This window comes from Somniosus microcephalus, chromosome 1 (genome assembly GCF_052327205.1).
Source record: "Somniosus microcephalus isolate GS21.2 chromosome 1, FLI_Smic_1.0, whole genome shotgun sequence".
Lineage (NCBI taxonomy): Eukaryota > Metazoa > Chordata > Chondrichthyes > Squaliformes > Somniosidae > Somniosus > Somniosus microcephalus.
This window is the reverse complement of record NC_140987.1, coordinates 404,836,661-404,908,749: the sequence shown is the minus strand read 5'-3', so window position 1 is coordinate 404,908,749 and position 72,089 is coordinate 404,836,661.

Below are 72,089 nucleotides of genomic sequence, written 5' to 3'. Positions count from 1 at the left end.
GAGACCCCCAGGATGTTGATGGAGGAGGATTTGACGATGGTAATGCTGCTGAATGTCAAGGGGCGGTGGTTAGACTCTCGCTTGCTGGAGATAGTCATTGCCTGGCAATTGCGTGGGCGAATGTTACCTGCCACTTATCAGCCCAAGCCTGAATGTCGTCCAGGTCTTGTTGCATGTGGGCATAGATTGCTTCATTATCTGGGGAGTTGTGAATGGCACTGAATACTGTGCAGTTATCAGCGAACATCCCCATTTCTGATCACACCTCAGGTATCACATCTGGGGCATCACACCTCAGGTATCACATCTGGGGCATCACACCTCAGGTATCACATCTGGGGCATCACACCTCAGATATCACACCTCAGGTATCACACCGCAGGTATGACATCTCAGGTATCACACGTCAGGTATCACAACTCAGGTATCACACCTCAGGTATCACATCTGGGGCATCACACCTCAGGTATCACATCTGGGGCATCACACCTCAGGTATCACATCTGGGGCATCACACCTCAGGTATCACACCTCAGGTATCACACCTCAGGTATCACATCTGGGGCATCACACCTCAGGTATCACATCTCAGGTATCACACCTCAGGTATCACATCTCAGGTATCATATCTGAGGCATCACACCTCAGGAATCACATCTCAGGTATCACACCTCAGTTATCACATCTGGGGCATCACACCTCAGGTATCACACCTCAGGTATCACATCTGGGGCATCACACCTCAGGAATCACATCTCAGGTATCACACCTCAGGTATCACATCTGGGGCATCACACCTCAGGTATCGCATCTCAGGTATCGCATCTCAGGTATCGCATCTCAGGTATCGCATCTCAGGTATCACACCTCAGGTATCACATCTGGGGCATCACACCTCAGGAATCACATCTCAGGTATCACACCTCAGGTATCACATCTGGGGCATCACACCTCAGGTATCACATCTCAGGTATCACACCTCAGGTATCACATCTCAGGTATCACATCTGGGGCATCACACCTCAGGAATCACATCTCAGGTATCACACCTCAGGTATCACATCTGGGGCATCGCACCTCAGGTATCGCATCTCAGGTATCACACCTCAGGTGTCACACCTCAGGTGTCACACCTCAGGTGTCACATCCCAGTTATAACACCTCAGGTATCACAGCTCAGGTGTCACACCTCAGGTATTGGTGAGACCGCACCTGGAATACTGCATACAGTTTTGGTATCCATACTTAAGAAAAGACATACTTGCTCTCGAGTCAGTACAAAGAAGGTTCACTCGGTTAATCCCGGGGATGAGGGGGTGGTCATATGAGGAGAGGTTGAGTAGATTGGGACTCTACTCATTGGAGTTCAGAAGAATGAGAGGCGATCTTATTGAAACATATAAGATTGTGAAGAGGCTTGATCGGGTGGATGCGGTGAGGATGTTCCCAATGAAGGGTGAAACTAGAACTAGGGGGCATAATCTTAAAATAAGGGGCTGCTCTTTCAAAACTGAGATGAGGAGAAACTTCTTCACTCAGAGGGTGGTAGGTTTGTGGAATTTGCTGCCCCAGAAAGCTGTGGAAGCTACATCATTAAATAAATTTAAAACAGAAATAGATAGTTTCCTACAGGTAAAGGGAATTAAGGGTTACGGGGAGCGGGCAGGAAATTGGACATGAGTCTAGGTTCGGAATGGTCATGGCCCTGTGGGTAGTGGAGTGGGCCCAGGGACCGTGTAGCCTGGTTCTGCTCCTACTGTGTTCTAATTCTGTGTTAGATTTCAGGAGATGGTTTTATTCCTGTTCCTGGCTGGGATGGAGATCGCCTTTACAGAAGGTAAGTACTGTAGAAAATATAGGGACAGAGTGATCTCCTGGAAGAATTTCGATCGCCTAGATGGGTCGGAGAGGAATTTCCCAGATTTTTTTCTCCCAAATTGGCCATGGGGTCTTTTATCTGGTTTTTCGCCTCTCCTGGGAGATCACATGGGTTCGGGTGGATGCAGAGTGATAGAAGATTTGAGGTTAGGATCAGATCAGCCATGATCTTATTGAATGGTGGAGCAGGCTCGAGGGGCTGATTGGCCTACTCCTGCTCCTATTTCTTATGTTCTTATGTTCCTTTCACACCTCAGGTATCACATCTGGGGTATCACACCTCAGGTATCACATCTGGGGCATCACATCTCAGGCATCAAACCTCAGGTATCACATCTGGAGCATCACACCTCGGGTATCACATCTGGGGTATCACACCTCAGGTATCACATCTCAGGTATCACATCTCAGGTATCACACATCAGGCATCACACCTCAGGTATCACACCTCAGGTATCACACCTCAGGTATCACATCTGGGGCATCACACCTCAGGTATCACATCTGGGGCATCACACCTCAGGTATCACATCTGGGGTATCACACCTCATGTATCCCATCTCAGGTATCACAACTCAGGTATCACATCTGGGGCATTACACCTCAGGTATCACACCTCAGGTATCACGTCTGGGGCATCACACCTCAGGTATCACACCTCAGGTATCACACCTCAGGTATCACACCTCAGGTATCACATCTGGGGCATTACATCTCAGGTATCACACCTCAGGTATTACACCTCAGGCATCACATCTGGGGTATCACACCTCAGGTATCACATCTGAGGCATCACACCTCAGGCATCACATCTGGGTATCACACCTCAGGTATCACATCTCAGGTATCACAACTCGGGTATCACACCTCAGGTATCACATCTGGGGCATCACACCTCATGTATCACATCTGGGGCATCACACCTCAGGTATCACATCTGGGGAATCACACCTCAGGTATCACATCTGGGGCATCACATCTCAGGTATCACATCTGGGGTATCACACCTCAGGAATCACATCTGGGGCATCACACCTCGGGTATCACCCCTCAGGTATCACATCTCAGGTGTCACAACTCAGGAATCACACCTCAGGTATCACATCTCAGGTGTCACATCTCAGGTATCACACCTCAGGATTCACACCTAAGGTACCACATCTCAGGTATCACACCTCAGGTATCACATCTGGGGCATCACACCTCAGGTATCACACCTCAGGCATCACACCTCAGGTTTCACATCTCAGGTATCACACCTCAGGTGTCACAACTCAGGTATCACACCTCAGGCATCAAAGCTCAGGCATCAAACCTCAGGTATCACACCTCAGGTATTACATCTGGTGCATCACACCTCAGGTATCACACCTCAGGTATCACATCTCAGGTATCACACCTCAGGTATCACATCTGGGGCATCACACCTCAGGTATCACATCTCGGGTATCACACCTCAGGTGTCACAACTCAGGTATCACAACTCAGGTATCACAACTCAGGTATCACATCTCAGGCATCACACCTCAGGCGTCACAACTCAGGTATCACACCTCAGGTATCACACCTAAGGTATCACATCTCAGGTATCACACCTCAGGTATCACACCTCAGTTGTCACACATCAGGTAGCACATCTCAGGTATCATGTCTCAGGTATCACATCTGGGGTATCACACCTCAGTTGTCACATCTGGGGCAACACACCTCAGGTATCACATCTGGGGTATCACACCTCAGAGATCACACCTCAGGTATCACATCTGGGGCATCAAACCTCAGGTATCACACCTCAGGTATCACATCTGGGGCATCACACCGCAGGTATCACATCTCAGGTATCACACCTCAGGTATCACATCTCAGGTATCACAACTCAGGTATCACATCTGGGGCATCACACCTCAGATATCACACCTCAGGTATCACACCTCAGGTATCACATCTCAGGTATCACACCTCAGGTATCACATCTGGGGCATCACACCTCAGGTATCACATCTCAGGCATCACACCTCAGATATCACACCTCGGGTATCACACCTCAGGTATCACACCTCAGGAATCACACCTCAGGTATAACATCTGGGTATCACACCTCAGGTATCACATCTCAGGTATCACAACTCAGGTATCACACCTCAGGTATCACATCTGGGGCACCACACCTCGGGTATCACACCTCAGGTATCGCACCTCAGGTATCACATCTGGGGCATCACACCTCAGGTATCACATCTCAGGTATCACACCTCAGGTACCACATCTGGGGCATCACATCTCAGGTATCACATCTCAGGTATCACACCTCAGGTACCACATCTGGGGCATCACACCTCAGGTGTCACAACTCAGGTATCACACCTCAGGTATCACACCTAAGGTATCACATTTCAGGTATCACAGCTCAGGTATCACATCTCAGGTATCACACCTCAGGTATCACATCTGGGGCATCACACCTCAGGTATCACATCTGGGGCATCACACCTCGGGTATCACATCTGGGGTATCACACCTCTGGTATAACATCTGGGTGTCACACCTCAGGTATCACATCTCAGGTATCACAAGTCAGGTATCACACCTCAGGTATCACACCTCAGGTATCACACCTCAGGTATCACACCTCAGACATCACATCTCAGGTATCACATCTGGGGCATCACATCTGGGGCATCACATCTCAGGTATCACACCTCAGGTATCACACCTCGGGTGTCACATCTGGGGCAACACACCTCAGGTATCACATCTGGGGCACCACACCTCAGGTACCACATCTGGGGCATCACATCTCAGGTATCGCATCTCAGGTATCACACCTCAGGTACCACATCTGGGGCATCACACCTCAGGTGTCACAACTCAGGTATCACACCTCAGGTATCACACCTAAGGTATCACATCTCAGGTATCACACCTCAGGTATCACATCTCAGGTATCACACCTCAGGTATCACATCTGGGGCATCACACCTCAGGTATCACATCTCAGTTATCACACCTCAGGAGTCACAACTCAGGTATCACACCTTAGGTATCACACCTCAGGTATCACACCTAAGGTATCACATCTCAGGTATCACACCTCAGGTGTCACACCTAAGGTATCACACCTCAGGTATCACACCTCAGACATCACATCTCAGGTATCACATCTGGGGCATCACATCTGGGGCATCACATCTCAGGTATCACATCTCAGGTATCACACCTCAGGTATCACACCTCGGGTGTCACATCTGGGGCAACACACCTCAGGTATCACATCTGGGGTATCACACCTCAGAGATCACACCTCAGGTATCACATCTGGGGCATCAAACCCCAGGTATCACACCTCAGGTATCACATCTGGGGCATCACACCTCAGGTATCACATCTGGGGCACCACACCTCAGGTATCACATCTGGGGCATCACACCTCAGGTATCACATCTGGGGTATCACACCTCAGGTATAACATCTGGGTATCACACCTCAGGTATCACATCTCAGGTATCACAAGTCAGGTATCACAAGTCAGGTATCACAAGTCAGGTATCACAACTCAGGTATCACAACTCAGGTATCACACCTCAGGTATCACATCTGGGGCATCACACCTCAGGTATCACATCTGGGGCATCACACCTCAGGTATCACATCTGGGGCATCACACCTCAGGTATCACATCTCAGGCATCACACCTCAGATATCACACCTCGGGTATCACACCTCAGGTATCACACCTCAGGAATCACACCTCAGGTATAACATCTGGGTATCACACCTCAGGTATCACATCTCAGGTATCACAACTCAGGTATCACACCTCAGGTATCACATCTGGGGCACCACACCTCGTGTATCACACCTCAGGTATCGCACCTCAGGTATCACATCTGGGGCATCACACCTCAGGTATCACATCTCAGGTATCACACCTCAGGTACCACATCTGGGGCATCACATCTCAGGTATCACATCTCAGGTATCACACCTCAGGTACCACATCTGGGGCATCACACCTCAGGTGTCACAACTCAGGTATCACACCTCAGGTATCACACCTAAGGTATCACATTTCAGGTATCACACCTCAGGTATCACATCTCAGGTATCACACCTCAGGTATCACATCTGGGGCATCACACCTCAGGTATCACATCTGGGGCATCACACCTCAGGTATCACATCTGGGGTATCACACCTCTGGTATAACATCTGGGTGTCACACCTCAGGCATCACATCTCAGGTATCACAAGTCAGGTATCACACCTCAGGTATCACACCTCAGGTATCACACCTCAGGTATCACACCTCAGACATCACATCTCAGGTATCACATCTGGGGCATCACATCTGGGGCATCACATCTCAGGTATCACACCTCAGGTATCACACCTCGGGTGTCACATCTGGGGCAACACACCTCAGGTATCACATCTGGGGCACCACACCTCAGGTACCACATCTGGGGCATCACATCTCAGGTATCGCATCTCAGGTATCACACCTCAGGTACCACATCTGGGGCATCACACCTCAGGTGTCACAACTCAGGTATCACACCTCAGGTATCACACCTAAGGTATCACATCTCAGGTATCACACCTCAGGTATCACATCTCAGGTATCACACCTCAGGTATCACATCTGGGGCATCACACCTCAGGTATCACATCTCAGTTATCACACCTCAGGAGTCACAACTCAGGTATCACACCTTAGGTATCACACCTCAGGTATCACACCTAAGGTATCACATCTCAGGTATCACACCTCAGGTGTCACACCTAAGGTATCACACCTCAGGTATCACACCTCAGGTATCACACCTCAGACATCACATCTCAGGTATCACATCTGGGGCATCACATCTCAGGTATCACATCTCAGGTATCACACCTCAGGTATCACACCTCGGGTGTCACATCTGGGGCAACACACCTCAGGTATCACATCTGGGGTATCACACCTCAGAGATCACACCTCAGGTATCACATCTGGGGCATCAAACCCCAGGTATCACACCTCAGGTATCACATCTGGGGCATCACACCTCAGGTATCACATCTGGGGCACCACACCTCAGGTATCACATCTGGGGCATCACACCTCAGGTATCACATCTGGGGTATCACACCTCAGGTATAACATCTGGGTATCACACCTCAGGTATCACAAGTCAGGTATCACAAGTCAGGTATCACAAGTCAGGTATCACAACTCAGGTATCACAACTCAGGTATCACACCTCAGGTATCACATCTGGGGCATCACACCTCAGGTATCACATCTGGGGCATCACACCTCAGGTATCACATCTGGGGAATCACACCTCAGGTATCACATCTGGGGCATCACATCTCAGGTATCACATCTGGGGTATCACACCTCAGGTATCACATCTGGGGCATCGCACCTCAGGTATCACCCCTCAGGTATCACATCTCAGGTGTCACACCTCAGGTATCACACCTCAGGTATCACACCTCAGGTATCACATCTCAGGTATCACACCTCAGGTATCAGACCTCAGGTGTCACACCTCAGGTATCAGACCTCAGGTGTCACACCTCAGGTATTGGTGAGACCGCACCTGGAATACTGCATACAGTTTTGGTATCCATACTTAAGAAAAGACATACTTGCTCTCGAGTCAGTACAAAGAAGGTTCACTCGGTTAATCCCGGGGATGAGGGGGTGGTCATATGAGGAGAGGTTGAGTAGATTGGGACTCTACTCATTGGAGTTCAGAAGAATGAGAGGCGATCTTATTGAAACATATAAGATTGTGAAGAGGCTTGATCGGGTGGATGCGGTGAGGATGTTCCCAATGAAGGGTGAAACTAGAACTAGGGGGCATAATCTTAAAATAAGGGGCTGCTCTTTCAAAACTGAGATGAGGAGAAACTTCTTCACTCAGAGGGTGGTAGGTTTGTGGAATTTGCTGCCCCAGAAAGCTGTGGAAGCTACATCATTAAATAAATTTAAAACAGAAATAGATAGTTTCCTACAGGTAAAGGGAATTAAGGGTTACGGGGAGCGGGCAGGAAATTGGACATGAGTCTAGGTTCGGAATGGTCATGGCCCTGTGGGTAGTGGAGTGGGCCCAGGGGCCGTGTAGCCTGGTTCTGCTCCTACTGTGTTCTAATTCTGTGTTAGATTTCAGGAGATGGTTTTATTCCTGTTCCTGGCTGGGGTGGAGATCGCCTTTACAGAAGGTAAGTACTGTAGAAAATATAGGGACAGAGTGATCTCCTGGAAGAATTTCGATCGCCTAGATGGGTCGGAGAGGAATTTCCCAGATTTTTTTCTCCCAAATTGGCCATGGGGTCTTTTATCTGGTTTTTCGCCTCTCCTGGGAGATCACATGGGTTCGGGTGGATGCAGAGTGATAGAAGATTTGAGGTTAGGATCAGATCAGCCATGATCTTATTGAATGGTGGAGCAGGCTCGAGGGGCTGATTGGCTTACTCCTGCTCCTATTTCTTATGTTCTTATGTTCCTTTCACACCTCAGGTATCACATCTGGGGTATCACACCTCAGGTATCACATCTGGGGCATCACATCTCAGGCATCAAACCTCAGGTATCACATCTGGAGCATCACACCTCAGGTATCACATCTGGGGTATCACACCTCAGGTATCACATCTCAGGTATCACATCTCAGGTATCACACATCAGGCATCACACCTCAGGTATCACACCTCAGGTATCACACCTCAGGTATCACATCTGGGGCATCACACCTCAGGTATCACATCTGGGGCATCACACCTCAGGTATCACATCTGGGGTATCACACCTCATGTATCACATCTCAGGTATCACAACTCAGGTATCACATCTGGGGCATTACACCTCAGGTATCACACCTCAGGTATCGCACCTCAGGTATCACGTCTGGGGCATCACACCTCAGGTATCACACCTCAGGTATCACATCTGGGGCATCACATCTCAGGTATCACACCTCAGGTATCACACCTCAGGTGTCACATCTGGGGCAACACACCTCAGGTATCACATCTGGGGTATCACACCTCAGAGATCACACCTCAGGTATCACATCTGGGGCATCACACCTCAGGTATCACATCTGAGGCATCACACCTCAGGCATCACATCTGGGTATCACACCTCAGGTATCACATCTCAGGTATCACAACTCGGGTATCACACCTCGGGTATCACATCTGGGGCATCACACCTCATGTATCACATCTGGGGCATCACACCTCAGGTATCACATCTGGGGAATCACACCTCAGGTATCACATCTGGGGCATCACATCTCGGGTATCACATCTGGGGTATCACACCTCAGGAATCACATCTGGGGCATCACACCTCAGGTATCACCCCTCAGGTATCACATCTCAGGTATCACATCTCAGGTATCACACCTCAGGTATCACATCTGGGGCATCACACCTCAGGTATCACACCTCAGGTATCACACCTCAGGCATCACACCTCAGGTTTCACATCTCAGGTATCACACCTCAGGTGTCACAACTCAGGTATCACACCTCAGGCATCAAAGCTCGGGCATCAAACCTCAGGTATCACACCTCAGGTATCACATCTGGGGCATCACACCTCAGGTATCACATCTCGGGTATCACACCTCAGGTGTCACAACTCAGGTATCACAACTCAGGTATCAGAACTCAGGTATCACATCTCAGGCATCACACCTCACGTATCACATCACAGGTATCACACCTCAGGTATCACATCTCAGGCATCACACCTCAGGTATCACACCTCAGGTGTCACAACTCAGGTATCACACCTCAGGTATCACACCTAAGGTATCACATCTCAGGTATCACACCTCAGGTATCACACCTCAGCTATCACATCTCAGGTATCACACCTCAGACATCACATCTCAGGTATCACATCTCAGGTATCACATCTCAGGTATCACACCTCAGGTATCACACCTCAGTTGTCACACATCAGGTATCACATCTCAGGTATCATGTCTCAGGTATCACATCTCAGGTATCACACCTCAGACATCACATCTCAGGTATCACATCTCAGGTATCACACCTCAGGTATCACACCTCAGCTATCACATCTCAGGTATCACACCTCAGGTATCACACCTAAGGTATCACACCTCAGGTATCACACCTCAGGTATCACACCTCAGCTATCACATCTCAGGTATCACACCTCAGACATCACATCTCAGGTATCACATCTCAGGTATCACATCTCAGGTATCACACCTCAGTTGTCACACATCAGGTATCACATCTCAGGTATCACATCTGGGGTATCACACCTCAGTTGTCACATCTGGGGCAACACACCTCAGGTATCACATCTGGGGTATCACACCTCAGAGATCACACCTCAGGTATCACATCTGGGGCATCAAACCTCAGGTATCACACCTCAGGTATCACATCTGGGGCATCACACCGCAGGTATCACATCTCAGGTATCACATCTCAGGTATCACAACTCAGGTATCACATCTGGGGCATCACACCTCAGATATCACACCTCAGGTATCACACCTCAGGTATCACATCTCAGGTATCACACCTCAGGTATCACATCTGGGGCATCACACCTCAGGTATCACATCTCAGGCATCACACCTCAGATATCACACCTCGGGTATCACACCTCAGGTATCACACCTCAGGTATCACATCTGGGGCATCACACCTCAGATATCACATCTCAGGTATCACACTTCAGCTATCACATCTCAGGTATCACACCTCAGGTATCACATCTCAGGTATCGCACATCAGGTGTCACATCTCAGGTATCACACCTCAGGTATCACACCTCAGGTAACATACCTCAGGTATCGCACATCAGGTATCACATCTCAGGTATCAGCTCTCAGGTCTCACATCTCAGGTATCACTCCTCAGGTATCACATCTCAGGAATCACATCTCAGGTATCGCACATCAGGTATCACACCTCAGGTTTCACAACTCAGGTATCACATCTCAGGTATCACATCTCAGGTATCACATCTCAGGTATCGCACATCAGGTATCACACCTCAGGCATCAAACCTCAGGTATCACACCTCAGCTATCACATCTGGGGCATCACACCTCCGGTATCACACCTCAGGTATCACATCTCAGGTATCACACCTCAGGTATCACATCTGGGGCATCACACCTCAGGTATCACATCTCGGGTATCACACCTCAGGTATCACACCTCGGGTGTCACACCTCAGGTGTCACACCTCAGGTATCACAACTCAGGTATCACATCTCAGGCATCACAGCTCAGGTATCACATCTCAGGTAACACATCTCAGGTATCACATCTGGGGCATCACACCTCAGGTATCACATCTGGGGCATCACACCTCGGGTATCACATCTGGGTATCACACCTCAGGTATCACATCTCCGGTATCACAGGTCAGGTATCACAACTCAGGTATCACACCTCAGGCATCACATCTGGGGCATCACACCTCAGGTATCAGATCTGGGGCATCACACCTCAGGTATCACATCTGGGGAATCACACCTCAGGCATCACATCTGGGGCATCACATCTCAGGTATCACATCTGGGGTATCACACCTCAGGAATCACATCTGGGGCATCACACCTCAGGTATCACCCCTCAGGTATCACATCTCAGGTGTCACAACTCAGGTATCACACCTCAGGTATCACATCTCAGGCATCACACCTCAGGTATCACATCTCAGGTATCACATCTCAGGTATCACACCTCAGGTATCACACCTAAGGTATCACATCTCAGGTATCACACCTCAGGTATCACATCTGGGGCATCACACCTCAGGTATCACACCTCAGGTATCACATCTCAGGTATCACACCTCAGGTATCACATCTGGGGTATCACATCTCAGGTATCACATCTCAGGTATCACATCTCAGGTATCACACCTCAGGTGTCACAACTCAGGTATCACAACTCAGGTATCACACCTCAGGTATCACAACTAAGGTATCACATCTCAGGCATCACACCTCAGGTTTCACATCTCAGGTATCACACCTCAGGTGTCACAACTCAAGTATCACACCTCAGGCATCAAACCTCAGGTATCACACATCAGGTATCACACCTCAGGTGTCACACCTCAGGTATCACAACTCAGGTATCACATCTCAGGCATCACACCTCAGGTATCACATCTCAGGTATCACACCTCAGGTATCACATCTCAGGCATCACACCTCAGGTATCACACTTCAGGTGTCACAACTCAGGTATCACACCTCAGGTATCACACCTAAGGTATCACATCTCAGGTATCACACCTCAGGTGTCACAACTCAGGTATCACACCTCAGGTATCACACCTAAGTTATCACATCTCAGGTCTCACACCTCAGGTATCGCACCTCAGGTATCACACCTCAGCTATCACATCTCAGGTATCACACCTCAGACATCACATCTCAGGTATCACATCTGGGGCATCACATCTCAGGTATCACACCTCAGGTATCACACCTCAGTTGTCACACCTCAGGTATCACATCTCAGGTATCATATCTCAGGTATCACATCTGGGGTATCACACCTCAGTTGTCACATCTGGGGCAACACACCTCAGATATCACATCTGGGGTATCACACCTCAGAGATCACACCTCAGGTATCACATCTGGGGCATCAAACCTCAGGTATCACACCTCAGGTATCACATCTGGGGCATCACACCGCAGGTATCACATCTCAGGTATCACACCTCAGGTATCACATCTCAGGTATCACACCTCAGGTATCACATCTGGGGCATCACACCTCAGGTATCACATCTCAGGTATCACACCTCAGGTATCACACCTCAGGTGTCACACCTCAGGTGTCACACCTCAGGTATCACAACTCTGGTATCACATCTCAGGCATCACATCTCAGGTATCACATCTCAGGTATCACATCTCAGGTATCACATCTCAGGTATCACATCTGGGGCATCACACCTCAGGTATCACATCTGGGGCATCACACCTCAGGTATCACATCTGGGGAATCACACCTCAGGCATCACATCTGGGGCATCACATCTCAGGTATCACATCTGGGGTATCACACATCAGGAATCACATCTGGAGCATCACACCTCAGGTATCACCCCTCAGGTATCACATCTCAGGTGTCACAACTCAGGTATCACACCTCAGGTATCACATCTGGGGCATCACACCTCAGATATCACAGCTCAGATATCACACCTCAGGTATCACACCTCAGGTATCACACCTCAGGTATCACATCTCAGTTATCACATCTGGGGCATCACACCTCAGATATCACACCTCAGGTATCACACCTCAGGTATCACATCTGGGGCATCACACCTCAGATATCACATCTCAGGTATCACACTTCAGGTATCACACATCAGGTATCACATCTCAGGTATCACACCTCAGGTATCGCACCACAGGTATCAAACCTCAGGTATCACATCTCAGGTATCACATCTCAGGTATCACACCTCAGGTATCACATCTCAGGTATCACACCTCAGGTGTCACAACTCAGGTATCACAACTCAGGTATCACAACTAAGGTATCACATCTCAGGCATCACACCTCAGGTTTCACATCTCAGGTATCACATCTGGGGTATCACACCTCAGAGATCACACCTCAGGTATCACATCTGGGGCATCACACCTCTGGTATCACATCTCAGGTATCACATCTCAGGTATCACAACTCAGGTATCACACCTCAGGTGTCACAACTCAGGTATCACACCTCAGGCATCAAACCTCAGGTATCACACCTCAGGTATCACATCTGGGGTATCACACCTCAGAGATCACACCTCAGGTATCACATCTGGGGCATCACACCTCTGGTATCACATCTCAGGTATCACATCTCAGGTATCACATCTCAGGTATCACACCTCAAGTGTCACAACTCAGGTATCACAACTCAGGTATCACACCTCAGGTATCACAACGAAGGTATCACATCTCGGGCATCACACCTCAGGTTTCACATCTCAGGTATCAGACCTCAGGTGTCACAACTCAGGTATCACACCTCAGGCATCAAACCTCAGGTATCACACATCAGGTATCACATCTGGGGCATCACACCTCAGGTATCACACCTCAGGTATCACATCTCAGGTATCACACCTCAGGTATCACATCTGGGGCATCACACCTCAGGTATCACATCTCAGGTATCACACCTCAGGTATCAGACCTCAGGTGTCACAACTCAGGTATCACACCTCAGGTATCACAACTCAGGTATCACATCTCCGGCATCACACCTCAGGTATCACATCTCAGGTATCACACCTCAGGTATCACATCTCAGGCATCACACCTCAGGTATCACACCTCAGGTGTCACAACTCAGGTATCACACCTCAGGTATCACACCTAAGGTATCACATCTCAGGTATCACACCTCAGGTATCGCACCTCAGGTATCACACCTCAGGTATCACACCTCAGGTGTCACAACTCAGGTATCACACCTCAGGTATCACACCTAAGGTATCACATCTCAGGTATCACACCTCAGGTATCGCACCTCAGGTATCACACCTCAGGTATCACATCTCAGGTATCACACCTCAGGTATCACATCTGGGGCATCACACCTCAGGTATCACACCTCAGGTTTCACACCGCAGGTATCACACCTCAGTTATCACATCTGGGGCATCACACCTCAGGTATCACACCTCAGGTATCACACCTCAGGTATCACATCTCAGGTATCACACCTCAGGTATCACATCTGGGGCATCACACCTCAGATATCACATCTGAGGTATCACACCTCAGGCATCAAACCTCAGGTATCACACCTCAGGTATCACATCTGGGGTATCACACCTCAGAGATCACACCTCAGGTATCACATCTGGGGCATCAAACCTCAGGTATCACACCTCAGGTATCACATCTGGGGCATCACACCGCAGGTATCACATCTCAGGTATCACACCTCAGGTATCACATCTGGGGCATCACACCTCAGATATCACACCTCAGGTATCACATCACAGGTATCACACCTCAGGTATCACACCTCAGGTATCACATCTGGGGCATCACACCTCAGGTATCACATCTGGGGCATCACACCTCAGATATCACATCTGAGGTATCACACTTCAGGTATCACACATCAGGTATCACATCTCAGGTATCACACCTCAGGTATCGCACATCAGGTATCAAACCTCAGGTATCACATCTGAGGTATCACATCTCAGGTATCACACCTCAGGTATCACATCTCAGGTATCACACCTCAGGTATCACACATCAGGTATCACACCTCAGGTATCACAGCTCAGGTATCACATCTCAGGTATCACACCTCAGGTGTCACATCTCAGGTATCGCACATCAGGTATCACCTCTCAGGTATCACCTCTCAGGTATCACACCTCAGGTATCACATCTCAGGTATCGCACCTCAGGTGTCACACCTCAGGTGTCACATCTCAGGTATCGCACATCAGGTATCACACCTCAGGTATCACACCTCAGGTATCACACCTCAGGTATCACAGCTCAGGTATCACATCTGGGGCATCACACCTCAGGTATCACATCTCAGGTATCACACCTCAGGTATCACACCTCAGGTATCACACCTCAGGTATCACATCTGGGGCATCACACCTCAGGTATCACATCTGGGGCATCACACCTCAGGTATCACCCCTCAGGTATGTAAGAAACAGTTATTAGATTCATGGATGAAGTTTGACTCTTAGAACAGAAATTAAAACTGCAGTTAGGAATAAATGGGGGAAGTATCAGCAAGGTCAGATAACAAACACTGAAAGGCCTGAAAGTGATAAGAGGATCATAAAATGCAAGACAACACAGGGTGGTGGTACCATAGCTGGACAAAATGAAGCCGAAAAGTCATGTCCTTAAAGAAACATAACAAAATATTCCTCAGAAAGATAAGAGAAAGGCCTCGTCAGCCAGGCAAAAAGGGGCAGTGAGAAATGTTTTCCCGCAGCACACTTGGATTATAGATGATTGACAATAGATAGATCACAGCCCACCGAAATAACTATAAGAATAGAGGGCTGAGAGTGGGAATCAGTCAGCGAGGGGGCGAAGGCTTCTTCAAGGTGGAAATCAATGCTGGCTCACCTCCAACAGCCAGGGGGACGAATCAACAGAGGCGACTGCTGTTACTGGCTGCAGAGACTTGCTGACCCAAGACCTCCACGCTGCCTTATCAGACATCCAACCAACCGTCCGTCCGGTCGTGGCATTCCGATTCGGGAGTCGTAGATCGCTTTCTACTGTCACGGGTTGTATGTCTATTATACTCAGCTTAAACCATATGTAATATCTGATTATGCTTTAAAACTGTAGCTCTTTAATAAAAGCCTTACAACTTCTAAAGCTCTGTTGGGTAATCTGTGTGAGCTTGTGATCCTAAATCTTACAGGTATCACACCTCAGGTATCACACCTCAGGTACACCTCAGGTATCACATCTCAGGCATCACACCTCAGGTATCACATCTCAGGTATCACACCACAGGCATCACACCACAGGCATCACACCTCAGGTATCACACCTCAGGTATCACATCTGGGACATCACACCTCAGGTATCACACCTCATGTATCACACCTCAGGTATCACACCTCAGGTATCACATCTGGGGCATCACACCTCAGGTATCACACCTCAGGTATCACACCTCAGGTATCACACTTGATATACAAAGTATGTGCTGCAATTGCACCTTGTTTGTTCAAATATCAACAAATTACAATTGAGAAAATCGGGAATATACCAATGAGCAAATAGGAATGAAACCTGCCAATAATGAGGTTCAAAACTACTAGTCAATAATGGACAGCCAGCAAACAGCTCCCCAAAGCAAGCAGAAGTGCAACTAATGAATTCACTGCAAGTACTTTTAGAAAATTGTTTCAGCTGCCTGTGTCTCTAACAACATCATCCGGCAGAAGCCTGTGCTTCTTTGAGGAGGCCTAGGGCTTGAGATCATGGGACTTACCAAAACTTCCACTCACAGCTCAATGAAATAGGGTTGCCAATGCTCCAGGCTGCAGCGAGCAACCCAGGAGAAAAATCATAGGCACAATAAATTTTATTTTCTTTGAACACTTTTGTTTATTAGTTATAAAATTATTGAACTTAGTAAAAAAGGTTGTTGACTGGCAGTGAAGAATCATCCAATCGGGTAATGACGAGTCTATTCACTTTCTGATTGGCGTAGGAATGTGGCGCACCAAAAGGATGGGCATGTTGGGTGACCAATGGCGAGTGTGGGGGGGCAGGGCAGTTGGAGGCATGAGATCATGTGATGAAACCTCCAGGAATATGTCCAACCGGAGTTGGCAAAAATAGAATGAAGAAGCTCAAAAAGGCAGCAGACTAAAACTGACAAAGTGGGCAAAACTCCCAGAGTGCACCTGTATCACTCTCTGCAGAAAACCTGTGCCAACAATTTGCACCAAATGCTGTTTGTAAGCCCAGCCTCCTCCTTTCTTTCCAACGATGCAAAAAAACTGAAAACTGACTGCACTGAAACCCTCAAAGAAACCATTACAATGTAACTGGAATATGCTTTTCAAAATAAGAGCATTAAAACAAACATGACTTTCTGAACTTTATCAGAGATAAATTTGACAGGAAAAATTATCTAAGTTACTACAGTTAACAAATTGTATACTATGAAAATACTCAAGAAATTCGGCTCTCCACGGGTGAGTACGCACGGGGTACTCACCCGTAGGCCGAATGGAAGTGCGGGTTTCCTGCATGCACTGCGCATGCACGGGAAAACGGCACTTCCGATCCTCTGAACGAAGGGGTTCATATGTTGAACGCACGCGCAGGGGAGGCTGCGCGTGTGCTTTGAACTTAGGTTTTTTTTGCAGGTTTTCACGCGAGGTTAAGCCTGTAGGATTTACACATTTAAAAAGCAGGGGTAAGGCCTGCTTTTTACAAGGTAAGTGGTCAATTAATTAAAATTAATACATTTTTTCCACAGGTTTATTATTTTTAAATACTTTAAAGCAAGGTAAGTTTATTTTTAGCCCCGTTTTTTATAAAAGTATTTTTTTCAAAAATTTAAATTATTGTTTAAAATAGTTATTTAATGTAATTTGTAGTTTATTGAAAAAGTGTGATGTTCTTTTTAAATTTATTTGAAGGTTTAATGCTATTTTGAGGCCCGTAGTATTCATAAGTTTAGACAGGTCTTCCTGTCAATCTTATGAATGGGCTTTTCCCTCCTCCGATTGGCTGCCCATGGCTCACATGATCCCAGGGGACACATCGCACTAACTACGCCCCTGGGACACGCAAGCACAGCGTGCCGGCAGCTGGGCCAGGCCCCGGGGCGGAATTCCACGGGGCCCTAGAGCTCAACTGCCGGCGCGCAAGGTAAGTGCAGGTCAGGGGCTTACACCCGCGGAAAACCCCCGACCCGAATTTCTGGGCCAATATCACCAAAATATCAAATATAGTCAGAAATATAATTATGGTAGAATTTGTAGATGGGAAATTAAATAGTTTACTTTAACTGTTTGATGTCATTGCAATTTTGTGCATTATGGTTTTCACCAGCTGTAATTAAGTACTTTTAAAAATTCTGGAAAATTAAAATATGCATGAACAATTGTAGAAACCTTAGTTTCTTTCCATTATCTAATTAATAATAACATTATGGCAAATAATGAATCTAAGACAAAGAGAACTCCGGTCAGTTCAGGTCAGTGTGTGCAGTGCAGCCTTTGCCTCATTGTTGTTGCTCAATATGAAACGGTTCAGCCCAGAGTTGCCTTTATTTACTATGTCCATCAACATTTTGAGGCCCGCAAACATACAGAGGATGGTTCAGGACTGTAGTCCTCCACAAGTCTCAGACTAATTCCATCCTTTTCCTGCTATTCCTCTACTCACTCACTCACTCATTCACTTATTCACTCACTCACTCATTCACTTATTCACTCACTCACTCATTCACTTATTCACTCATTCACTCACTCTCTCACTCACTCGCTCACTCACTCTCTCATTCACTCACTCATTCACTCATTCTCTCACTCATTCAATCATTCACTCACTCATTCACTCATTCACTCACTCATTCACTCATTCACTCACTCACTCATTCACTCATTCACTCACTCATTCAATCATTCACTCACTCATTCACTCACTCATTCACTCATTCACTCACTCATTCACTCACTCATTCACTCATTCGCTCACTCAATCATAGAAACATAGAAGATAGGAGCAGGAGTAGGCCATTCGGCCCCTCGAGCCTGCTCCACCATTCAATCAGATCATGGCTGATCATCCAAATTCAGTACCCTGTCCCTGCCTTCTCCCCATATCCCTTGATCCCTTTAGCCTTAAGAAATATATCCAAATCCTTCTTGAATATATTTAATGAACTGGCCTCCACTGCCCTCTGTGGCAGAGAATTCCACAGGTTCACCACTCTCTGGGTGAAGAAATTCCTCCTCATCTCAGTCCTAAATGGCTTACCCCTTATCCTTAGACTATGACCCCTGGTTCTGGACTCCCCGGCCATCGGAAACATCCTTCCTGCATCTAGTCTGTCCAGGCCTGACAGAATTTCATAGGTTTCGATGAGATCCCCTCTCAATCTTCTAAACTCCAGTGAGTATAAGCCCAGTCGACACAATCTCTCCTCATACGTCATTCCTGCCATCCCAGGTATCAGCCTGGTGAATCTTCGCTGCACTCCTTCCATGGCAAGCACGTCCTTCCTCAGATAAGGCGACCAAAACTGCACACAATACTCAAGGTGTGGTCTCACCAAGGCCCAGTACAATTGCAGCAAGACATCCTTGTTCCTGTACTCGAACCCTCTTGCTACGAAGGCCAACATACCATTTGCCTTCTTAACCGCCTGCTGCACCTGCATGCTTACCTTTAGCGACTGATGCACAAGAACACCCAGGTCTCTTTGCACTTCCCCTTCTCCCAATCTATTACCATTCAAATACTAACCTGCCTTCGTGTTTTTGCCACCAAAGTGGATAACCTCACATTTATCCACTTTATAGTGCATTTGCCATGTTTCTGCCCAATCACCCAACCTGTCCAAATCGTACTGGAGTTTCACGACATTCTCCTCACAGCATACCCTCCCACCCAGCTTTGTGTCGTCTGCAAATTTGGAGATATTACATCCAACTCCCTCGTCCAGATCATTCATATATATTGTGAACAGCTGGGGTCCTAGGACCTATCCTTGCGGTACCCCACTAGTCACTGACTGCCACTCGGAAAATGACCCGTTTATTCCAACTCTTTGCTTTCTATCCGCCAACCAGTTCTCTATCCAAGTCAATACCTTGCACCCAATCCCATGTGCCTTAATTTTGCACGCTAATCTCTTATGCAGGACCTTATCGAAAGCCTTCTAAAAGTCCAAATACACCACATCCACTGGTTCTCCCTTATCTATTTTACCAGTTACATCCTCAAAAAATTCCAGTAGATTAGTCAAGCACGATTTACCTTTTGTAAATCCATGTTGACTTTGTCCGATCCTGTCACTGCTTTGCAAGTGCTCTGCTATTACATCTTTTATAATGGTCTCTAGCATTTTCCCCACTACCGATGTCAGGCTTACCGGTCTATAATTCCCTGCTTTTTCTCTACCACCTTTTTTGAATAGTGGGGTAACATTAGCTACCCTCCAATCCATGGGTACTGTTCCAGAGTCTATCGAGTTCTGGAAGATGACCAGCAATGCATCTACTATTTCTAGGGCCACTTCCTTAGGTACCCTAGGATGTAGATTATCAGGCCTTGGGGATTTATCGGCCTTCAGTCCCATCAATTTTCCTAATACCATTTCCCTACAAATACTGATTTCTTTCAGTTCCACCCTTTCATCAGACCCTATGTTCCCCGGCATCTCTGGGAGGCTATTTGTGTCCTCCTTTGTGAAGACAGAACCAAAATATGTATTCAGTTGGTCTGCCATTTCTTTGTTCCCCATTATAAATGCCCCTGATTCTGACTGCAAGGGACCTACGCTTGACTTCACCAATCTTTTTCTCTTCACATATCTATAAAAGCTTTTACAGTCAGTTTTTATGTTCCCTGAAAGCTTACTCTCATATTCTATTTTCCCCTTCTTAATTAATCCCTTTGTCCTCCTTTGTTGAATCCTAAACTGCTCCCAATCCTCAGGATTATTGCTTTTTCTGGCCAATTTATATGTCCTCTCCTTGGATCTTATGCTATCCCTAATTTTCCTTGTTAGCCATGGTTGAGTCACCTTTTGTGTTTTATTTTTATGCCAAATTGGGATGAACAAATTCTGTAGTTCATCCATTCGGTCTTTGAATGTTTGCCATTGCCTATCCATCGTCAACCCTTTGAGTGACATTCCCCAATCAATCCTACCCAACTCGCGCCTCAGACCATCGTAGTTTCCTTTATTTAAATTTAGGACCCTACTCTCTGAGTCAACTACTTCATTCTCCATCTTAATGAAGAATTCGATCATATTATGATCGCTCTGACCCAAGGGGCCTCGTACAACAAGATTGCTAATTTCCTTTCTCGTTACATAATACCCAGTCTAAGATGGCCTGATCTCTGGTTGGTTCCTCAACATATTGGTCCAGGAAACCAACCCATAAACACTCCAGGAATTCCTCCTCCACAGTATTGTTACCAATTTGGTTAGCCCAATCTATATGTAGATTAAAGTCACCCATGATGACTGCTGTGCCCTTATTGCACGCTTCTTTAATTTCCCTTTTAATGCCATCCCCAACCTCTGCATTACTGTTTGGAGGTCTATATACCACTCCCACTAACGTTTTCTGCCCCTTAGTATTTCTCAATTCTACCCATACAGATTCCACATCATCAGAGCTAATATCCTTCCTTACAATTGTGTTAATCCCCTCTTTAACCAGTAATGCTACCCCACCTCCCTTTCCTTTTTGCCTATCTTTCCTGAATATCGAATACCCCTGGATGTTGAGTTCCCAGCCTTAGCCATCCTTGAGCCATGTTTCCGTAATCCCAACCAAATCATATTCGTTTACCTCTATTTGTGCAGCCAATTCATCCACCTTATTATGAATGCTCCTCGCATTAAGACACAAAGCCTTCAGGCTTGTCTTTTTAACGCTCTTAGACCTATTAGAATTATTATTTACTGTGGCCACGTTTGATTTAAACCGTTGATTTCTCTGACTGCCACTTATGTTTTTCTCCTTCCTGTCTTTTGCTTTTATCCTTGTTTCCCTTTCCTCTGTCTCCCTGCTCAGGTTCCCAACCCCCTGCCATTTTAGTTTAAACCCTCCTCCAGAGCACTAGCAAACACTCCCCCTAGGACATCGGTTCCAGCCCTGCCCAGGTGCAAACCGTCTGGTTTGAACCGGTCCCACCTCCCCCTGGAACCGGTTCCAATGTCCCAGGAACTTGAATCTCTCCCCGTTGCACCATTCCTCTAGCCACGTATTCATCTGAAATATCCTTCTATTTCTACTCTGACTAGCACGTAGCACTGGTAGCAATCCTGAAATTACTACCTTTGAGGTCCTATTTTTTAATTTACCTCCTAACTCCCTATATTCCACTTTTAGGACCTCATCCCTCTTTTTACCTATATTGTTGGTGCCTATATGCACCACGACAACTGGCTGTTCACCCTCCCCTTCCAAGATGTTCTGCAGCTGCTCTGAGACAGTTGCTCACTCACTCACTCACTCGCTCACTCACTTGCTCACTCACTCATTCGCTCACTCACTCATTCACTCACTCACTCGCTCAATTACTCATTCATTCACTCCCTCACTCACTCACTCATTCATTCCTGGATGTCATGCTAACACTGACCATGTGCACAGTTCACATTCCACACAAATGGCAGCACAACAAAATTAAAACACTGTAGTGCTGGTACTTCCTGTGCTCAGACAAAATACTCATGTTTTAGAAAGAATGGTTGTACTCCTAACATTATGCTGGAGATGCATGGAATTCCTAGAAAGATTAAGAGAGCCTGCGAATCACCAACATAAGCTGTTCAGCTGAAAAATGGAAGGTCCAGTAAATGGAACAGGACATAGCAAAGAGACAGGGGCAAGCTGTCGTAAAACCTTTGTGTTAAGGGGTTCGGTTGGGGCTTTTAGACTTCTGTCCTATCCTGGACAATTAGCTTAAATACAAGGAAGTAAGGCACAAAAAATTAGATGAATGATCAGCCCTCTTATAAAGGGGGCCAATTTCAAATGTGTTCTGAGATTTGATTGTGAAGGAAGAAGCCATTTAACCTATTCAGAAAAATACACCATTTAATGAAAGAATTCTGGCCTTATTAAAACATGACAAACTGGGTCTGGAAATCTAGAAACCGAACGATGAAAAAGCTGTGAAAGCATTCTGGCTATAGAGATAAGATAGTTGTTGACACTGAATCAATAACCTTACTGAAACAGAAGGTTAAAGTCTGAACCTTTCGGAATCAAACAATGGTTCACCCTGTACAAGGTGTTCTAATTTACACTTCGTAAAGTAGCACATAAAAGTAAGAAACATCTGCCTTCGTAAAAATGACATCAAGTAAAACACACCTGCCTTTATACCGTTTTTTATGGTAAACTTAGAACACCTAGAGAAGAGACATAATTCTGTAATGCTACCAGCTGAGGTGACTGTAAAAATTGCAGGGGTCAGCACAAAAATGACTAGAGATATTTCGCTTACATCAGCAGAAAACATTAAAGGAATTACCACTGGAAAAGGGTATAAATATTGAACTCTCAAATGGGATAGTAGACTCGCTTGAAAGGGGCAAAGCGATTCTCGGCTTCAGAGGCGGCTCTGTAAGTCTCCAACTCTTTGTACCTCGGGAATCAAAGGTATTTGATTTTGGTGGATATCCTGTAGAAAACTAAGAACTGTAAAATTGTAGCGAAGTTAAGATTTGAGAGTAAGGTTCTCTGATAATAGAATTGTAAGCTTTCTCTTTTTGGAACTGTTAATGTTGTGATTGGCTCACCAACTGCAAACTGCATGTCGGTTCTTTAATAAATCTATATATTTTTAGAATTGTCTCACATAAGACTTCTGTATCAAACTCGCAAACTCAATTTCTGTACATTCTTTGGTGAGGAGTTGCAAAATTCTGGGGGAGTTTTCTGGACCCTCGTAATATCCAGAACGTTACAGTCTAGCTAAACTTATTAAAAGTGCTATCTGGAGGGCGGTAACATTTTCAGGTTGTTCCTTTCCTTTAGGGAGAGATGGTCCGGACCTTTAGACCCAATTAAGCGTCTTTAGGAGTCGGCTACCTCAAACTTTAGTTGAAAGTGAACTTCTGCGGAATACGCCTGATCCAGGGTAGCCCTAAAGGGGTTAGGACCAGTAATTATCTCTTAAGTTGGCGCCCAACGTGTGTGTTAACGAGTTGATACAGAACCCTATACTTATATTTATATCTATATCCATCTCATAGATTGTAAGTATAGAAGGAGTGTTTCACTGACAGTGGTACTAAGACCCAGATTTAAGTCTCTAGAAATGACAAGTCCCTGATCAGGCCTTGTAGAACTTAAATCAGAACTCCCTCAATATACCATTGAGGTCTAGAAATTTCTTATAAAGTTCATATTAAATCCTAACCGAGGTTAGGTCCTGACGAAATGGAAAACCCAAATGACCTGACCTCAGCAGGGTTGGGCTCCCATTGTGACCAGTGGTGCGTGATTCCTGCTTCACCATAATTATGACAGCAGAGCAATATTGCGGATCTTCAAGCCCCTGATCTGTTATTATCTAGTAACACAGAGGGCACATTGGCCAGGATCTGCCTCCCACACCCACTTAGTAGAAAAGCCTGGGAGCGAGTTGTGTGGCAGTTTTGTCAAGAGAGATTAATTTTCACCAAAAATTGAATTCAACAATAAATAGAAATAGTAAAGTTTCCACAGAGACTTAACGATTAATCTCCCAGGGGCCTTTTGTACAGTCTGCTACCTGATAGTTAAGGTAACATGTAATGTGTCAGAGAAAGCGCCTGACAGATCTTGTCTAACTCCCTTCCTTAATCAGAAACTGGAGCCGACAGTAAGATTAGATAAGGAATGAAAATATGACACACCGAGGGAGGAAGCTGGCTGTCTGCCAGCCTCCAACTGGGTGACCTAGAATACTATCTACTCAACTCTTTAAATACAAACTGATAGAGCTCATTTATGAGAGGAGAGGTACCATATAGTACTGGAGAGTTTGCATTAATGCACAGTATGCATTAATGTAGAGAGTAGACAGGCAGGGCATATGCTGGATTTCTTCTAGACTGTGAACTACTGGGACCCTCCAGTGGCCAGACTGCTGCCTTTTCTGCATTGGGATCTGGATTTGAATTCATCCTTGACTGATGAACTGGAAATCTTCTCTCCCTCCCAACCATAAGGATCACACATGAATTGAGTTTGAGACAGTCATGAGATCATGAGGGCCAATTTTCCTCATTGCAGCACCTGGGAACTGTTCAGTTTCCATGTGTTGAGGAATTATTATTGTTGAGATTTGTTAAGTTAGGTGTTACGGGGGTAGGTGTTATGGTAGCTTGGTGGTTATGTTACTGGACTAGTAATCCAGAGATGTAAATCCCACCATGGCAGTTGTGAATTTGAATTCAGTTAATTAAATAAATCTGGAATAAAATGCCAGTATCAGTAATGGTAATTGGATTGTCGTAAAAACCCAACTGGTTCACTAATGCCTTTAGGGAAGGAAACCTACCGTCCTTACCCGGTCTAGCCTATATGTGACTCCAGACCCACAGCAATTGTGTTTGTCTCTTAACTGCCCTCTGAAGTGGCATAGCATTCGGCTCCAGACCTCATTACAGCCTTGGTCCAAACATGGACAAAAGAACTGAATTCCAGAGGTGAGGTGAGGTGAGAGTGGCTGTCCTTGACATCAAGGCAGCATTTGAATGAGTGCGACACCAAGGAGCCCTAGCAAAATTAAAGTCAATGGGAGTCAGAGGAAAAATTCTCCTCTGGCTGGAGCCATACCTAGCACAAAGGAAGATGGTTGTAGTTGTTGGAGGCTAATCATCTCAGCCCCAGGACATCGCTGCAGGATTTCATCAGGGCAGTGTCCTCGGTCCAATCATCTTCAGCTGCTTCATTACCTTACCTCCATCATAAGGTCAGAAGTGGGGATGTTTGCTGATGATTGCACACTTCCTTTTGTAATTCCTCAGATAAGGAAGCAGTCCATGCCCGCTTGCAGCAAGACCTGGAGTTACGGGGGTAGGTGTTACGGTAGCATAGTAGTTATAAGTGGCAAGTAATACTCGCGCCACACAAGTGCTAGACAATGACAATCTACAACAAGAGGGAGCCTAACCACCTTGACATTCAATGGCATCACCATTGTCAATTCCCCACCATCAACATCCTGGGGGTCACCATTGACCAGAAACTTAACTGGACCAGCCATATAAAAACAGTGGCTACAAGAGCAGGTCAGAAGCTGGGTATTCTGTGGCAAGTGACTCACCTTCTGTCTTCCCAAAGCCTTTCCACCACCAACAAGGCGCAAGTCAGGAGTGTGATGGAATATTGTCCACTTGCCTGGTTGAGTGCAACTCCAAAAACACTCAAGAAACATAATACTATCCAGGACAAAACAGTCTGCTTGATTTGCATCCCATCCACCACCTTAAGCACACTCCCTCCACCACTGGCACAACACGGCTGAAGTGTGTTCCATCTACAAGATGCACTGTAGCAACTCGCCAAGGCTTCTTTGACAGCACGTCCCAAACCCATGACCTCTACCACCGAGAAAGACAAGAGCAGCAGATGCATGGGAACACCACCACCTCCAAGTTCATCTTCAAGTCACATCACCATCCTGACTTGGAAATATATCACCATTCCTTCATTGTCACTGGGTCAAAATCCTGGACCTCCTTCCCTAACAGCACTATGGGAGTACCTTCACCACACAGACTGCAGTGGTTCAAGAAGGCGGCACACCTCGACCTTCTGAAGGACAACTAAGGATGAGCAATAAATGCTGGCCTTGCCAGTGAGACCCACATCCTATAAATGAATAAATAAAATAAAGGTCTCCCTCACTTTTCTGCCATGGGATTCCTAGGACTTTTCTAACGGAGCATGAACTGGTAATAGACACAGGCCCAGTGTTCATGTGGAAATGAAGCAGGAGAGGGTTATCCTAGCCCTCTCGCCTCCATTTCCTCAATGTCTGTCTATGGATGTAAGGGCACCCCAGAAAAACTGGCAGAGGGTCTTGTGCCAGGACGCCCATCAGACCCCAAGGGTCTGAAGGCCCAGAAACACCCGAAGAGGACAATGGCCTCAATTAGGTTCCCTTTTTACTTTGAGGAGTGTGGCTGTTTTCACCCCCAGTTCCCAGTGCAAGGCTCTACCAGGAAGTAGGCCTGAGTCAGGTGCACCTGAACCATGGCAATGGAAGGGCAGAGTAAAATTGGTCCTAAGATTTTTTAGGAACAGAAAATGACTCCAAAAAGACCTTTTCAATTTATCTCAACCTCACCTAGTCACCTCCACATCATATCTCTCAATCACTTCTCTCTCTGGAAACATATCTCGCTGACTCTTGAACCCGTTGATATTGCCAGCTTCAGTGGCCTTTCCCAGTAACTTGGTGATAACTATATTACCATTTAGTTGAAAAGTTCCACCTGTCTCTGCTTTTTATGTCAAACTTCCTAATTTTTAATTTATATTCCCTGGTATTTGATCTCTTTGTCATCGTGAAAAATCTGTCTCAGACTCTCATCTTTCATGCCTGTGTGTTCGCCAGAGGGTGTTGTGCTTGACCTTTGCATCAAAAGATAATAAAGCGGAAAGAAGAGAATGATTCACACAAAAAGAGATGGCAATAAAGCTGGCCAATTGAGTTTATATCAGAAGTGTTAAGTAGGTGGTGTCACAATTAGGTCACTACAGAACATTCCCTGGATAAAGAGGTATACATATCCTCCTCATGCCACAAAAGCATTTTTTGCAAAATCAAAAAGTGTAGGTTCTTCTAAAGATTTTAATCATTGCATCAGCGAGCCCCAAATAACTCGAGTCACACTTGTGCTCTGTTTATGGCGTGCTCCAAGTAGCTCCTAGTTGCATCTAACAACAACAACTACTTGCATTTATATAGCACCTTTAACGCAGTAAAATGTCCCACAGTGCTTCACAGCAGAGTTATCAAACAAAATTTGACACCGAGCCACATATTAGGGCAGATGACCAAAAGCTTGGCCAATGAGGTAGCTTTTAAGGAGCATCTTAAAGGTGGAAAGAGAGGTAGAGAGGCAGAGAGTTTTAGGGAGGGAATTCCAGAACTTAGGGCCTCGGCAGCTGAAGCTTTGGCCGCCAATGGAAGAGCGATTAAAATCGGAGATGCACAAGAGGCCAAAATTGGAGGAGCGCAGAGATCTAGAGGTCATATCTAGAGGTAACAAAAGCATGGATGAGGATTTCAGCAGCAGATGAGCTCAGGCAGTGGGGGAGTCAGACGATGGTACGGAGGTGGAAATAGGCGGTCTTAGTTATGGCACAGATATGCGATCGGAAGCTCATCTTGGGATCAAATATGACACCATGGTTGCGAACAGTCTGGTTCAGCCTCAGACAGTTGCCAGGGAGAGGGATGGAGTCGGTGGCTAGGGAACAGAGTTTGTGGCAGGGACCAAAGACAACAGCTTCGGTCTTCCCAATATTTAGTTGGAAGAAATTTCTGCTCATCCAGTAAAGGATGTCGGACAAGCAATCTGACAATTTAGAGACAGTGGAGTAGTTGAGCGAGGTGGTGGTGAGGTAGAGCTGGGTATCATCAGCGTACATGCGGAACCTGACGATGCATTTTCAGATGATGTCGCCGAGGGGCAGCATGTAGATAAGAAATAGGAGGGGGCCAAGGATAGTCCCTTGGAGGATACCAGAGATAATGGTGTGGGAGCGGGAAGAGATGCCATTCTCTGACTACGACTGGATAGGTAAGCATGGAACTAGGCAGTGCAGTCCCACCCAGCTGGATGACGGTGGAGAGGCGTTGGAGGAGGATGGTGTGATCAACCGTGTCAAAGGCTGCAGACAGGTTGAGAAAGATGAGGAGGGATAGTTTGCCACGGTCACAGTCACATAAGGGCCCAGAAATTAGGTTCGGGGGGCTTGCCGCGCGTGCAAGCCCCCGATGTGCACTCACCCGGCGCGCCGACATCTGAAGCCTGGGCCTGCTTGGAATTCCTGTCACTGGCCCGGTTCAGGTGTCAGCGCGATGTGCTTGCCTGATCCAGCGGCGTAGTTAGTGCGATATGCCGGCTGGGATCAGGTGAGCACTGTGCAGCCAATCAGGGGAGGGGAAACTTCATTCATGAGTTTGATAGTAAGAACTGTCAAACTCATGAAAAGTACGGGCGCCCAAAAGACTAGTTTAACTTTTAAATGAAATTTTAAAAAACATCCCAATAATTAAATAAACTATAAATAACTTTTAAAAAAACTATTTTAAACAATTAATCAAATTTTTGAAAAAAATAATTTTTTTAAAAATCGGGTCTAAAACTACACTTACCTTACTGTAAAGTCCTTAAAAACAATAAAGCTGTGGAAAAAATGTTATAATTTTAAGTAATAGACCACTTACCTTAAAGAATGAAGTCTTTACGTCTCCTTTTTACATTCGTAAAAAGGAGAGGCCCTTACACACGCGCAAACCTGTGGAAAAAAAGGAATTTCAGCGCGCACGTGCAGACTCCTGCGCGCATGCATTCGTCCTCTGAACCCCTTGATTCAGAGGACAGGAAATGCTGGTTTCCCGCGCATGCGCTGTGCATGCTAAAATCTGGCACTTCCAACGGGCCCACGCGTGAGTACCCCATCCGTACTCACGCATTGGGACCGGAATTACTGGCCCAAGATGTCATTTGTGACTTTGATAAGAGCTGTTTCGGTACTATAGCAGGGGTGGAAACCTGATTGGAGGGATTCAAACATGGAGTTCCGGGAAAGATGGGCCCGGATTTGGGAGGCGACAGCATGTTCAAGGACTTTGGAGAGGAAAGGAAGGTTGGAGATGTGGCAGTACTTTGCAAGGACAGAGGGGTTAAGGATTGTTTTTTTTGAGGAAGAGGGTGATGATGGCAGATTTGAAGGGGAGGGGGACAATACCTGAGGTGAGAGAACCGTTAACAATATCAGCTGAGTGGGAATAGGGTCGCGGGAGCATGAGGTCGGTCTCATGGACAAGATGAGCTCGGAGAGAGCATAAGAAGAGATAAGAGAAAAACTAGAGAATGATGTGAGTTTGGGGCTAGAGCTGGAAGGAACCTTAGAGGAAGTTTGGCCCGGTGGGCTAGGGGGAGGGAGGGAAACTGATGCTATGATGCCTCAGTAGGTTACACAGATTATTGTCATGATGCATTGCTATGCGACCAAAACAGAGCCCTGCATGAATTGCTGCTATGGCACATCAAGAGTCAGGAGTCATACACACACGCACACTGTTGCCATGGTGTGTTACTAGCATCAGAATTAAGAAAATATTAAGAGTGACATTTATTTCCAGGAAGAGCGTCAGGTGCAGATTACAACCCTGTTTTAAATATAATGGAATATATTGATTTTTTAAAATCATAGGCATCAAAGTAGGTCATAGTTGTAAACCAAATTGAGTTATTATCACTCCTAATGAATTAGGTTGGCTGACCCCAAGTAATCCTACACATTTGTATTCAGTGAATGCTACTCAAATGTTCAGGCTGTCACTTATATGATTTAAATTATCCTCATCATTAAAATTTTCTTCAGAGGGACTTAACAGGTCTAAAAATTCTAATTAAATAGTATGCATATTTATAGCTGTTCCATTAGCAATCAGAATCTAACATAACGATTAGGTAACTAGTTAGATATATCTGCAAGATAGAATTTGTAAGCAAAGACTGAGCTACTGAATTCTGCTGTATATATCATTGGTTAAAAACTTAATGGCTCGGTAATTCCAGTCCCAACGTGTGAGTACGGACGGGGTACTCACGCGTGGGCCCGTTGGAAGTGCCGGATTTCAGCATGCACAGCGCATGCGCGGAAAACCGGCATTTCCTCTCCTCTGAACCAAGGGGTTAAGAGGCGGTTCCCTAGCGATGTTTGAGGCAGCGCGTACGTGTTGAACTTCGGTTTTTTTGACAGGTTTGTCTGTGCGTGAAGGCCTCCACTTTTTACGAATGTAAAAAGCAGACGTAAGGACTTAGTTTTATAAGGTAAGTGGTCTAATAATTAAAGTTAGAACATTTTTTCCACAGGTTTATTATTTTTAAAGAATTTACAGTAAGGTAAGTGTATTTTTGGACCCGATTTCTTGAAAAAAAAATTTTGGCAGAAATTTGAGTAATTGTTTAAATTAGTTTTTTAAAGTTATTAATAGTTAATTTAATTATTGGAATGTTTTTTTAACTTTTATTTAAAGTTTAAGTAGTGTTTTGGGTGCCCGTACTTTTCATGAGTTTGATAGGTCTTATGTCTAACTCATGAATGGACTTTTGTAAACTCCCATTGGTTGCCCAGTGCTCACGTGATCCCAGCCGGCTCATCGCACAAAGTACGCCGCTGGATCACGCACGCACAGCGCGCCGGGAGCTGAACCGGGCCACAGACCGGAAATCCAAGCAGGCCCAGTCTTCAAATGTCAGCGCGATATGTAAGTGTAGGTCGGGGGCTTGCACCCGCGGGAAGCCCCCGACCCGAATTTCTGGGCCAATACATTTATTCCTTTTTCATTCAATCTTGAGTTACAATGAACTCTATAAGAATGTCAAAGAAACACTTTACAAAACTAGCCCCAACTTTCTTATGGGACAATCCAGTCTTGAAAATCCATGAGTCTCAAACTGCCAGTGCAGCAGTGATGGAACGGAACTTACACGTGTTGAACCCACACTCTAGCAACTCCCAGGGTCAACTCATTTACATATCTGAGGGCATGAAAGGATTCACAAATTTCATGTCTCCCCCGAGGATTCACTTTTGGTTTATTAAAGAAACCTTGGTTGGACTAAGTTTGGAATCCAGGGCTCAACAAGATGGCTGCGGTCAGCCTCATGGCCAAAGCCTGTAAGTTTCAGTTTGGACTGACAAGCTTGTATTCTGATGACTGTGAGAAGGAACTTTCCAGAACTTGAATGCAGACAGATCTTCTGCATTTATGCATGAGAAACAAACCCAGTGGCATTCGGGCCTCTGATTAAAAGCTATCAAGGTTGTTTGCACAAACAATCAAGAGCAGACAAGGCCTATTCAATATGTAGTGGGACAAGCTCAGCTGCATTTAGGCCTTCGTTTAGAGAACGTCAACATTGTTTACCCAAGTGCTTCAAAACGATCAACGGGGCATTCAGGCTGGAATGGCCCCATCACGAAACCAGTTGGACAAAGGGGAACACTGATAACGCGTTTAAAACCGATTACCGGCCATCCAGGTCGATGGCCCAGATCGGTACCTTTTGTATGAGTTTCAATACGTCCAGATTAGACAAAAGAAATGAGCTGATCTGGCGGGAGATAAGGGCTACCGGGAAGGGTATAACTAATCCCTCGGGAGGCCATTTCTCTCTCTCTCCTGCCTCGCCTCCGGTGCCCTGCCTTACCATCAACCCAGCAAAAAGGACCGTCGATGAAGAGCCCGTCCAGGGAAGTAGAATACCCGCAGTTACGTTTAAATTACTGGGGTATCTCTGCTTTGGGGCGGTGAAAACCTAAGACATTGGCAGGCAACAGGGCATGGAGCAGGCGTTTCAACATCCTAGACTGGTGAGCATCAATTTTCTGGCCCATCACCAGATAACCTAGATAGGTGTAAAAGGGTGGGAATTAAGGGGAATTGCTAAAGTGTCATTCTAGTCATTTTCCCTCGATGTGTCCGTTTCTCCTCCCCCCGTTAAGTGTAATTGTGCTGCATCCATAGTGATTTTCTCTGTATAGTAATTGTTCTCTATTTTAATAAACATTGGTTTTCTTTGCACCGAACCACTGGTCTCGTTTGTCTATATCGCTACTTGTAAATAAGTCCGGTGGTCAGAACCAAAGGGGAAGCGATTCGAACCGCACGGGGCTGGGGCAGCTCAGGCACACGACTGACTGACCAGACACAAACCCCAAACCAAAACCCCCTACAGGCAGACAGGCAGTGTAACTCCTACTGCTAAGTGGGAGCTATGCCTATGGGTGCCGATACTTCCTGGTGCTTCAGGAATCGGGGGGGGGGGATTCAGTAGGCTTTTGGGCACAATCAACAACATAATTTTGGTGAGCACCAGTTAAATTCAACTATAGTGGCAAGACGTTGCTGAAAGGAACGTGATTAAAGTGGCAGCAAAAGGATCAGGGAGAAGCAGACGAGCCAAAAGTTCCATGTGCAACACACAGCTTGACATCGTCACCACCTGGGCAGTAATCTTGTGCTTTATAGAAGCCACCTGATTTCATTCCATTGAAATCAATGAAATGAAAAATCAGGTGGGTTCTGTAAAGGGCTGCCCTGCTCGATTACTGCCCAGGCAGTGAAAACAAAAATACACCCCATTGAAAGGAGGAAAGTCAGAAAGAACACTTATTGGTGGTAGGGCAGGAAGCAGCATAGGTCAGTGCTTAGTGGCAGGGCTGTGAATTTGTGCTTTTAGAGTAGCCTCTCATATTGAGTGAATGCTAAGATTTTGCATTTGAGCTGTGAAAAGGAGGCAAAGGTACAGACAGTAAAGATGGCAGCTGCCTGATGTAATAAGCTGCAATGGGTTCTTATGATCTGATGGTACATGTCTCTCGCTGCTAATATTGCAGGCACATCCAGCTCCTCCTCCCCATCATTTTGTTGGGCTCCTTAATCTTCCTCAACATAATGCTGCTCAACCCCCTCCAATATCTTCACTTGAAGGCCTTGCTGCAGGACAGAACAAGCCATCACTGTGTGCTAGACTCTTTCTGAGACTTATTTTAAGTCTCCCCACAAGTGATCCAGGCAGTGAAATATCATTTGTGCTCCTTGAATAGCTACATGTGCCTCGTTGTAACATTAATCTACTGGCGAGCTGGGCGTTCACAAAGGTGTTATTGGCCATAAGAACTATGGGTAAGCCTTGTCTACCAGGATACATCCCAACACCTCCCTGTACTCTGGAAAAAAGACTTGACAGACTGGAGTGCCGCAAGATGAAAGAATTCCTGATAGGAGTCAGCATAACAGGCACTTACATGCAAGGAGAACTGATATACATTGCATAGTAGTTGCACATTAAGGTAGTGCAATCCTTGCCTATTCAAGAAGTTTGTGGGTTCCCTAGACGGGAGCCAAACAGGAACATGGGTCTCACCTACAGCACCCTGAACCTTAGGGAAGCGTTTAGCAGCAAACATCCCAAATGACGTCACTTGCAGCTGCTATGCTGTATGACGCAGTAACACAGTCGGTCATGGACAGCCCAGCCAGAAAGGTTGCTTCCTCTATTCCTCTTCTTCCTCCTCCTCCTCCTCCTTTTCCTGCTCCTCCTCCTCCTGCTCCTCAGCTGGCCACCATACAGCTGGTGGCAAGGGCTGTGCCCTTATGATGGTGAGGTTCTGCAGCATGCAGCAGACCACCACGAATCTCGACACCCGCTCTGCCAAGTACTGCAGGGCTGCTCCATAGCGGTCCAGGCAACAGATATGTTGCTTCAACACGCCAATGGTCTGCTCGATGATATTTCATGTGGCAACATGGCTTTCGTTGTATGAATTCTGGCCACGTGTGTGTGTGGGTTGCGCACCGGAGTCATGAGCCATGTTGTTAACGGATAGCCCTTATCGCCCAGTAACCACCCTCCGGTTTATCATGGTGGCTCAACTGCAGATGGGAAAGCAGACTGCCGCAGAATGAAGGCATCGTGACTGCTGCCAGGATACCGAGCATTGACCAGCATGGTTGCACACCTGCTGGACATTAAGGGAGTGGAATCACTTTAGTTTGCAGTACATCTCAGAATTGAGATGTGGCGCCTGCAAAGCGACATGTGTGCAGTCAATGACACCCTGTACCATAGGGAAGCCTGCAATCCTCACAAAGCCATGGGCTCGCTCCGCCTGCTGCTCTCTGGCCAGAGAGAAGGAAATGTATTCAGCTCTCTTGAATACAGAGCCTCAGTTACCTCCCTTATGCGACAGTGCACGGTAAACTGGGAGATGTTGCAAATATCTCCTGCTCCAGCCTGGAAGGAGCCCGACGCATAAAAGTTCATGGCCAACGTAACCTTCACAGCCACTGGCAAAACGGTCCTCACCCTGCTGTAAGGTTGAAGTTGTGGCTGCAGCAGGTGCCAGATTTCAGTGAGGACGTCCTTGTTGAAGTGCAGACATCTGAAAAACTGAGGGGAATTTTAACCCCAAAAGACAGGTGGGTTGGGGTCGGGTGGAAGATTAAAGTATTAAAAATGTCAATCCCAACCCCAACCCGCCACCAACCCACCCACTTCCAGTTTTAACGGGGGCGGGCAACCAACCCACTCCCAGGAGGTGGGTTGTCCCAGAAATTCGGGTCGGAGGCATCCCGCGGGTGCAAGCCTCCGACCTGCACTTACCTAACATGCCGGCCGTTGTGCTGTGGGCCCACGTGGGATTCCGATCCTGGGCCTGCTCCAACTGCCAGCGCGCAGTGCTTGCGTATCCCAGGGGCACAGTTAGTTCGAAGCGTCCCCTGGGAAGACCTGTCAAATCTATGAATACAATTCAGCCCCAAAACATCACTAAAACTTCAAATACATTTTTTTTAAATCACATTTTTAAAATAACTATAAATTACATAAAATAACTATTTTAAACAATAATTAAAATTTTTGAAAAAATTAATTAGTTTCCAACGGGGCTAAAAATAAACTTAACTTTCTTTAACGTATTTAAAAATAATAAACCTGTGGAAAAAATGTTTCAATTTAACTTAATTCACCACTTACCTTGTTAAAAGCAGGGCTTGCGACTGCTTTTTACAAACGTAGCTCCTGGAGATTCACCCTCCCGGAGAAACCTGCAAAAAAAACGGAAGTTCCAGGCGTACGCACTGCCTCTCCGGCGCACGCGTTCGACCTGTGAACCCCTTCCTTTAAGGGAACGGAAGTTCCGGTTTCCCACGCATGCACAGTGCATGCACGAAACTGGCACTTTTGTTGGGCCTACGCGTGAGTACCCAGCGTGTACTCACCCGTGGGGACCCGAAGTTGTGGCCCGATCGATATCATAATGAGGCTGTGTGCATCATGGTGATCCACCATTTTAAATTTAACTGTGGGCGGGCAGATTTCCCAGGCCTTGGGGAACCTATCAGCTAAAGGAAGGTGAGGACTGCTGGATCTTGAAGGTAAGTGCCATGATCGAACACACCTCCCGACCCTTCTGATCTGCCCCTGGAGGCCTCCATCCCACCCCCGGCCTCCGATCTGCGCCACCCCCCCACCCCCCAAGACCTCCGATCCCACCCTCAGCCTCCGATCTCCCCCTCGGACTGATCTCTGACCACCGCCCCCCCCCGCCCCCGGCCTTCCCACGATGATCCCGACCCCCGACCCCCTCCGACAATCCCAGCCTTCCTCCCCCTCCGAAGATCCTGGCCTTCCCATCCACCGATAATCCCGCCTTCTGACAAGGATCACAGCCTTCCTCCGACAACATCAATCAAAGACTTCCTCTTCTCAGCTTCCCAGGCCTACTTACCCAACAGCCAGTCAGCCTCTCAATCTGGCTGGCTGCAGGTGGAAACAGATAAAAAATAATGTAAATCAGGCCCTGCCGTTAAATTTGACAGGGCCTGAGGGAAACTCATTCTCTCGGGTTTCCCATCTGCATTCCAGCCCTCTGCTTCCTGCCTGCCTCCAAATTAAAATCCTGGCCACTTTTCCTCGCTGAGGTTCAGGTAGGAGTGTTGCTCCCTGAACACCCTGGGCGGATATGGCCTCCTGCTGAGAGCCCTTCTCCCCCTCCTCCTCCTCCCTCTGCCAGTAGCTTGTCCTGGTCTGTGTCGCCTCTGCTCATTCTCCCTGTCATGCTGTAGGCCAAATGGAATGCCTACTGGTGCACCCATATCTTGGAGCAAGTGGTCTGTGCAGAATCCTTGAAGTCAGGACAAAGTCCTTCGGCACCTGCCACACCACTCCCTGCAGACTTTAGCAACTTGAAATAACTGTACAAACCACCAAACACGTTTTCAACTCAGCAAGAGCCAGTAGAAATCAATCAGCAACTAACCTGCAAGTAGTTGATGATCCCTTTAAATAGCGCTGCTGGGGGATCCTTCCTGCTACATGTTCAGCTGTGTGAGCTTAACTGGAGCGTTGAGCTCCAGCATGGCAGCACTGGCATCAAATCAGCATCGCGCGCTGATTGACGTCACGATCTGCCTACTCTGCATACTTCTGGCGCACGCTGCTTGCGCCCGTGCTAATGGCATACCCAAGATGGCGTCCGGTGCAGCCCACACCAGAAGTGTGTGTGCGCGATGTGGATGCCATTTTGGAACCAAAACAGCACCCGTAGCGCCCAAACAACGTGTGCTACGGTGCCGAATTTTGCAACTATAGTATCTAAAGTTCAGACCTGCAAGCAGCAAAAAGTAGAGCAATCAGCCTCTGAATAGCCTGAATATGAGCCTTTTTATTCTTCCCTACCACTCCTTACTTTCATTAGGATTAGTTGGTTCTTGCAAAGGAATGCCTACTTTATGCAGGTATTCAATGTACTGAGCAAAGTAAATACACATGATCTTAAATGGATTAACCAACAAATCCAAATTGATACAAAGAAGAAAGAAACTACCTCTACAAATATTGCCGGGAGAAATGGGAAGGATTTAATGGGATGAGTATAAGTAAATGCAGAAACATGTTAAAGGTGTGATCAAGAGGAACCTAGAAAAAAGCATCGCAGCTGAGGATAAACACAACAGTAAAAAAAATCAGGACTGAAACAGTGAAAGGGCAGTCAGTCAGAAAAGAGGTGAACTTCCTAAAAGATGAACACAAAATAGTAAATATTCTGAATGATTCCTTCCTCCACTCTTTGCCAACCCCTTACTGCATCATCAGCAAATCTTGAAATCATGCTCACCATGCCCAAGTCTAAAACATACTTCTATATCTAAGTGGACTGTGGGAAGCTAAATTTCCAAAAGGCATTTGTCAAAGTTCCACATAAAAGGCTTTTAGTTCAATTCAAAGCTGTGGGGATTCAGAGCAAATCCTGGGACTGGATAAGAAATTGACTGAAGGGTAGAATTAGAGGAGATATGTTAGGGTGGGTGAGTATTCAGTGGGGTTCCCCAAGGCTCGGTGTTGGGATCACTACTCTTTCCAATTTACATAAATTACTTGGATTCAGATACTTAATGCAGAGTGGTAAAATGTGCAGATGATACCAGAGTAGATGGGGGCAGTGAAATTGGAGGATGCAGCTCAGAAATTATAGAATATATAAGTGGTCAGAGGAATGCCAGATGAAATTTAATACAGATTTCTTTACATCACATGTCCATCTTACCGGTTACTTAGGAATTATTGAGTTCCATGCAGCATTCGATCATCGTTATTTATCCCAATCATTTTCAATAATTTTTACTAAGAAAGTGAAGAGAGAGATTTGGAAAAATTCCTTTACACAGATGGTGTTTTGCATGAAATGCTTTGCCACAGGGAGTGGATGAGGCAGAGCCATTGCATCGTTTAAAGAATAATTGGATAGATATTTGAAGTAGAGCAAAATGCAGGGCTATGGAGAGAGAGGAGGGATTAATTTTGGATTTCTCGAGGACAGGACCGGCACAGGCATGGTGGACGATTGGTCTCCTTCTGTACTGTAAGCTTATTATAATTCTATGGTTCCATATTCTTAACCAGATATTTATCTAGCTTATTTTAAAGGTGTCAGATGAAATAGCATTAACTGCCTGAGGCATGTTGATTTTGTACACTAAAATTACAGGAAACTCTCGATTTACCGGCACCTAAATAACCGGAAATCTCTGTCAACCGGCAAAATTCAGGAGTAGGTTCAGGTAAGTTTTACTTCATATTAGTGGCCGTTCCTGGATTTGTAGCTGTGTAATCAGGGTTCCTGCACTTGTTGCTAAGCAACAGGGACGCTTGGTCTGTGGCCGGGCTTCTTTCACCTGTTGCTAAGCAACAGGGAAGCCTGGATTTGTTGCTGTGTACGGAGCTCTCGTACCTTTTAACTATGCCTCTCTGTAATCTGGAATTTTTGATAAACCGGCACCACGCCAGTCCCGTCGGTGCCGGATAAAAAAGAGTTTCTTGTACAATTATAATTTAACCTTCCAAGTAACATGTGGAGTCAAGAGCCAAGAAGCAGAATGGAGAGCTAGCTGGCTACAGAACAGAAAACAGAGAGTAGGGTGTTAAAGTTATTTACTCACACCGGCAAAAGGTGGGAAGTGGTGTTCCACAAGGATTGGTGCTGAGACCACTGTTGTTCACCATTTACATAAATGATTTGGACTCGGGAATCGGAACTGCAATTTCAAAATTTGCGGATGACACCAAATTGAGGGGTATACTTAATACAGAGGAGGACTGTGACAAAATACAGGAAGATATTAATAAACTTGCAGAATGGGTGTGTAATTGGCAAATTAACTTCAATATAGATAAGTGTGAGGTGGTACATCTTGGTAGGAAGAATAAGGAAGCCACATACCCCTTGGAAAATAAATGTCTAAATGGGGTAGAGGAGCAGAGGGATCTGGGGGTACAAATACACAAATCACTAAAGGTAGCGACGCAGGTTAATGCCATAAAAAAAGCAAACAAAGCACTGGGGTTCATTTCTAGAGGGATAGAATTGAAAAGCAGAGAAGTTAGATTAAACTTGTATAGAAACTTGGTTAGACCACACAGAGTACTGTGCACAGTCCTGGTCTCCATATTATAAAAAGGACATAGAGGCACTGGAAAAGGTGCAAAAAAGATTTACTAGGATGATACCAGAACTGAGAGGCTATAATTGTTGTGTATGTACCTTTAAGGGAAGAACTGGTTTTAGACTGCAGTACCGGCAGTGACCACCCCTGTATAAAAGGCCCTAGCAGGCTCCTGTATTTCAGCCTGACGTTGCCCTCCTGTTCAGTAAAGTACCTGTTAAACTGTTCTCCCGAAGTCCGTGTATTATTGAGGCGCGGACTTTACAGTGGCGACGAGTAAGTTCGAACCCACCTGCAGTGTGGCATCATCTCACGGGGATCTCGCCCTGAGAGGAGGTTTCTTGGAGGTCGTAGTCTGAGCAATGGGCGTTGACCGCGGGCAACCGCCCAAATAATTCATCAGTGTTCGGAGAATTGCGGGAGAGACTGTGGAGAGCTGTGCTTGGCTCCCCAGTTAAGGTGTTCCAGCAAATCGTGCTGGTAGCAGGTACTGCGCTGACCCTTCCGGACTGCAGCAGGCTCAAGCTCGATCGAGCGGCTCTACAAAACGGGCCGCGCAGCGTCGCCGGGAAAAGAAAACAAGAGAGAGAGAGGGTGGAGCGCACAGGGCGTGGTCGGTGCTCAAGAACCGGGCAGCGGAGAGAAAATAAACGGGGGGAAGGAAAGCGAGCCGCGCCGAAGCCGCGGGTCGCCGCCATTACCCTGTGGAATGCTAGGAGCAGCGTGGCAGCAAGGGGAAGAAGGAAAAGCACGGGTGGCGCCATTTTATCCCGTTGGGGAAGAAGGAAAAGCGTGGGAGGCGCCATTTTATTCCATTGGGGAAGAAGTAAAAGCACGGGAGGCGCCATTTTAAATCACCCAAGATGCCGAAAAGTGGCAGTATCACTGCTTTCGACAATGAGGTAGAAGACTGGCCCACGTTTGTGGAAAGAATTGAAGTGTACTGCAAGGCAAATGAGGTGGCCGATGGAAAGAGGGCATCGGTATTATTGAATTTGATGGGCGCGAGTACGTACGGCCTATTGCGGAATTTAATTACCCCAGCTAAACCAATGGAGAAAAGTTTTGAGGAGATTGTTAATATCTTATAGGAACACCTAAACCCTACACCGCTGCTGATAGCAGAAAGATTCAAGTTCCATAAAAGAAACCAGCACAAAGATGAGAGCAATGCTGACTATCTTACGGAACTACGCAAGTTATCGAAGCACTGCCAGTTCGGAGCAGGACTGGCAGACACCTTACGGGGTAAGTTTGTCTGCGGGCTCCAGAGTGAAGGAACCCAGAAACGACTACTTTCAAAAAAGGACCTGACGCTAGAACAGGCTTTCAGCGTGGCAGTATCCTACGAAGCAGCAGCATGGGGAGCTGCGGAAATACAACAGAAACCACAAGAATACAGCGCTAACGAAATGGCGTATGGAGCAGAAAAGTGCTATCGCTGCGGCAGAACAACCCATGAGCAGAAGGACTGCTGGTTTAAGGACAAAGTATGCAGGCAATGTGGAAAAATGGGACATATAGCAAGAGTCTGCAGGTCGGGAAAGAAAACCAACACGACAAGAACTACTAAGGAACAGTACAGGAAAGTAAAGAAACTGACAGACAGTAGTTCGGAAGATCAGGAGAGTGATAAGGACTCCGGGAGCAGGAGACTAAGTTGTCTCAAGTTACACAACGTGATCGCAAAGGAGGCTCACCAAACCATTTGGGTCACCCTCACGATAGCAGGGTCCCCAGTAAAGATGGAATTGGACACAGGATCAGCCCTAACTGTCATGAATCGACGAGACTATGAGCGGCTATTCTCACACATACCCTTAAAGTACACGTCCATTGTATTGAAGACATACACGGGGCAAAAGGTCTACCCCAGAGGAAAAATAAGGGTGCCAGTTAAATATAACAGCAAGGAAACACAGAAACTATATATGTATATACTACGAGATGGAGGACCACCATTATTGGGACGTGAATGGATCCGAAAAATACAATTGGATTGGCATTCCATTCAGGCGCTAACTGTGACTGACAAAAAGGATGATAACGTCGCACCTGGACATCTGTCACAAATTCTATCTGACGCGGAAGAGGTGTTCCAACAAGGACTTGGGGCTCTAAAAGTAGTAAAGGCAACCATAAAGAATGAAGATAACGCAAACCCACAATTTTTTAAGGCCAGACCGGTGCCATACGCAATCCGCCCAGCCGTTGAAGCTGAACTGGAGAGTCTGGAGCGTTTGGGTGTGCTGTCCAAGGTGGACTGGAGCGAGTGGGCCACACCCATCGTTCCTGCAATGAAGAAAGCATTGAGCAGCAAGCCTGGGGAGCCAAAGAAGGTTCGCATCTGTGGGGACTTCAAGGTGACTGTGAACCCAGTCCTGCACACAGTACAGTATCCACTTCCGCGGATAGAAGATATTTTCACCTCACTATCTGGAGGGAAACATTTTACAAAGATTGATCTGGCCCAAGCGTATCTACAAATGGAGGTGGAAGAAGCATCTAGAAAATACCTCACGATAAACACTCACAAAGGACTTTACCAGTACAATCGACTGGTATTCGGGGTAGCATCAGCCCCGGCTATTTGGCAGAGGGCGATGGAACAAGTCCTGCAAGGGATCCCGGGGACCCAGTGTTATTTGGACGACATCCTGGTTACGGGCGAAAATGACAGTGAACACCTTGCCAACCTGGAGCAGGTGCTCACGAGATTACAGGAATATGGGTTACGAGCCAACCGCCCCAAATGCGAGTTCTTCAGGAGATAAATCTCGTATTGTGGCCACATGATTGATGAGGAAGGTTTGCATAAGTCGTCAGACAAGATTGAGGCTGTAGTCAAGGCTCCAGCACCGGAAAATGTGTCGCAACTGAGGTCGTTCCTCGGGTTGGTGAAGTACTATCATAAGTTCTTGCCGAATTTATCTACAATTCTGCACCCACTGAACGCCCTGCTGCAAACTGGAGTGACATGGAAATGGAGTGCTGAGTGTAAGCGTGCCTTTCAGGAATGTAAATGCCTAATCACTTCAAAAGAAGTATTGGCCCACTACAACCCAACACTATCGATTCGGTTGGCATGTGATGCGTCACCCTACGGCATTGGAGCGGTACTGTCACACAAATTCCGTGACGGTTCAGAGAGGCCAATAGCCTTTGCGTCGCGCTCGCTAACCTCAGCCGAGCGTAACTACGCCCAGATTGACAGGGAGGCCCTCAGCCTGGTGTGGGGGCTGAAGAAGTTCAATCACTATCTGCACGGGCAGAAATTCACCCTACTGACTGATCATCAGCCCCATGTCTCCATTTTTAACCCAAAGAAGGGCGTTCCGGTGATGACGGCGCAACGGCTGCAAAGATAGTCACTTTTTCTAGGGGCACATCAGTACGACATAGAGTACAAGGGTACGAAACAGCATGGAAATGCTGATGGGCTGTCGCACCTACCGTTGCCTACGGTAGAAGAAGCACCTGCAGTGGACCCTGTTGAGATATTCCATGCGACCATAGTCGAATGTTTGCCTGTTACAAACTCGAGTATAGAGAAGGAAACCCGAAATGACCCGACACTCTCTCGGGTCTATGATTTGACGGTGAAGGGATGGCCAGCATATGGCGACTCACTGTTGCCAGCATTCTCGCCAAGGAGAGAACAGCTGTCAGTGTGCTGGGGAACCTTGATGTGTGGATCCCGAGTGGTAATTCCACCCAAGTTGAGAGATAGAGTGCTAATGAGCTTCATGAGGGTCATCTGGGAGGGCTAAAAATGAAGAGCCTAGCCAGGGCGTTTGTGTGGTGGCTGGGAATCGATAAAGAAATCGAGGATATGACCAAGAGATGCACAGGATGCCAGAAGGTCCAAAACACTCCACCACAGGCTCCGCTACATCCATGGGAGTGGCCCTCATCTCCATGGCAACGGGTACACATTGATTTTGCTGGTCCATTTATGGACTCAATGTTTCTAATCGCTGTGGACGCCCATTCGAAATGGCCAGAGGTAATTAAAATGTCCTCCACCACCACGGAGAAAACTATTGCAGTCCTAAGGACCATCTTCGCCAGGAATGGGTTGCCAGAACAGATTTGCTCCGACAATGGGCCACAGTTTGTGTCTGAGGATTTCCAGAGGTTCCTGAAGAATAATGGGGTGAAACATTACACATCTGCCCCATATCACCCAGCCACAAATGGATTGGCTGAGAGGTTTGTTCAGACCTTTAAAAAGGCCATAAAGGCAATGTATAATGACGACATACCACTACAATACAAGGTGGATAGTTTCTTGTTTGCTTACCGGAATGCGACACATGCAGTAACCAACCAAGCTCCAGCCGTACTGTTCTTCAACCGAAGGCTAAGATGTCGCCTGGATTTGCTCAAACCAAACATAAGATGAGATGTTGAGAATAAGCAATTCCAGCACATAAATGAGAAGCCAACCTGGAGCTTCAAGATAGGGCAACCAGTCTTGGCCCTCGACTACCGAACAGAAAAATGGCAACCAGGAATGATATGCACACAGCAGGGACCACTAATGTACACAGTGGATGTCGGAGAGAGCATTGTGAGGCGCCATGCTGACCAGATTCTAGAGTCACAGGAACAAGCCAAACCCGTACCACGAGAAGGTGCACCTGGTAATCAACCCGAAGTACAGATTGCGTCTACCTCAGAAGCAGTGGTATTGGAAGCTGACGAACCAACCAATGACAATGAACCAGAATCAGCTCCGCCGCAAGAACAGGATACTCGAGAAAGGCGCTACCCAGTCAGGATCAGGAAGCCTCCTCAAAGACTGAACTTATAAATGATTATTTCAGTTGATGTATATAATATTCAGAAAGTTGTAATTAGTTATTATTTAGTTGTTAAATGAATGTTATGTACTGTTTATCTAAAAGGGGAGGAACTGTTGTGTATGTACCTTTAAGGGAAGAACTGGTATTAAACTGCAGTACCGGCAGTGACCACCCCTGTATAAAAGGCCCTAGCAGGCTCCTGTATTTCAGTCTGACGTTGCCCTCCTGTTCAGTAAAGTACCTGTTAAACTGTTCTCCCGAAGTCCGTGTATTATTGAGGCGCGGACTTTACAATACTCATCAGGAAAGTTTGAACAGGCCGGGGCTCTTTTCCCTATAAAAGGGAAGACTGAGGGGTGACCTGATAAGAGGTCTTTAAGATTATGAAAGGGTTTGATAGGGTAGATGTTGAGAAGATGGAATGCCCATTTGGAGTCCCATACCCGCTTCTCATTGTGGTGGGGGCAAAAAAATCCCAGGGGTGTCACAGTCCCACAGGCAGTCAGAAGCAAGTGAAACAAAAATTGTACCCCAATTTAATGGCACGAAAATTGCAAGTAAATTCGGCTGTTTTCTGATGTACCTCCTGCACTATAGGTTTCTCAGTTAAAAAAAGGCACGTGGGTCTGGAAGTGCAAGGCAAAACACCTTTTCAACTTAGGGGGAAAAAGAAATTCCAGGAGATTTAAAAGTGATGCCCTCAGGCCCTCAATTAACTTTTAATAAAACTGACTCCATTTCAGAGTAAAAAGTCCTAAAGCCTTGAAATTCCTTAGCTTTTCATTGTTGTGCTAGCTAACTTGGTTGCAGTTATGAACTAGTTACATTTTTTTACATGTCATATAATTTGTTCTGATGGCAGCAATTGTCCCCTGGTAACTGCTAGCCAATTTTACTTGCTCACAGGTTCACTGCTACAAACGTTATTTCATGGATTTAATGCCAGCCCAAATGTACTATTGATATAGTTTATTAATTGTATTTGTCTCACTGGTTTTGCTAAGTGCTGTGGCGCATTTGGTGTCGCTATATATCTACTTGAAGCAGTTCTGTAAAAGTTGCTGCTCCCACTACTGTGGAATCCGCCCTTTTTGTGCTTTTATTTCAAAACATTGAACCTTATCTGTTGCTAGTGGAGGGCCTGTACAGGCCAACAAGTTGATAAAGATAGGCTAAGTGCAAATCTAAAAAAACAGTGGCTGGTACTGCCAGCGACAGTTGTTTACATTGCTATCATAGAATCATAGAATGGTTACAGCACGGAAGAAGGCCATTTGGCCCATCAAGCCCGTGCCGGCTCTCTGCAAAAGCACTTCAGCTAGTCCCACTCCACCACCCCCCCCCCCCCCGCCGCCGCCCTTTCCCCGTAGCCCTGCAATTGTTTTTCCTTCAGGTACTTAACCAATTCCCTTTTGAAAGCCGTGATTGAGTCTGCCTCCACCACTCTTTCAGGCGGTGCATTCCAGATCCTAACCAGTCACTGCGTAAAAAAGTTTTTCCTCATGCCGCCTTTCGTACTTTTGCCAGTCACCTTAAATCTGTGTCCTCTGGTTCTCGACCCTTCTGCCAATGGGAACAGTTTTTCTCTATCTACTCTGTTTAGACCCCTCATGTTTTTCTCATGTTTTTGAACATCTCTATCAAATCTCCTCTTAACCTTCTCTACTCTAAGAAGAACAACCCCAGCTCCTCCAGTCTATCAACGTAACTGAAGTCCCTCATCCCTGGAATTATTCTCGTAAATCTTTTCTGCAACCTCTCTAAGGCTATAGTTCAGAAATACTTGGGACAAATCACCAAAGTGGATCTAGGCTTCTGCAGAGGCAGCAGTTACCAAATCATTCATATTATGGCTCTGTTAATGATGCTGGGGCAGGGGAATTGTTGTAAAGAAAATGCAACATAAAAGACCAGTCAAAACACATTACATCTCAGGTTTTAAATCTGCTTATATGTTTTATGTCATTTACCTGACGGTTTACATATTGAAATTTGCTATGTGCTGCTAACTAGCTACATTCATTCAACAAGGTGGATTGCTCCATGCTTCCAGGAGACACTTTGAGCATTAATTTCTACCCTTATCCTTATCATATTTCATCTCGGTTTTATTCCAATATTTATTCAGCTCCTTTTAATGACACAGAAATTAACTTCTTTTGGTGGGAGTCTGTTCCACAAATCACAAGGTAATTATGATGAAGACCATTCAGCTTATCTTGATTCATCTATCCAGAGAGATCCAAACATCCCTCATTGTAGCATCCAATTGTTTATTAAATGATTCCATGGCTTTTCTCTCCACTACTCTTTCTGAAAGTCCTGGTCAACATTTATTCCTCAACTAACATTGTTAAAAGAGATTATCTGATCATTTATCTCTTTGCTGTTTGTGAGATCCTGCTGTGCACAATGTTTCCCTACATAACAACAGCGACTTTAAGTACTTTATCGGTTGTGAAACACTTTGGAACATCCTGAGGTCATGATTAGTGCTGTATAAATGCATGTTTTTTCTTTCTTTAGGTGGATTTAGCCAGAAAGAGGGTGAGATGGTGAATTTTGAGGTGTTCAATCCAAATTTGACAATGAATTACCAAGCCAGCTACATGCCAGGCACTTTTGAGCAAAGGGTCAATAGATTTAATGCCACTGAGCTGTCTGTTGTGCCAAGCAAAGCGATAAGGGTAAGACTTTCTAAGATTCTGCCACAGTACTGAAATGGCTCTCATCAAATGACATCCTTTGTGACTGAGACAAAGGTAAATTATCCCTCCTCGTCCTTCTTGACTTGTCTGCAGCCTTTGACATGGTTGACCACTCCATCCGACTCCACGCCTCTCCACAGTTGTCTAGCTGGGTGGGACGGCACTCACCCAGTTCCATTCTTATTTATCTAATCGTAGCCAGAGAATCACCTGCAATGGCTTCTCTTCCCGCTCCCGCATCGTTACATCTGGTGTCCCCTGACATGAATCTTGTCATTCATGTGGAAATGACTTATGAAATAATACTGGGCGGCCTGCTGGTGGCGCTGTCCAGGGAGAGTATAAATACTCGGGCATAGGCCCAGCTTGCTCAGGACATTCTTTAACAGGAACTAGTGAAGGACACAACTAGATCTCCATGTTGGAAAACAGTTGATTAAAGCTTTGTTTAATGCTTAAACCAAGTGCCTAGTAGTTTTCTTACGTCATCCCCCAAGGATCTATCCTTGGCCATCTCCTAGTTCTCATCTACATACCCAAGGATGGTAATGGAGGAATTTGGGACATTGGCTGAAAGGTATGATTCTGTGAGTATGACTATGTCAGGCTGTTGCTTGACTAGTCTGTGGGACAGCTCTCCCAATTTTGGCACAAGTCCCCAGATGTTAGTGAGGAGAACTTTGCAGGGTAGACTGGGCTGGGTGTGCCGTTTCATGTCTGAAGCCGGTGCCGAGGTCGATGCCGGGTGGTCCATCCAGCTTTATTCATAATATTGTTTTTCGTAGCGGTTTGTTATAACTGAGTGGCTTCCTAGGCCATTTCAGAGGGCAGTTAAGAGTCAACCACATTGCTGTGGGTCTGGAGTCACATATAGGCCAGACCAGGTAAGGACAGCAGATTTCCTTCCCTAAAGGACATTAGTGAACCAGATGGGTTTTTATGACGATCCAATAGTTTCATGTTCACATTGGTGGGAGTTGTTTATAGACCACCCAAAAAGTAGTTGTAATGTAGGGCAAAGTATAAATCAGGAAATTAGAGGTGCATGTAACAAGGGTAATATAGTAATCATGGGGGACTTTAATCTACATATAGACTGGGCAAACCAAATTTGCAGTAATAATGTGGAGGACAAATTCATGGAATGTATGCAAGATAGATCAGTATGTTGAGGAACCAACTCGGGAACAGGTTATTTTAGATATAGTATTGTGCAATGAGAAGGTTAATTAATAATCTTTTAGTAAAGGGGCCTTTAGGTAAGAGTGACCATAATATGATAGAATTTTGGATTGAGTTTGAAAGTGACTTAGTTAAATCCAAAACTAGGTTCTTAAATCTAAACAAAACAAACTACATAGGTATGAGGGGCGAGTTGGCTAAACTAGATTGGGAAACTACATTAAAAGGTATGACAGTGTACAAGCAATGGCTAGCATTTGAAGAATTAATGCATAATTTACAACAAATATATATTCCTTTAAGGTACAAAAACCCCACAGGAAAAGTGGTCCAACCGTAGCTAACAAGAGAAGTTAAAGATAGTGGCCCAGAAATTCGGGTCTCCATGCGCAGGAAACCGGCAATTCCATTCCCCTGAAAGAAGGGGTTAAGAGGTGGAATGCGTGCACGGGAGAGGCAGCGCATGCGCATTGAACTTACGTTTTTTTTGCAGGTTTTCCCGGGAAGGTAAGCCTCCAGAAGTTAGACATGTAAAAAGCAGTCGCAAGGCCTACTTTTTACAAGGTAAGTGGTGAATTAGTTAAAATTAAAACATTTTTCCACAGGTTTATTATTTTTAAATACTTTAAAGAAAGGTAAGTTTATTTTTAGCCCCGTTAGAAAATAAAATTATTATTTTGAAAAATTTAAATTATTGTTTAAAATAGTTATTTCATGTAATTAACAGTTTATTTTAAAAATGTGATTTAAAAAAAATTTATTTGAAGATTTAGTGGTGTTTTGGGGCTTATAGTATTTATAGGTTTGACAGGTCTTCCTGTCAAACTTATGAATGAAGCATTCCCTGCTACCATTGGCTCTCCATGGCCCACGTGATCCCAGGGGATGCATCGAACTAACTGTGCCCCTGGGATATGCAAGCACTGCGTGCCGGCAGTTGGAGGAGGCCCAGGATTGCAATTCCACGGGGGCCCACAGCTCAACGGCCGTTAGGTAAGTGCAGGTCGGGGGCTTGCACCCACGGGAAGCCCGCGACCCGAATTTCTGGGCCAGTATTAGATCAAAGGAAGAGGCTTATAATGTTGCCAAAAAAAGTAGTAAGCCTGAGGATTGGGAGGATTTTAGAATTCAGCAAAGGAGGACCAAGAAATTGATAAAGAAAGGGAAAATAGAATGAGAGTAAACTAGCGAGAGACATAAAAACAGACTGTAAAAGCTTCTATAGGTATGTAAAAAGGCAAAGATTAGCAAAAGTAAATGTGGGTCCCCTACAGGCTGAGACAGGAAAAATTATAATGGGGAATAAGGAAATGGCAGGGAAATTAAACAAGTACCATGGGCTGGATTTTGTCAGTGTGGGCGGGCTGGGTCGTGTCAGGTGGAAATCGTGTCAGGACCTCGACTCCTAAGAGATGTGTTGAAAAAGTGGGATTTTCCCCTAATTGGGCAATTGATTTTCTGCGTGTGGGAAAGACTGGCCCAATGAATCTTTTCATGGAGAAAGTCGCCTCTGATGATGTCATCAATGCTGTTAGATTTAAGGCCTGCAAGCAGCCTTGATTCTTCTGGAGACTGCAAAGGCTCTGCAATTTATATGAAGGAGTTGAATTGTGGAAAATGTCAACAATCAAGCAAAAGTGTGCTCCTCGATTTGATGAGCCCTCCCTCCAAGCTCTGGTGCACGGAGCCAGCTATAATAAGGAGGTGTACTTCCCTTCCTCAGGGAGAAAAAAGCCACTCCAGCAGACAAAAGCTGTGTGGCTACAAGTGGCCCAGGAGGTCAACTCCATTTCACTGAGCTGCAGAACCTGGCTGCAATGCAGGAAGAGGTTTCATGACCTCCTCTGCACAGGAAAAGTGAGTATGACTTTCCCATCACCCTTAATCTGATCCCCATCGCCTCTCCTCACCAGCACTCTGCTTTGCCAGCCTCTTCCTCCACATGCCACTTGACACTTACATCCCTGCACCCTTATCCATTCCCTCTCTCTCTATGGTCACATTCATTTAACTATTCAACCATGCAGCCCTCACACTCCCTATCACTGTGATGCCATGACAACAACAACTTTCAACACACAGGGCGGGTCCTTTGTATCCTTCTAAGCATCTATGCTATGGATTCTCTACACTCACTCCTTCATTCTTACTAAAACTCCACTTGCAGGAAAAGAGAGCCCACACTAAGAGGGAAAGAGCCATGACAGGAGGAGGGCCACCTTCGGTAGCCCAGCTCACCCCCTGGGAGGTGGCAGCCCTGGAAATTGCTGGGATCAAGGAGGATACCCAATTGGGGGACGGACAGATGGGCGCACCACAGCAAGCTGGTGACAGAATAGTTTGGAATCTCTCTCATTGACATAGCACGAGCCACTGATAATGATTCTGATGCTCTAACAGATTGACTTATGCTCATCTGCAAAATTCAATGTGCATGTAACCTTGGCCTCACATCACTAACTCTTTCCTTTGCTCCCCCACAGGACCATCGAAAGCCCCCATCATCACTATCTAGGAGGAACAGCCTGAGCCTCCAGACTCCTCAGAGGAAGCTGCTGTGAAGGAATGAGCCATATTCCAAGAAATACACCATAATATGAATAGATTTCTGATATTATTAATACAAGAAACTGGGTTTAAAAATCTAAAGCCTTGGAGACACAGGCTGCAAACAGAAATACAGGCTTCTGAGATAAAGATCAGTTGTTTAACAAAGTTGTAAAAACCAAACAAGCTTTGAAATGGGAATTAGTTAAATATACTAAAACAATTACCCTATTGAAATGGCAGTTTGGTGCTTCCGAAAGGTCTAGAGTTTGGAGGGAACACATTGAAAATGCTCAGTTTAAGGTGTTACCAGCTAACACATTGAACAGAAACACAATCATTAAAAGAGGCATGTGCCTTTGAAAAGATGACATCAAGTAAAAGAAACACCTGCTGGTCAAATAGTTTTTATGTTAAACTTGGAAGACAGGAAACATGATTAAATATGCAACCAATTGAGATAGCTAGAAATGCATGAAACACTCTGGTCAAAGTGTCTTTAATATATACATAGTCAAAATGATACCAACAAGAACACTTTGAAGATATGACTTCAATAGAGACAACAAGCAATTACATTGTGTTTGTATTGAGCTTGGAGCAGTAAGGAGACTCAATGGCCTAGAAATTCAGTGGGCTGCACCACCCGTTAGTGCCCAAAGAGGGCACTTAGTGGGTTTTACGCCACTGGCCATGCCTCCCGCTAAATTTAGCGGACGCTAATGGCGGCGCTAGCTGTTAGCGCTGCGCCACTACCAATGACGTCATCGGTGTACGCAGCGCCCCGCAACTGTCCCGATCATGAAATTTGGTAGCGCCCCCTGCTTTAACGCCGGTCGCAATTTGCGACCGGTTCAGGGGGGCCTACCTGCGGCGGTAGAGGCGTTGAGGTGCGGGGCAGCCATTTTTTTTGCTGGACGCCTGCCAGCAGCTCTCCACGCCGCCGTCCCCGGCCTCCTGAACACCCCCCCCCCGCGTTGTGCCGGCTGTGTCCCAAGAGCCCGGCACTTCTCCTTGGTGCCAGGCTCTTTTGCCAGCACTTGCGCCCTTCGAGTGTGCTGCAGCAGGCCCCTCCCCTTTAAGAAGTGGTGGAAGGCCTGCAGTACCGCACGTTGCGCTGCGATTTTCAGTTGCAGCGCCCCAAGAGGGATGCGGGGCACCTCAAGTAGCGCTGTGCTTCCATCTGGGGCGCTGAAACTGAATTTGCGGCGGGCAGCCGCGACTCATTCCGGGGCGGTACCTCCGGCACCCTGGCGAGACTGGCGCCCCAAACGGGGCGCCAATTGTCTGCTAAAAACCAGTAAAGCCAATATTAAGAATTGAATGAAAGAATTTTGTAAGAATGGCATCAAACAGAAACCATAGCTGTCATATTGTTTTTATGATGGTTTTTGAAACACCTAAAGGTAGAGACATAATTATGCATGCAATAGTTGAATTGACAGTAAGATAGAAAGCATTCAACAGAGGTCTCAATAAAGACAATTAGCTGACATCAGCAAAATAAACCAATGCAAAAAGGGTATCAAAATAAGAGCTTTTCAAACAGAAAGTCAGAACTCACTGAACGGGCCAAGCGTTTCTCAACTTCACAGGCACGCTCTGTAAAAATAAAACATAGAAGATGGAGCAGGAGTAGGCCATTCGGCCCCTCGAGCCTGCTCCGCCATTCAATGCGATCATGGCTGATCATCCAAATTCAGTAGCCAGTCCCTGCTTTCTCCCCATACCCCTTGATCCCTTTAGCCTTAAGAAATATATCCAACTCCTTCTTGAATATATTTAATGAATTGGCCTCTACTGCCTTCTGTGGTAGAGAATTCCACAGGTTCACCACTCTCTGGGTGAAGAAATTCCTCCTCATTTCTGTCCTAAATGGCCTACCCCTTATCCTTAGATTGTGACCCCTGGTTCTGGACTCCCCGACCATCGGGAGCATCCTTCCTGCATCTAGTCTGTTCAGTCATGTCAGAATTTTATAAGTTTCAATGAGATCACCTCTCATTCTTCTAAACTCCAGCGAGTACAAGCCCAATCGACCCAATCTCTCCTCATAAGTCATTCCTGCCATCCCAGGTACCAGCCTGGTGAATCTTCGCTGAACTCCTTCCATGGCAAGAACATCCTTCCTCAGATAAGGCGACCAAAACTGTACACAATACACAAGATGTGGTCTCACCAAGGCCCTGTACAACTGCAGCAAGACATCCTTGTTCCTGTACTCAAACCCTCTCACTACAAAGGCCAACATACCATTTGCCTTCTTAACCGCCTGCTGCACCTGCATGCTTACCTTCAGCGACTGGTGCACAAGGACACCCAGGTCTCGTTGCACTTCCCCTTCTCCCAATCTATTGCCATTCATATAATAATCTGCCTTCCTGTTTTTGCCACCAAAGTGGATAACCTCACATTTATCCACGTTATATTGCATCTGCCATGCTTCTGCCCAATCACCCAACCTGTCCAAATCATCCTGGAGTTTCTTGGCATCCTCCTCACCGCACACACGCCCACCCAGCGTTGTGCCGTCTGCAAATTTGGAGATATTACATCTAGTTCCCTTGTCTAGATCATTACTATATATTGTGAACAGCTGGGATCCTAGGACTGATCCCTGCGGTACCCCACTAGTCACTGCCTGCCACTCGGAAAAAGACCCGTTTATTCCAACTCTTTGCTTTCTGTCTGCCAACCAGTTCTCTATCCAAGTCAATACCTTGCCCCCAATCCCATGTGCCTTAATTTTGCATGCTAATCTCTTATGCGGGACCTTATCGAAAGCCTTCTGAAAGTCCAAATACACCACATCCACTGGTTCTCCCTTATCTATTTTACCAGTTACATCCTCAAAAAATTCCAGTAGATTAGTCAAGGACGATTTACCTTTTGTAAATCCATGTTGACTTTGTCCGATCCTGTCACTGTTTTCCAAGTGCTCTGCTATTACATCTTTTATAATGGACTCTAGCATTTTCCCCACTACCGATGTCAGGCTTACCGGTCTGTAATTCCCCGTTTTCTCTCTACCACCTTTTTTGAATAGTGGGGTAACATTAGCTACCCTCCAATCCATGGGTACTGTTCCAGATTCCATCGAATGTTGGAAGATGATCAGCAATGCATCTACTATTGCTAGGGCCACTTCCTTAAGTACCTAGGATGTAGATTATCAGGCCCTGGGGATTTATCGGCCTTCAATCCCATATATTTCCCTACAAATACTGATTTCTTTCAGTTCCTCCCTTTCATCAGACCCTATGTTCCACGACATCTCTGGGAGGTTATTTGTGTCTTCCTTTGTGAAGGCAGAACCAAAATATGTATTTAGTTGGTCTGCCATTTCTTTGTTCCCCATTATAAATTCCCCTGATTCTGACTGCAAGGGACCTACACTTGACTTCAACAATCTTTTTCTCTTCACATATCTGTAAAAGCTTTTACAATCAGTTTTTATGTTCCCTGAAAGCTAACTCTCATATTCTATTTTCCCCTTCTTAATTAATCCCTTTGTCCTCCTTTGTTGAATCCTAAACTGCTCCCAATCCTCAGGTTTACTGCTTTTTCTGGCCAATTTATATGTCCTCTCTTTGGTTCTTATGCTATCCCTAATTTCCCTTGTTAGCCACGGTTGAGTCACCTTTTTTGTTTTATTTTTATGCCAAACTGGGATGAACAAATTCTGTAGTTCATCCATTCGGTCTTTGAATGTTTGCCATTGCCTATCCACTGTCAACCCTTTGAGTAACATTCCCCAATCAATCCTACCCAACTCACGCCTCCGACCATCGTAGTTTCCTTTATTTAAATTCAGGACCCTAGTCTCTGAGTCAACAACTTCATTCTCCATCTTAATGAAGAATTCGATCATATTATGATCACTCCGACCCAAGGGGCCTCGTACAACAAGATTGCTAATTAATCCTTTCTCGTTACATAATACCCAGTCTAAGATGGCCTGATCTCTGGTTGGTTCCTCGACATATTGGTCCAGGAAACCATCCCGTAAACACTCCAGGAATTCCTCCTCCATGTTATTGTTACTAATTTGGTTAGCCCAATCTATATGTAGATTAAAGTTACTTTGAGTCTCGGGTAATCAAAGTAATTGATTTTGGTGGATAATCTGGATTTAGAAATAAGTAAGAAATATAGAAATGTAACAAAGTAAAGATTTAAAAATAAGGATCCCTGAGAAATAAGAAATGTAAGCTATCTGTATTTTGAATTGTTAATGTTGTGACTAATTCAACAGCTGTTAAATCAATGCCAGCTCTTAAATAAAACTATATATTTTTAGAATTGTCTCAAAGAGTAATTCCGTATAAACTCGCAAACCCAATTTCTGTACACTCTTTTGTAAGGAATTGCAGAATTCTGGGGGATATTCCGGACCCTCATAATATCCGGAAGGTTACAGTCTAGTTAAACTAGTTAAAAATGCTATCTGGAGGACGGTAACATCTTCAGTCATTCCTTTCCTTAAGGGAGAGATAGCCTGAACCTTTAGACCCATTTAGGCGTCTGTTGTAATTCGGCTATCTCTAACTTAAGTTGAAGGTGAACGTCTGGGGAATACGCTTGATCTGGGGTAGCCCGAAAGGGCTAGGACTTGTAATTACCCCTTCACTGCAACCTTTGAAGGCGCAGCATCAGCAGAATTCAGCGCACCCAGCACCAGCGCAGACACTCACACCTTGGTGGGACATTCGCAAGATATAATGCTGTCACCTGGTGTATCACAGCTCACAAGTGAGCATCAGCAAATGGTGGAGACTGGGACAGCAGTGGAGAGTTCTTGTCGGAGGGCGCAGGACTCTGCCAGCTCAGCTCAGCTGCATGTTGACCCTGTGCCTCCAGGTCCATCCAGAAGGAGAGCGGTGCTGGAACTCCAGGAACAGGTGCAGGAGTCTCTGGCAGGTTTTGTCTCCAGGGTCGCTACAAGTGTATCACGACGGAAAGGATGGCAACCTATGTGGAAAGGATGGCTACCATAGAGGAGAAGATGGCTATGGTAGAGGAGAAGATGGCTATGTCTATGGAAGAGCTTAGTCGCCAGGGTATTGAAAACATGGTCATTGTTCAGAATAGAATGACATCTCTTGAGGAGCGATGGTCAGCTATTGAGCAAACAAACCAGACCTTCATGCAAGTCCTCTGGAGTAGGACTTCCAGTGCAGAAAGGGGTCCTCATGGCCCCCCTGCAGTGCAGCAAGGTGCTGTCAAGTCACTTGCTAGATCTGAAGTGGGACTGACCCATGAGAGGGATGTTGGTGGCAGACAACAAGGAAGTGGGAGCTCCTGTTCAAGTGCTCATACGACCATGCCACAGCAGAGCCCCACCAGAGTCCTCACCCAACTGAGATGGGAGTCTCAGCCCCTGCACAGCTGCAGGAGCAGCAGACTGTTGGCTGCACAGGTTCGCCACCGCAGAGGACACCTGCCAAAGGTGTTGAGACAGGAGCAGCAAGAGAGTGAGCAAGGTGCCTCCACATCTGCTGAAGCCACAGGGGAAGCACCACGTAGGAGCACGTGTAAGAGGAAGATAAAGCACAAGTAGTCACAAGTATTTTGCTATCGCACTAGTCACAAGGGTAGTCTCTTGGGTGCTGTGTTGTTTTGTTTTTGGACCAGCCATCATTGTGATTGTATTATAAGGTGTTTTGATGGCAAACTGTTGAAGTTGTGGCCTATGTCATTTCACAAATGGGACTTTCACACTGAGGGTTTAGGGCGCCTTGCAACTGTCAGAATGGTGGTCATAGTGATAGGATTTGGCAGGTTCTTGTCCATTGTTGATGCTCCGGTAAGAAGGAGCAAGACTAAAGTGTTTGATTGTGCAGGCTAAGCAAATCTGGCCAGGATGAGTGCATCCCTTGCATCCCGGGCAGCAACGTTGTTGCTCGCTGGCGCCTTCTGGCCTGTGCATCTTCAGGTGGGTGACTAGCAGCTTGGTGCTCCTGTTGATGCTCCTGCTGTTGGTGCTGCTGTTGCTCATGGTTCTGCTGCTGCCGCGGCTGCTCTGCATCCGAATCTGATGTCCAGGAGGAAAGGAATTAAATGGTCGCCATGCTTCTGGTATATGCCTCAGTTGAGGAAGCGCTTAGTCAAGGTGGGGAGAGAGGTTTCCCAGGAGATCACATTGCAGGTGGGTGTCAGGCTCCAAACTTCCACAACACTGAGTATGCCTGCTAAAAGTTCCCCCAGATCTGAAACAACAAAGTTCTGCCACCTGCAAATGATCATTGGTGAAAACTCCTTTGTAATGGTGGAGCTGCAGCTGTGAGTAAGCAATCCACTTGTGAGGCCGCTAGGATTACCTGGCGTGTTCCAGAGGAGGCGTGTAGGATGGGGGGAATGTCTAAAAATCAGAAAGGCCTCTCAAAATGGGATTATAGAAGCAATTAAGTGGTTGTTAAGGGCCTTAAGTGCCTATCCTGCCTCTTGGAGGCGGGATGGAAAGGGGGTCAGAAAACATGCATTTGGGAAAATTGTTCGGAGGCGGGATGGAGGCGGGATTGGGCCCGCCCACCATTTTGGTGATTTTAACAACTCACACGCCTCCAATCCCGCCTCCTCATGCCTGGCAAAATCGAGCCCTTTTTGTCTGTCTTCACGGAAGAAGACGCAAACAACTTCCCGGAAATAGTGGAGAACCAAGGGTCTAGCGAGAATGAGGAACCGAAAGAAAGTAGTAATAGTAAAAAAGTAGCACTGGAGAAATTAATGGAACTGAAAGCCGATAAAGCCTCTGGACCTGATGGCCTATATCCTAGGGTTTTGAAAGAGTTGGCCTATGCATTGTGTCAGAGTGGATGCATTGTTTGTCATCTTCCAAAATTCCTTTGATTCTAGAATGGTTCCCGCGGATTGGAAGGTAGCAAATGTAACCCCACTATTTAAGAAAGGAGGGAGAGAGAAAAAGGGGAAATACAGACCAGTTATCCTGACATCAGTAGTAGGGAAAAAGCTAGAATCTATTATTAAGGACATGGTAACAGGGCACTTAGAAAATAATAATAGGATTGGGCAGAGTCAACATGCATTTATGAAAGGGAAATCATATTTGACAAATCTATTAGAGTTTTTTGAGGTTGTAACTAGCAGAATAGATAAGGGGGAACCAGTGGATGTGGTGTATTTGGATTTTCAGAAGGCATTCGATAAGGTGCCACACAAGAGGTTATTAAACAAACTTAGGGCTCATGGGATTGGGGATAATATATTAGCATGGATTGAGGATTGGTTAACAGAGACAAAACAGAGAATAGGCATAAATGGGTCATTTTCAGGTTGGCAGGCTGTAACTAGTGGAGTACCGCAAGGATCAGTGCTTGGGCCTCAGCTATTCACAATCTACATCAATGATTTGGATGAGGGGACCAAATGTAATATATCCAAGTTTGCTGATGATACAAAGTTGGGTGGGAATGTAAGTTGTGAGGAGGATGCAAGGAGGCTTCAAGGGGGTATAGGCAGGCTAAGTGAGTGGGCAAGAACATGGCAAATGGAATATAATGTGGAGAAATGTGAAGTTATCCACTTTGGTAGGAAAAATAGAAAAGCAGTGTATTTTTTAAATGGTGAGAGATTGGGAAATGTTGGCGTTCAGAGAGACCTGGGTGTCCTTGTACACGAATCACTGAAAGTTAACCTGCAGGTACAGCAAGCAATTAGGAAATCAAATGGTATGTTGGCCTTTATTACAAGAGAATTTCAGTATAAGAGTAAAGACATCTTACTGCAATTATATAGGGCCCTGGTGAGACCACACCTGGAATGTTGTGTACAGTTTTGTTCTCCTTACCCAAGGAAGGATATACTTGCCATAGAGGGAGTGCAACGAAGAATCACCAGACTGATTCCTGGGATGGGGGAATTGTCCTATGAGGACAGATTGAGTAGACTAGGCCTATATTCTCTAGAGTTTAGATGAATGAGAGGTGGTCTCATTGAAACATACAAAATTCTTACAGGGCTTGACAGGGTAGATGCAGGGAGGATGTTTCCCCTGGCTGGGGAGTCTAGAACCAGGGGTCACAGTGTCAGAATAAGGGGTCGGCCATTTAGGACTAAGATGAGGAGAAATTTCTTCACTCAGAGAGAGGGTGGTGAATCTTTGGAATTCTCTACCCCAGAGGGCTGTGGAGACTCAGGCCCCGATTTTTGGCTTGTGTGGGAAATGGTCGGATTTCCCCAAATATGGGGTTTCTGACACACACAAAAAAGTGTCAGCCAGCTCCACGCAATTTTCCCTCAAGTGGCCAATTAATTCCCAGCATGTGGGAAGCCTTGCTAATTGTCCAATTCGAGTCAGAAATCCCCACAGTATGATGTCATCATTCGTGGTGCTTTCAAGGTCCATAGCAAGCATTGCATCCTCTGAAGGCTTCCAAATGAACCATACAGGATGGCAGAGGAGCCTGCAGCAGCTGTGGCCAGTGCCAGACCCCGAGCTGCCTTCAAATTCGACGAGGCTTCACTGCAGGCATTATTGGATGGGGTTAGGGCCCACAGGGAGTTCCTCTTCCCTAGGTCAGGGAGGAAGAAGCCTCCCACTGAGACCAATGCTGCATGGATGCAGGTGTCAACAGATGCCAACTCGCTTGGAGTCACCAGAAGAACCTTGGCATTACATCTCTAACTCCTTCCTTTACTCCCCCACAGTACCATCCAGAGCCCCCGTCCTCACTGTGGAGGAGGAAGAGGCTGTGCAGCCAGACTCCTCAGAAGAAGCTCCAACCTCTGAGGGCGCAGCATCAGCGGAAGTAAGCGCACCCAGCACCAGCACAGACACTCACACCTCGGGGGGACCTTCGGGACATAGAGTAGTGTTGTCACCTGGTGTTTCACAGCTCACAAGTGAGCCTCAGCAGATTCTGGAGACAGGGACAGCAGTGGAGAGTCCTCGTCGGAGGGCGCAGGACTCTGCCAGCTCAGCTCAGCTGCGCTGCATGTCGACCCTCTGCCTCTGGGTCCATCCGCAAGAGAAGAGGTGATGGATCTCCATGCACAGATGCAGGAGTCTCTGACAGGTTTTGTCTCCAGGGCCGCTGCGAGTGTGGGGCGAATGGAGGAGTCCATAGCGACCATGAGCAGAGCCTTTGTAGAGTCATTGGCGCATGAACGCATCACCATGGAAAGGTTGGCAACCTCCATGCAGGAGATAACTCGCCAGGGTACGGAAAACATGGTGAGTGCTCATAAGAGAATGACATCTCTTGAGGAGCGTTGGCCATCTGTTGAACAGAGAAACCAGATCTTCATGGAAGTCCTTCTGAGTAGGACTGCCAGTGCAGAAACGGAGCAAGGTGCTCTCAAGCCACTTCCAAGTGCTGGCCCCTTCTGGCCTGTGCAGCTTCAGGTGAATGAGCAGCAGCCTGGTGCTCCTGGTGCTCATCCTGCTGTTCCTGGTTCTGCTGCTGCCGCCTCTGCTGCTGGAGATCCTGTAATGGCAAGAAGGGAAGGAAAAAAAGGCGTCCCATGCTTCTCGCAGATGCCTCCGCTGAGGAAGCGCTGAGTGAGGGTGGCGAGAGGGGCTTCCCATGAGATCACATTGGAGAAGTGTGTGAGGCTCCAACCTTCCACAGCTGTGCCTAAGCCTTGAAGAAGTAGCCCAAACCTGCAACAACAAGGTCCTTCAACATACAAGTGCTGTCCCTTTAAATCGCAGCTTTCCCTGACCTGCAGCTGACAGCAAGCAAGCCGGCAAGCTTCACGCCAGGTCTCATCAGCGGGGTTCCCCGCAGGCGTGTTTGATGTGGGGAAAGCCCCAAAGTCGCAACGGCCCCGGAAAATCTTCTTCAATAATGTAATTATTGGTCATTAGTGTGCCGACGACCAGTCCCGCCAGCAGCGGCCGGGACTGAAGCAGGTCGCGGGGAAACGGCGGTCCGAAAGTCGGACGGGGGTGGGGGGTCCCGACCCGCTTTTTCAGCGATTTTTCGGCCCCCGGCCGCCTGAAAAGCCACCCGACGGCGGCCAGAAAATTGACCCCTCAGTCTTTGAGTATATTCAAGACAGAGATCGATCGATTTTTGTATATTAGGGGAATCAAGAGATATGGGGATAGTTCAGGAAAGTCGAGATGAGGTAGAAGATCAGCCATTATCTTATTGAATGGTGTAGCAGGCTCGAAGGGCCAAATGGTCTACTCCTGCTCCTATTTCTTATGTTCTTATGTTCAGCATTACTGATACTAGCTTTTTAATTCCAGATTTATTTAATTAACTGAATTTAAATTCCCCAGCTGTTGTGGTGGGATTGGAACTCATGGGCAGGATTTTCATTGTGCCATGGAGTCGGGATTGGAGGCGGGGTTAAAATCCCGATATCAGGGGTCCCGACCCCATCCCGCACCCAAACCCGCCTCCATGTCAGTTTCAAAGGAGGCAGGTACCCGCCCCGCACTGGGACCCGCCTACCCGAGGCGGGAAGGGATTAGTGCCAATTAACTGCCTGTTAACAGGTAGTTTTTAGCCTAATCCCTATTTTTAATGTTGAAGTGTGGGATTCCCGACGGCTCCAAACCACGCCAAGTTAGAGGAGTCGGGCCGTCGGGTTGAAGGGCTTGGAGGGGTCGAGATGTCGGTGTTCAGGTGAGTGATGTGTGCATGAGTGCAAAGGTAAGTGTGTTTGGTGTGTCTAAAGTGATTAAAGAAGTTTAAATTACCTTTTCTTACGTTTTCAGCCTTCCTTCCTTTAGGTCCCGGGAGTCTCTCATCTCACCAGCACAGAAAGCAGAATGGCTGCGAACTGTCAAAAGTGACAGCCTGCAGCTTTCTGTGCAGGAGAGACTTCTAACTGAGTCTGTGGAGAAGGACTCATGTTAGAAGTAAGACTGTCAGTGTTTGACAGCTTCAAACAGCTGTGAAACACTCTTGACAAATAAAATTTCAGTCTGTGACTTCACCTGTTGCTGGGTGGCCCTTAATTGGCATGCTGAGCCCGCTGGGTAGGCTCAACAAGGTCAATCAAGTTAAAATCGCGTGGATTGGCCGCATCTCGATGGAGGCGGGACTACAACCCCGAAAGTTGTAGTCCCGCCTCCTTCCCGACTTCTGAGTTAAATTCCTGCCCCATGTCTCCGGATCTTTAATCCAGGCCTCTGGATTACTAGTCCAGTAACAGAACCTCTATAACCCGGTGAAGCTTCTCTGGGCTGTGTATCGTCATTCCAAAGTGCTGCATCACATTATGTATCCTCTAACAATGCTCTCTTATTTATTGTTATATATAGAAATGCTTGGGTAAATCCACAGCTTTTTTTGCAATTTTTAAATTTTTTTCGCCTGCCTTGCATCTGACAAGATAGTTGCACAATCTACACCCTGACTACTTCCAGTGCCACTGTAGCCACCTTCCAGGAGAAGCTAGGATCAATTGGGTGTGACAATCCTTCCAATTCTTCTTTCACCCACTGGGAGATGTTGCACGCAGGGCTTGAACCAGTGTCCATCCATTGGGCAGTACCTTCCCATTCAACTGGTATTGGACAGGATTGTTGTATAATACTGGGGAGAATTTTAACCCCCAAGAATAGGTTGACTAAAACTCAAGCATGATCTGAACTTGGATCCAATGCACTCACTTCTGGGCTTAAAAGAGGCCCGTTTGGCTGTGGGCAAATAACCTGCTTGTCGGTGTCAGCGCAATCATTAGGACAGACAGGTTGGTAATTAGCACAGCCATTAGCATCATTAGTACATGGTAATGAGGAAATTTTCAATTGAATTAAACAAGCATTGGAGGTGGACAGGAGCGAGGTGGACAAGGGAGAGGTGAACAGCAGAGAGGTGGACAAGGGAGAGGTGGACAAGGGAGAGGTGGACAGCAGAGAGGTGAACAGCAGAGAGGTGGACAAGCGAGAGGTGGACAGGAGAGAGGTGGACAAGGGAGCTGTGGACAGCAGAGATGTGGACAAGGGACAGGTGGACAGGAGAGAGGTGGACAAGGGAGAGGTGGACAGCAGAGAGGTGGACAAGGGAGAGGTGGACAGCAGAGAGGTGGACAGCAGAGAGGTGGACAGGAGAGAGGTGTACAAGGGAGAGGTGGACAGCAGAGAGGTGGACAGGAGAGAGGTGGACAAGGGAGAGGTGGACAAGGGAGAGGTGGACAAGGGAGAGGTGGACAGCAGAGAGGTGGACAGCAGAGAGGTGGACAAGGGAGAGGTGGACAGCAGAGAGGTGGACAAGGGAGCGGTGGACAGCAGAGAGGTGGACAAGGGAGAGGTGGACAGCAGAGAGGTGGACAAGGGAGAGGTGGACAGCAGAGAGGTGGACAAGGGAGAGGTGGACAGCAGAGAGGTGGACAGCAGAGAGGTGGACAGCAGAGAGGTGGACAAGGGAGAGGTGGACAGCAGAGAGGTGGACAGTAGAGAGGTGGACAAGGGAGCGGTGGACAGCAGAAAGGTGGACAAGGGAGTGGTGCACAGCAGAGAGGTGGACAGCAGAGAGGTGGACAAGGGAGAGGCGGACAGGAGAGAGGTGGACAGCAGAGAGGTGGACAGCAGAGAGGTGGACAAGGCAGAGGTGGACAAGGGAGAGGTGGACAGTAGAGAGGTGGACAAGGGAGAGGCAGACAGGAGAGAGGTGGACAGCAGAGAGGTGGACAAGGGAGAGGTGGACAGCAGAGAGGTGGACAGCAGAGAGGTGGACAAGGGAGAGGTGGACAGCAGAGAGGTGGACAAGGGAGAGGTGGACAAAGGAGAGGTGGACAGGAGAGAGGTGGACAGCAGAGAGGTGGACAAGGGAGAGGTGGACAAAGGAGAGGTGGACAGGAGAGAGGTGGACAGCAGAGAGGTGGACAAGGGAGAGGTGGACAGGAGAGAGGTGGACAAGGGAGAGGTGGACAGCAGAGAGGTGGACAAGGGAGAGGTGGACAGGAGAGAAGTGGACAGCAGAGAAGTGGACAAGGGAGAGGTGGACAGGAGAGAGGTGGACAAGGGAGAGGTGGACAGCAGAGAGGTGGACAAGGGAGAGGTGGACAGGAGAGAAGTGGACAGCAGAGAAGAAGGACAAGGGAGAGGTGGACAGCTGAGAGGTGGACAAGGGAGAGGTGCACAGCAGAGAGGTGCAGAACAGCAGAGAGGAGACCTAAAGAGGGGCCGAGGTTGCAGGAGACACTACTTACGTGAGAGGGCCTACTGTCAGAGGCTCAGCTTCCTTGAATTATCTGAAGAACAGTGCTTCAAGAGGCTCAGATTGACACAGCAGGTGATCGTAGACCTCTGCAGCCTCCTTCAAGACAAGCTGCTCCCTGCTGTACCTGGTGGCCACGCATTGCCCGTCGCTTTCAAAGTCACTACTGCCCTCAATTTCTTTGCCTCTGGCTCATTCCAGTGCGCCACCAGAGACATCTCGAGGGTCTCTCAGTCAGCTGCCCACAAATGTACATGGCAGGTCATGGATGGGTTGTTTGCTAGGGTGTCGACTTAGGACAACTTCCACTGAGACAACAATAGCCAGAATGAGCAGTCACTCGCATTCGCCTCTCTGGCTGGCTTCCCAAAGACACAGGGTGCCTTCAATTGCACACACATGGCAATCAGAGGCCCACCACATCACAGAATCATAAAATCATGGAATGATACAGCACAGAAGGAGGCCATTCAACCCATCGTGCCTGCGTCGGCTCTTTGAAAGTGCCATTCAATTAGACCCACTCCCCCGCTCTTTCCTAATAGCCCTGTAGATTTTTCCTTTTCAAGTATTTATTCAATTCTCTTTTGAAAGTTATTATTGAATCTGCTTCCACCGCCCTTCCCTGCAGTGCATTCCAGATCATAACAACTCGCTGTGTAATTTTTCCCCCCCCCATGTTGTGAAGGAATAGCCATGATTCAGAGAAATACACGATACCATGAACAGATTTCTAATATTATTAATACATGATATACTGGGTTTAAAAATCTAAAGCCTCTGAGACACAAGCTGTAAACAGAAATACAGGCTTCTGAGATAAAGATCAGTTGATAACAAAGTTGTAAACAAGCTTTGAAATGGGAATTAGTTAAATATACTAAAACAATGAAAGATTGAAGCAAACCATTGGCGCTTCCGAAAGGTCTACAGTTTGCAAAGAACACAATGAGAAGACCCAGTTTAAAGTGTTAAGAACTAACACGTAAAACAGAAACACAAACATTAAGAGAGGCATGTGCCTTTGAAAAGATGACATCAAGTAAAAGAAACACCTGCTGGTCAAATAGTTTTTATGTTAAACTTGGATGACAGAAAACACAATTAAATATGCAACCAATTGAGATAGCTAGAAATGCATGAACCACTCTGGTCAAAGTGTCTTTAATTTATAGACATAGTAAATATAATACCAACAAGAACACATTGAAGATATAACTTCAACAGAGACACCAAGCAATTACATTGGGCTGGATTTTCCTAAGCCCCTGGAGTCGGATTGGAGGCGTGCGGGCGATAAAAATCGGAGATCCGGAGGTCCCGACCCCATCCCGCCTCCATGTCAATTTCATAGGAGTCGGGTTCCCAGAGGCGGGAAGGGATTAAAGGCAATTAAACTGCCTGTTAACAGGTAGTTTTTTGCCTATTCACGATTTTTATTGCTGGTTTGTGGGCTTCCCGACAGCTCCAAACCACGAAAAGTTTTCGAGGCAGGACGTGGGTCTGAGGTCTTGGAGGGGTCGAGATGCCCAGTGTTCAGGTGAGTGAGGGATGCAGGAGTGCAAAGGTAAGTGTTTTGCAAGTGTTTAAAGTGTTTAAGTTTAACTTACTTTTACTTACCTTTACAGGAGTCCTGCATTCCGGTGTTGGGAGTCGGCTGCAAGAACCACAGAAGCTCCGATTTTTAAAAAAAAATCAGCTTCTTGGTTTCTGCAGCAAAATGATTTTAAAGTTATCCTGAGAAAGGACTGAGGCTGAATTAGCAGTTTCTCAGTGTTTGACAGCTTCAAACAGCTGTTAAACACTGATATTTCATCTGCCAAAAGCTTTTGACAGATGAAATGTCAATCTCTGATGTCACCTGTTGCCAGGTGGCCCTTAATTGGCCTGCTGAGCCCACAGGGCGGGCTCAACAAGGTCAATCAGAGGAAAATCCAGTGGGTTGGCCACATCTCCATGGAGGCGGGACAACAAGCCCGAATGTGGGTTTCCCACCTCCAACCCGCCCCCGTAGCAAAATCCAGCCCATTGTGTTTGTATTGAACTTGGAGCAGTAAGGGGAGTCACAATGTCTGCTAAAAATCAGTAAAGCCAATATTAAGAATTGAATGAAGAATCTTTGATAAGAATGATATCAAACAGAAACCATAGTTTTTATGATAGTTTTTGGAACACCTAAAGATAGAGAAATAATTATGCAAGCAATAGTTGAATTGACAGTAAGATAGAAAGCATTCGAAAGAGGTATCAATAAAGACAATTAGCTGACATCAGCAGAGAACATCAAAGAAGAAACCAAAGCAAAAAGAGTATAAAACATAGACCTTTTCAAGAGAAAGGCAGAACTCGCTGAACGGGCAAAGCTTTTCTCAACTCTTCAGAGGCATCTCTGTAAGTCTTTAACTATGAGTCTCGGGAAGCCAAAGTAATTGATTTTGGTGGATGTTCTGGATTTAGAAATAAGTAAGAAATGTAGAAATGTAACAAAGTAAAGATTTGAGAATAAGGATCCCTGAGAAATAAGAAAAATAAGCTATCTGTATTTTGAATTGTTAATGTTGCGACTGATTCAACAGATGTTAACTGAATGTTGGATCTTAAATAAAACTATATGGCCTAGAAATTCAGTTAGGGGCGCCCAGCTGGCTAGCGCCCAAAAGTTAGCGCTGGGCGCGGAGCCATTTGCGACCGTCAGATATTCGGTTTCTGCGCCCCAATCCGGAACCGGGCGCTATTCCAGGGTGTGCCCGCCTCCGCTTGGGGCGCTGAAACTGAATTTCAGCGCTCTTGGCGCCGCTGCGCCAGCCGCTGCGGAGCAGCAGGCTGCGGTACTGCAGGCCTCCTCCTTCTCTTAAGGGGGAGCTGCCTGCAACGGGGAGATCGCCGCTGGAGAGTGCCGGCAAATGAGCCCGGCACCTCGGAGAAGTGCCGGGTTCGCGGAAAGCAGCCGGCAATGCCGCGGGGAGGGGGGGTGGAGGAGGCCAGGGAAGGTGCGGGCAGGCGGCCGCCGAAAAAGCGGCCGGCCGCACCTCCACCTTAAAGCGCCCCACTAAGGCTAGAGTACGGCCCCGTTTTCTGGTCGCTGTTTGCGGCCGCTGCGGAAGAGGCGGCCGCAACTAAATATGGGGATCGGGCCGGTTTCGGGGCGGAACCGGGGCACTGCGCACACCGATGACGTCATCGGTGCTGGCGCAGCGCTAACGGCTACCGCCGCCAATACCGCTGCGCTGAATATCAGCGCAAACTCCTTTTTGGCACAGAAGCCCTCTTTAGGCGGTAACTGGCCGCAAAGCTGGTAGCGCCTTAATGAATTTCTAGGCCTATATTTTTAGAATTGTCTCAAAGAGTAATTCTGTATAAACTCGTGAACCCAAATTCTGTACACTCTTTTGTAAGAAGTTGCAGAATTCTGGCGGAGTATTCTGGACCCTTGTAATATCCGGAAGGTTACAGTCTAGTTCAACTTATTAAAAGTACTATCTGGAGGACGGTAACATCTTCGGTCATTCCTTTCCTTTAGGGAGAGATAGCCTGAACCTTTAGACCCATTTAAGCATCTTATGGAATTCGGCTATCTCTAACTTAAGTTGAGGGTGAACGTCTGGGGAATACGCCTGATCTGGGATAGCTCAAAAGGGCTAGGACTTGTAATTGTCCCTTCAATGTCACCTCTAGCCCTTTTTCCAATTACCTTAAACCTGTGTCCTCTGATTACCAAACCTTCAGCCGCTGGAAACCATTTCTCCTTATTTAATCTATAAAAACCCTTCAAGATTTTGAACAACTCTATCAAAGCTCCTCTTAACCTTCTCTGTTCTAAGGAGAACAACCCCAATTTCTCTAGTTTCTCCACATAACTGAAGTCTTTCATCCCTGGTACCATTCTAGTAAATCTCTTCTGCACCCTCTCTAACTACTTGACATCCTTCCTAAAGTGTGGTGCCCAAAAAGGGCACAATACTCCAGCTGGGTCCTGACCAATGTATTTTTTTTAAAGGTTTAACATAACTTCCTTGCTTTTGTACTCTTTGGGGGTGATTTCGCCAATGGGGGCGCGTTGGAGGTGAGACTGTTGCTTGTTGGATCGATGTCCCGCCTCCTTCGATTTGTGGCCAATCCACGCTACCTTCCCTTGATTGACCTTGTTAAGCCCACCCAGCAGGCTTAGCAGGCCAATTAAGGGGAAGCCAATTACAGAACACATCAGCATATGATGTTTCATCTGTCAAAGAATTTTGACAGATGAATTGTCATCGTTTGACAGCTCTGTGAAGCTGTCCAACAATGACATTCTCTGTAGTTTGATGAGTTCTTGAATTCAAGACTCATCAAACCTCTTTCTTTAGCAGAAATTAGATGGTTGTTGCATTGGAAAATGCAACGGCCATCTGTCATCTCTATCGCGGAGGTGCAAGACTCTCCGCATACCCACCGATTGAAGCCTGCAGGAAGAAACAAAGGTCAGCTATCCGCCTCCTGGCAAGATGGCATGGAGGCAGGTTGGGGGTGGTTTGGGCACCCGCCCCCAAATTCTGCCATTTTCCCCGCAGTCCTGCCTCCATACCCGCCTCCCCAGGGCTGGCAAGATCACGCCCTATGCCTCTATTTATAAAGACAAAGATGTAAGGATTCGGGGCTTCTTTAAACTGGTTTAAAGTAATTTTCCTGGTCTTGCAGCCTTTGCCTGCACATCAGACCAATTCCAATAAAACCAATTTTAAAACAGCGGTTTCGAATCGCTACCCCACCTTCCAGTTCTGACTGCAGGGCTTATAATTATTGATATTAAAACAGACACGTAGTTTGGATGAGAGAAAAAAATCAAGCTTTATTAACTAAAAGAAACTATAATCACAATATCAAACTATCCCACACGAACACAGTAAAATTGTAAAACTATACAACAGGGGGGTTGCAGATGGCGAAACGAGGGATACAATGGCTACAATGTTATTTAAACAATCTTAGCAATTCCCTTAAATCACCACCCCCCTTAACTCCTGCTAGATTGCCTTGTTGAGGAGTCAGAAACTCTGCTCACATGTGGTCCAGCAAAGAGAGAGAGAGAGAGAGAGAGAGAGAGAGAGAGAGCTCACCTATGGTCCCAGGAAGTCAAGAGAGAGAGCTGGCTTCCCAGCCCTATCTTTATATCTGGTGAGCCCCCCTGCCGTTCTGCCTTGCAAGGGCTGTGTGCAAAATTCCCCACCCAAAAGGGTCCAATAACAAAAGGGAGATACAGCTGCTCTATTGTCCAGCGCTGGGTGATTTAAAATCCATTCAAATCTTAACGTTTCCCATTCAAGATACAAAAGTCTCTTCTGCAGTTTAGATGATACAAACAAATGCTAATAGCATTCAGTTGCTTTGTAAACAAAGCATTGTCCTTTGTCTTCATTGAACCTTACTTCCAGACACAGAAAGCTGCATTCCAAACCTCTTTTGTCATTCGGCCATGTGGTGCGACTGCCATTTTTATCCCTGGAAATTTAAAAGCACATCGCCTAGGGATACTTTAATCAAAAAAATGAATCTTCAGAACTGTAAATTATTGCGAATTCTTACAAAGATCTCATATGCCTTTTTAACAGCCATCTCAACTTGTCCTGCAACCTTCAAAGATTGGTGTAAACATACCCCCAGATCTCTGTGTTCCTGCACCCCTTTAAAATTGTGCCATTTAGTTTATATTGCCTCTCCTCATTCTTCCTACCAAAATGAATCACTTCACACTTCTCTTTGTTAAATTTCATCTTTCATATGTATTCCCTTTTTACCAGCCTGTCTATATCCTCCTGGAATCTGCTACTATCCTCCTCACTGTTTACTACTTTTCTAAGTTCTGTGTCACCTGCAAGCTTTGAAATTATGCCCTCTATACCCAAGTCCAGGTCAATAATATATATCAAAAAGAGAAATGGTCCCAACACTGACCCCTGGGGAACTGCACACCACACACTTCCCGCCAGTCTGAAAAACAACTGTTCACCACTACTCTCTGCTTTCTGTCGCTTAGTCAATTTTGTATCCACGCAGCCAGTGCCCCTTTAAAACCAGGAGTTTTTATCAACTGCAAGGGATTTTATTGCATCAATGCGCAGCTGGTATGCAGCCACAGGAAGAGGTTCATGCAGGTGTGCACCAGATTCCTTGGAAGCAGTCATAATGCTTTCATACTGCAGCAGCCCAACGTTCCGGGCCTATTAGTTTCGGGAATCAAACTTAAGGGCTAGCTTGTAGGAGACAAGGGATACCCCCTTCAAACTGGGCTTATAACACCTGTGAGGAACCCCACCAATGAGGCGCAGGAGCGCTAAAATAAGAGCCACATGACCACCATGTGTGTCATCAAGCAAGCCATCAGCGAGTTGAAAATGCGCTTCAGGTGCCCAGATTGTTCTGGAGGCATCCTTCAGTACTCACCAGCGAGGGTGTCTGGAATCATAGTGATGTGCTGTGTCCTGCACAACATTGTGCAGCAGAGAGGATTACAGATAGAGAAGGACAAAGGCACTCGTCAGACATCTTCTGATGTGGAGAACACTGAAGAAGAGGGGGAGGAGGAGGAGGAATATGAAGATGGAGCACCAGACCTGCCACGTACATTGTTGCTCGGGATGCCCTAATAGCCCGAAAGTTCAGTTAATTATTCCGACAGGGACAAATAACAAATGAAAACTTGGTCATCAGGGAACAAGGCAGCATGTCAGATACTGGCTGAGGGGGGAGGGACAACGGATGAGAAGGGGGAGCGCTTTGAGTGGAGATCCCACTTCCATGTCCCCTTTTGTCAGAATCCCTCTCCTGGGCCAGTGCCACATCACTCTTACCACACTGCTGCAGACCAGTTTGGTGAAGATCAGTGGCATGTTGTAAGGCCACGGATAAGGTGTCTGTCATCCTGTTAAAGGCGGCAGACATGTTGGCATCCAAAAATCCGTGATCATTGACTGCATGGACTCATTTGAGAGCCGGGCTTGAAGCTCCATGGAGGCAGCCACTCTCTCCATGGCAGACAATCTCGCAATTACTTGTGCCACCAATCAACAACAACAACTTGTATTTATATAGCGCCTTTAACGTAGTAAAACATCCCAAGGCACTGCACAGGAGTACTTTAAGACAAAAAATTTGACACCGATCCACATAAGGAAAAATTAGGGCAGGTGACCAAAAGCTTGGTCCAAAAGTATGTTTTAAGGAGCGTCTTAAAGGAGGAAAGAGAGGTAACGAGGCAGAAAGGTTTAGGCAGGGAATTCCAGAGCTTAGAGCCTAGGCAACAGAAGGCATGGCCACCAATGGTTGAGCGATTATAATCAGGGATGCTCAAGAGGGCAGAATTAGAGGAGCGCAAATATCTGAAGGAGATTACAGAGATAGGAAGGGGTGAGGCCATGGAGGGATTTGAAAACAAAGATGGGACAGCACGTCCCAAACCCATGACCTCTACCACCGAGAAAGACAAGAGCAGCAGGCGCATGGGAACACCAGTACCTCCAAGTTCCTCTCCAAGTTACACACCATCCTGATTTAGAAGTATATCGTCGATCCTTCATCATCGCTGGGTCAACATCCTGGAACTCCCTCCCCAACAGCACTGTGGGAGTACCTTCACCACACGGACTGCAGCAGTTCAAGAAGGCGGCTCACCACCACCTTCTCAAGTGCAACTAGGGATGGGCAGTAAATGCTGGCCTTGCCAGTGACACCCACATCCCATGAAGGAATATATTTTAAAAATGTATGTGGTTGGTCCAGTTCAGTTCCTGGTCAATTGTGACCCCAGGGTGTTGATGGTGGGGGATTTGGTGATGGTAATGGCATTGAATGTCA